We start from the raw sequence: 72,089 nt of genomic DNA, 5'->3' as shown, positions 1-72,089 counted from the left end.
GCATGCTAACACCCGCTTCCTGGAAGCTCTATCTAGTTCTGTTAAAACCCTTCTGCACCCTTGCCTTAGGAATTATACTGACACATTTGGGCTCTCTACATAGCTTTCTCCCTGAAGGATATCTAAACAGCATATGAGAAGCTGAGGCAGTGGGCAACAGGAGAGAAAGCATTTATCAATGTTAAGATGTCTGATCAAAGAGCATTGATCAAAGACTGTGCTTAGGCCCCAGAGAGCTGACAAACAGAACCAACAGTATCTGGCAACCTCGTGCCTCTAGAAGTTTTGGATTGTCAGTTCCTGACAGCATGAAGAAGACAAAGGCTACACTTCTGAGTGTCTTGTGATCAGGTTAGAAGATACCAGGTGATGCTAGAGCGACACACAGGATTAGTATCTATCAAAACATTGTAAAAATTACCTTCCCAAATAGCCAACTGAGGAATTTCACATTTCCTTATTTTGACAGGGCAGAAGTTGCTTGCCCTGCCACTACCGCTTGCTGATTTGAAAGGGTATTACTGTATATTCCTGCGTATAAGACTACTTTTTAACCCAGGAAAATCTTCTCAAAAGTCGGGGGTCGTCTTATATGCCGGGTCGTATTTCTTATACGGCGAGTATATCCCAAACTCTATATTTTAACTGGAAAAGTTGGGGGTCGTCTTATACACCCAGTTGTTTTATACGCCGGAATATACGGGTATTAAAATTAGCCTGTCTTATAAAAAGGGAGCTTTTGTATATTGTGTAGATTGGTATAGGGAAGGAGCAGCTTCTACAAACTTGTTGAAGACTGGAAATGTACTGTATTCCTTTCTGCTGTTCTGCAGTTGCTAACTGACTTGGTTCATGATTCATCTGGACGGTGCCCTGGATGGATTGCTAATTGGTTCTCATATTGCATGTAGAAAGTGTCCCAGAGATGCAGAAAGCCTCACAAGTCTCTTTCTGCTGTTTTTATGCAACATCAGCCCTGCCAAGTTCATGGTCTCTCTAGGGACTGCTGGAGCAGGATGCTGAGCTGATGGCTCTATTCCCACCACACATGTCATCTTTATTCATGCAGTGGCTCTGGGAGTCAGGATTTCCCAAAATGAGCAAGAAAGTGCAGCTTTCTCTTGGCTTCTGCGGGCCACTTAACTCATTTCAGGAAATCCCAAGTCCCCCTTGCAGAAGATAGCAGCTATATTTGTGTTTTGAAAAAGCTGTCCTACTCCCTCCAGTCAAATAAAGAAATGTGCCTATTTTGGACCAAAATATCAACTGGGTTTGTTTCAATCTGTTTGGAGATAGTAAACTTGGTGGTTGGAATTAAGGGAGAAGCATCCTCCCTCCTCCTCTGTTGCCAATGCTATGGATCCGCTCTTTCTTGGGGACTGCAACCCTACACAGAACGGGCCTGTCTCCCCAACCTTTTGAGTCAAGAACATGGAACACATAACACCTCTGCCTTATCAGGATTCAGCTTCGCTTAACAGGCCCATATCCAGTCCAAAAATTGCACCTCTCTTTGGAGCGGGGGCGCAGCTCAAAGACCAAGGGCAGCATTTGCGGCTGCTCAGAGAACTCCCAAGGACAGGGGAGAAGAGAGGAGGCTAAGGGAACACTCCACAAGGGAGGGTGTTCGAAAAAGGGTGAGGGGCTTCCGGCTCTGCAGGCAAGGGGTGACATAACGGCTCCTGAGCCTCACAGGGGTGCTGCAGAAAGAATGTAGTTGGTCAAGGAAGCCGTGGACCCAAGAAGGTTGAAAACCTCTGCTTTACAAGATAGCTGGCAAGCTCAGTGGCATTCCTCTGCAATCTACAGTTTACCTGTAGTAGTACAGTTGACTTAGGCCAATGAATATAACTACAGATTCGGGTGGAAAATCACATACCTCGCTACCTACTGCTGAAATCAATGGAAGCTGCTGTGCCCTATTGTGAGTGGTGGAAAAGCAGGCCCAAGGTATCTCATGCTGAGCTTCAAAAACAGTTAGAAATAATTGCTCATAATGGCATTGGGCTCAAAGCCAGGAGGCTGGGAGATTTGTGAAATATTATTGCCTACTTTTGAGTCTACAGCATCAGGATTTTTCTATTTCACCATCTACCTTCCGTCTGGTTGATGTATCTGTGCAACTGATGTATTGGAGGTATCAGAAAAGTGATAATTCCCAGATTAGGGTGATTTGAGAAAAGCAATGGGTTCTGGACATTTTGTTTTGGCATAAGAATACCTTCAGGCCCTCATCTTGCCTCCCGCCTAGCTACCACAATACTAGTAAATCTGCTGTCATACTTACTTCTACTTAAACTACCTTATTGCTTCTTAGGTGGATCATCAGAACCTAGATTGAACCTGGAATTCTGGTCATCAATACATCATTCTGATTGGTGTGCCTGCCTCTTTGGTGGCTATTTTCTGTTGACCAAAAAATCCATGTTTCTCCTGTGGCCAGTAAGGTTGCTTGAAATCTTCACGTCCAAGCATATAAACTCACCATTGATAGTAAAGGGCAAGTAAATCCAAACATGTAGTGTTGCATGTACTAGCTAACTCACAGCTGTAGCTGTTGATTCTTCTGGTAGCTGTGTCTCTGAGCCTGACCCTACATGCCCTTTGGTTTGGAGTCCTTGCCTCTATTAGCTGATGAAGAGGAATCTGACTCCTGGTCCCTAACATGGACTGGGAATGGGTGTGTCCTGAGAAGAGTGTTGGCCAGATAGAGAGGACTGGAGGGCCTCATCTGGCCCCTGAGTATGAGGTCTCCCATCTTTGCTCAATGGCAACAACCTTAGGGACAGGACACACCCACCCACCCTGCCCCTGTAGCAGCCAGTTTGGGATATGCATTACTGTTGTTTAGGAAGAGTAGCAGATAAAGAATATGAAATACACTGATATCTGGCAAGAGACGCCAGCAACAGAAGGGACAGAGTAAAGAATAGAGACACACTACTGTATTTAATATTTTAATTAGATTCAAGAATTAACCATTTGCTCCCCAGCTGGAAATCCTCCCCACAAAGTACCCCTGTACAACAATTAGGCTTGAAAAAAGCTTTCTACTGCCTACAGTAGAAGGCTGCCCCCCACCCCGCAGCCTAACTGAAGTGGAAGGAGGAGCAAGGAAAGGATGCAGCAGTCTTTTGATTTCCCTTTTTTCTTCTAGAAGTGCTGTATAGTATAGGCAGCATATGTGGCTCACCTCTGACACAGTTTCTCCTCACAACTACCTGTGAAGTAGGTTAGGCTGAGAGAGAGTGATTGCTCCAAGTGAAGTGAAGTTAACCAGTGAAGTTAATGGCTGACTGGGGATTTGAACCCAGGTCTCTCCAGTGCTAGACCAACACCGTTGCCTTATATGGGTTTATCATGCTCTGTTAAAGAACTATTCAAATTCCAGTTGAAATATGATTGAGTTGGTTTACGCAGCATAGTCAAAGAAAGATGAGCCCCCACCTTAGATAACTGCAATTTGAGATCTGTGCAATTAATACCCACACACCGTCTTGTACTGTTTGATTTCCTTTGCCTGAAATAGTTCCCTCAGAAACTGAGATGCCAAACTCTTTTCTCCCTGAGAAGAAGTGAACTACAGTAAGTAAGGATGTATGAGGACCCTTCCGCACAGCACTTAATTTTCCACAAGAGGCAACACTCTCACTTGATACCAACTTACAAGCAGGTAAGTTATAATGCAATTTTACATCTATCATTTCCAACCAGACTTTCAAAGTGTCTGCAAACTGTCAGCATTTTGCAGGAAAGGTTCAAGCGCATACTGGGGAATTCAAGTTTGCACAGTTGTAGTGGATTAAAGCACTATATTGCTTTAGTTGCAAGAAATCCATTTCTAAGGGACCTTTGAGGTTAGGAAAGGAACAGGGAAAGGCACTGAAAAGTATGGAAAGATGTATAAACAGCACGCAATAATGAATGCAGAATAAATGCTCTTTGTCACATAACCTCCTTGTAAATATTTCAGAGCAAATGTTCAAAGAAGGCTGGGTAGGGCCAGCCCAATACATATGGCAAAATGGTACTTCCCTCTCCGCCAGGAAAGAACTGGTAAGGGAAGATCTACATCAGGAACAAGAATGAAAGAAAGATTGGTATCAGACTCTGCTGCGCCATTGAATTCTGCCACCTGATGCAGTTGCCTCACCTTGCCTCATGGGTGGGCCAGTCCTGATGGCCAGTGGTACACTGCAACCACCACATAAACTTTGTGCATGTAAATCAGGGTGAATGCCCAATAAACAGGTAATCTGGCTCTCTTCCCAGAAGAACTAAAGAGAATTATGTTTTGACAAAACACCCCAATAGCCTGCTTAAAATCTATGCCTTGATGATTCCCATCAGTGATGCATCTCCTGACTGATAATGTCCCAAAGTGAAGCCATGATTCTTACTCACACATAGTAATTGGTTATTTGCTTAGCTAGTTACTGGCTGTCAATCATGCATGCCCCCAGCTGCTACGGTAGATCTAATTTTCCCAGTTGAAAATCCTCCGCTTGTTCTCATCCATGGCCGCTACTCACAGACAAAGTTGGAATGCCCCTTGGCTGGAATAGCTATATATGTGGCACAATGCCCAACTGCCAGTGCTATAAGCCAGTCACAAAACTCCTGTGCCAGAGTTTACACTGAGACCCAATTCCAATGTAATGTTTTGCCCTATAAGAGTGCTCTTGGAATGAATCCCATGGAGGAATACTTGTGGAAACTGTTGTGACAGAAATAAAAATCCATGGCTTCCCAGGAAAGGTCCAGGAGTGGGGTACCATATACCTGCAATTGGCTTCTGTAACATGGACACTGATTTTCAGTTCTGACACGTTTTCCACATGCATTTCTTCTTGGGAACACTCAGTAGCATCCCTATGGAGGAAATTATCACACCAGCTCTGCCAGCATTGAGATTCTAGCAAAATGTGCTGCCTACCATTTAAATGAGGCAAAAGAATACAAGCAATATATTTTCGTGGGGGAAAAGATGGAGCTGGCAAGATCACTGTGTCTTAGTCTGGGTGCCAGTTCCTTTGCAAGCCATCAGGAAAGGAGGTGGAAAAAGTAATTGCACCATTGGCACATATGGGGTGAATTGTCATTTACTTTCTCTGATTTTTAAGGGAAATTTGCCCATTGGAAACAACAGAAGCTGTTTATAATGGCCAACTTACGATGAACAGCTTATAATACTTTGATGCCCAAACAGTGCCTGATCCCTAATGGATCACTGAAAATCATCAGTTCAATAGATGAAGATCTGCAGATATTTAGTGTTTTATTGATATTTAGAGAAAGACCTTATTACAATGGTGATGGCTGCCATTAACTATCTTTCCATAGAGAAAGTGCTGTTAAATAATTACCAACTACCGGTAGTTTCCCAATCTGGCAGGGGTGTCACCTTGAATAAAATATTTGGGAGGCAGATAAGTCCCACCCCACATAATTGATCACAAGATGAGGCACACATACATCATTTGAATGGCAATGCCCATCAACTTTTTGGGGGCAGCCCCCTCAAATATTTTATTGGGTGGAGCATAGGGACCTCGGCTCCTAAGAGTTGACTCCTGGTATTGCTGGCCAGGACCAAACTTGCTTAGTTTCACAAGAAACAACACCAGTGTATTTGAAATCATTCTTAGTAGCAGTATACATGCAGCAATCATATGACTTCCTATCCTATATTCAGACTATTAAAAGCGGAGAAACAGAAAAAGTTGTGTTCAAGAGATAGAAATTCAAGATCAGCGGGGCTTCCGGGTTCAGCGCCAGCGCCGATCGGCGGGGTTTCGTCTCGTCTCCGAGACGGCCCGTCCCTGCTAGGAGTGGGGAGGGCAGCGAGAGCGACGCTGCGCCCCTTAGAACCTCGGGAAGGGCGTCCCGGGGGCAAATTTGCTCGGCACAGCCCCAATCCGGACTCCCCAACCCTTCGGCTAGCTCTAATAAGAGCTCCGGAGCGAGGAGGGTAGAAGTCGCGGGGGCCATTTTGAGCGGCAACGTTATTCTAGCAGGGAGAAGCTTCAAGCCGAAGGCGGAGAGCGCTGGATTCTTCCGAAAATAAAACGATTGGAAACAAGACTGTAAGTAACCTCACGATTTGGATTATAAAACAATTTGGATCTGGGAGAGAGGGGAGAAAAGAGGAAGCCACCCCCCCCACGGCAACAAAAGAGACAGTAAATAGAAACCCGAAGCCGTAAACAGAAGATTTGCAATTCAAAAGGATCCCTCAAAGACATCAAAGAGAATCTCCCCTTTGATGCAGGGTGAAAGGGGAGAGAGACTGTGGTTCTGAGTGCCCTGCAGCAAGAGGTAAAGACTAAGAAAAACCTTTCTTTTCCTCGGGAGCCGGCAGCCCAGACAACCCAGTGAGTTGATCAGGATTTATAAGTCAATTTTTATTTCACTTTGTATTTCTGGACTTTGTGGAATTTCTTTTTTGGTTTAAATGTTTGTGAAATGTGAGTTCGAACTTTATTGTTAATAAGACTTGAAGAATGCAGCCAGTTTGTTAAAATGGAGTCGAGAAAATAAACTGTGATCATATTCCACCCCACGTGACAAGTTTTGACCTTGGCAGGATTGAACTATGTCAACAAAAAAGTGTTCCCCTGAGTTCCAGCGGTCTGTTTTGACCTTAATGTGGGAAACAAGAATAGAACTATGTCAAGAGGAGACACGACGGCAAGAGTTACAGCAACAATTTCAGATGGTGATGGCAGAATATGATTTTTTAGAAGATGAAGCTTTTGACACTGAAAAAGATGAATGTGAGAATGACAATGATGGTGATTGTGATTTGGAAGGAAAAGATGAAGATGAGGACTGTGATGATTCAACACAAAATGAAGCACACCACGAAAAAAATGATGACTTTACTCTACAAAAAGTTGGATGGAGTGCCCTGCCTTTGAGGGGGGCACGATTGGTATTATTGGAACTCCAGAACGCCCACAGGGAAGAAGGAAAAAATATGCAGAGAAGAGAAGAAATTCAGGGGTCCTGTATGGTGGCCTGGATGGCAAAAGACTGTAAACAGGGGGTGGGGTGAAGGGAAAGTGATGTTGTGATTATAAGGATGGATTAACAGGTTTATATCTGGTCTGCTGATTATGGAATTTGCTGGATTGGGGGGGTGGAGCTGGTAATCGGGGATGTAAGGTTAAATTGAGAATAGTTATAGTTTTAAAAGTGAATGGATTTTGGAAAAATGTGAAAATATGAAGGCTTATAGAGGGAGTAAAAATTAGGCACGGGAAGATAAAATGGGAGTTTGATTTTTCAGTGATTTGAATATTAGATGAAAATGTTAACAATTGATTTATAAGTTGTACAAGATACAAAGGAGTATTTTTATAAAGTAAGAAACTGTTGCAGATGATAAAAAAGGGATGAAAACCGGGGAAGGGGGGGGAGGGGAAGCCCACAAAATATGGTTTTACAATTATGAATGTAAGAAAAATTTTTCTGTTTTGTATTGTTTTTTTCTCTTTTTTTGCCCTTTCTTTTTTCTCTTTTTTCCTATTTCTATTTTTCTCTTTTTTTGGTATGACAATAGATGGTTGGATGGATGGCCTCCTGCGTACTGCCCTGGTTTGCTGGAGCTCCCTGGTGGCAGGGGGGGGGGGCTTTGGGGTCAGGGGAGGGGGAGGAGGACAGAAATCCAAGCATAAAATGGACCATCTCTGACTGTTCACATACATGGGATACTTCTGTGGCAGGGGAGGACCCATGTGGGTGGGTAGGAAGGAGGTGGAAAAGGTGTTTATGTATGTACCGGTTTTTTTTTTGTATTTTGTAAAATTAATAAAAAGTATGTTTTTTTAAAAAAAGAAATTCAAGATCAGCTTTGATTGGGTAGACTTTGACAAGACACTATCCACCTCTTCACATAATTTGGTTCAAAAGACACATCTTCTCTTGAGGACACTTGCTTCAGGAAGCTGCATCTAACTTTATATTCCCTAAAGCAGAGATAACTTTTTTTGGCTCTAGGACCACATGCAAGTGGAAGGTGTGATCAAAAGTGGGTGTGGCCACCAGTATTCTACTCATACAGGACACTCAGCCTTTATCCTAATGAATTGACTGATTTATCAGGCCACTGCCATGTGTACTCAATTTTTTTTTTTTTTGCTGGCCTGTTGCAGGGTGGCAGCAGAAAAATGTGTTTGGGTGCCTGTATGGGGTATCTAAGTTGAGGGTTGGCTGCTGTTTTAAATTTGTGTTTGGAAGCATTGTAAATTTTGTTTTTAGTATGTATGATATATCAAGCCCCCTAAAGATACTGACCTAGATTTTTATTCTTTAACTTTGCTATTTACTCATAAAACGGGCCCATCTAACGAGTAAAAAGCAGGCCTGCAGAATGATCCGTCCCTCTTTTGCCAGTCCACACGCCTTCCTGCATTGCATTCCATGACGTAGCATAGTTTACATTATCAGGTTGATGTTCAGAATATCTCAGGTTCAGTCCTTGAATCCCCTGCCTGAATCTCCTGGAGAGGCACTGCCTGTCAGTGTGGGGTATACTGAGCTAGTTGGACCTGTAGTTTGGCTTGGGATAAGGAAACTTCCTATGTTCTGTGCACTTGTCTGTGTAAAATTCCTTGTTGCCATTGGTTAAACACAAATACTGTGATACAGATACATCCTAAAAATGTGGTCCTTTCTTCCAGGCTGAGGTACCCAGTTATAAACTGCCACCAATCAGCCCAGATTTTTTTTAATCTTATCAGGGGAATAGATAAGGAACGGTGATTACGTGAGGAATGGATGGTGATTGTGTGGGGTTTAACTCTCTGTGGAAGTTACAGGTAGGTAGCAGTGTTGGTCTGACGTAGTCGAAACAAAATAAAAAAAAATTCCTTCCAGTAGCACCTTAAGTAAAGGTAAAGGGACCCCTGACAATTAGGTCCAGTCATGACTGACTCTGGGGTTGCGGCGCTCATCTTGTGTTATTGGCCGAGGGAGCCGGTGTACAGCTTCCAGGTCATGTGGCCAGCATGACTAAGCCGCTTCTGGCGAACCAGAGCAGCACATGGAAATGCCATTTACCTTCCCGCTGTAGCGGTACCTATTTATCTACTTGCACTTTGCCGTGCTTTCTCTGTGGAAGGTTCCTTTTAAAACAGAAAGTAGCTTTTGTCTGGAATTTGACTTGAAACCTGGACCATTCTGCTGAGTTCTACCTTTATGCACTGGTCAAATTGTCTTGGCAGTAGAGATACATTTCCTTTCCACCAGTCATGCATCCTTTTGCAAAGGGTAAAAAATATGCACAAAACATGATTGTTTCAGCTCAATACTTGCAATATTTTTATTGATTGATTTTCTTCACTCAGGAACATAGACATTAGGACCACCTGAGAGAAGATTTTCTTAGAACTGGATGAACTTGCTGTTTCTCACACAGATATTTTCTTTTCCATTCTATATTTTAGTTGCCTCACCTATGTGGCAAAAAATTGAATTATGAAGTAAATGCTCAGCAGATATTAAATCTTATCAGCGTGAAGGGATTGGGGAGGGGGGAAGCCTGCTTTGCATCCACCTGACAGGCAGTGGCATAAATAAAAACCAGAGACATCAGTATGTGAATACAGAGACTTAAGGGCAATTCTGTGATAAGATCTCAGCAAGGATTGGCTTACTCTTCAGTGAGGAAATGTTTGTGAAGCTGATAGTAGGTAGAAAACACAATAGAAAAAGAACCTGAAGCCTTTGCTATAATCTGGCTTAATTAAGGAAATACTTGGGAGAGGCAACATTAGATGTGTGGTTCCTTTAGGTATTTACGCTGCTACCCTGTTGTATGTCACGTAATGATTTTATGAAGGCAGGGTATAAAAAACATCAAACAACATCGAACAGCAAAAAGTTTGTATATTTTTAATCAGTAATGATTATTTTCTTCCGTTGGTAGTTCTCTGAACAATCAAGGAAGTTTATTACCCTGTAATTAGCATCTTACAATACCATCTCTTTATCATCTGGTGAGTAAACAAACACCTCAGCTTAAAGTATCACCAGCAGAACTGTCTAATTAAATCATATAGTAATATAGTTTCAAATGCGGAGATGGAAAGCCAGGAGTAACAAGTGCTCCTGGGATCCTGTTTTGTTTAGGATCTGCATTTGATAAAATTGAGAAAAGCACAATGCCTCTGCATGCAAATAGGACACAAGGCACCTGCATTTAATTATTTCTAGGGTTGTGGAGGGTAATTTAATTAGTTTAAGCTTTATTGAAAGCTGAGGCATGTTTATGTGAGTGATAGGCCAGCTTTGGATGCATTATTTGTTCTCTACATGACTGTGATGGTTTCAGAGGATTTAGGCACATGCTGGAGATAGGAGAAATGAGATAACTTTTATAAGATACAGATATAATTGTATCTTAATAACATGATTGTGCATTAGAGCACTGGGGTGTACTATAGCACATCTTGCCAAAAAATATCAAGCAGGTAGTTGCTCTTTAAGTCTTTACTAGATAATAATTGTAAGTCATTATCAACCACAGTTCCCATACAAAATATAAAGATTATAATGCAGAGTTTACATTATACCCATCAATCACCAATATCATAGCTGCCAAGTTTTCCCTTTTCTCGCGAGGAAGCCTATTCAGCACAAGGGAATTTCCCTTTAAAAAAGGGAGAATTTGGCAGCTATGCCAATATGGAGATAAATCCAGTCTGTACAACCAGGTTCTTGACAATAAATTTCAAACCACTTCCCTTCAACCCTCACACTATGAAAAAATATCTCAATCTCACCCTAATCCCCATCTGCAATGGAGATGGGTTTGGAACAATATTGTATAGTTTATTTCTCAACTCCTGGTGCAAAAGCATTAGTAGGGCAATTTGTAAGTTTATAAATTTAAAAACAAACAAACAAACATTTCCCCCTAAACAAAGTGACCTGTGTTTGAAAGAGGGCAAACTTTTGAAGTGGAGTGAAGAGATGATGCTGCCAAATTAAAGCTGTAATGAAGTCCTACATGTCTTCACTGTCTCCTTTGGCTATCTGAACTTGAGTGAAAAGCAAGAAGGAAGTCCTGTCTCCAGACAAAGGAATTATTAGTCTACAACTTTTTAATGTCAATGCTTTTAAACAAAGGAGATGCAGCATTTCCATGAGAGGGGTGAGACATTAAAAGTTTGAAATTGTCATTAACTAACTTCTTCAATAGGGACCCAGGTGGCGCTGTGGGTTAAACCACAGAGTCCGGCTTGCTGATCAGAAGATTGGCGGTTCGAATCCCTGCAATGGGGTGAGCTCCCGTTGCTTGGTCCCAGCTCCTGCCCACCTAGCAGTTTGAAAGCACATCAAAGTGCAAGTAGATAAATAGGGACCGCTCCAGCGGGAAGGTAAACGGCGTTTCCGTGCGCTGCTCTGGTTCGCCAGAAGCAGCTTTGTCATGCTGGCCACATGACCTGGAAGCTGTCTGCGGACAAACGCCGGCTCCCTCGCAACCGCAACCGCGCCGCAACCCCAGAGTCGGACACGACTGGACCTGATGGTCAGGGGCCCTTTTACCTTTAACTTCTTCAATACTTTCTAGGCTGATAATTTCAGAGGAACATGATCCCTGTTTTTAGTCTCCTTCAGACACGCTTTATATTTTATTAATTACAATATTTTAATCCCATCTTTCCTCTAACAAACTCAGAGCCGCTTACATGGTTCTCCAACCCCACCATAGTAGCTGAGAAACTTTGCTTGGCAACTTTGGTGATTAAGTGGTATATAAATAGCTGCAATAAAAACATAGTTATTTACAATTATTTACTTTAGCGAAATTATACAACACTTTTCCATCCAAAGCTTTTCAATGCACCTTTCCATCTGAATGAAGATGCATGAAGATGCATGTGCTTGTGTTTAACATTGTGTTTACCATGGCTGCACCAGTATATTAATACAAGCAAAATGTGAACAGCAGGTGCCTAACCATTTAGTTCACATGCCTAGAAGGGGAAGGGGGGTAATTCTGTCTGGCAAGCAGAAATGCTTGTGTGGATGCAACAATCAGAGGAGCTCAGTGTTGAATTCCTCCCATTAGGTTTATTTTGAGTAAAACCTAGTTGAATGTCACCCAATAATAATAAAATAAAAATGGAGTCTTTCTTTGTAAAGAAACCTTTTGACGAAAATTGGACAAGCTGTATCTGACCCACACAGAGACTCTATCAGCATACTTGACTGGCCTTCTAGAATTAAAGAACCCTGAGGCAGAGAGTTTGGCCACCTGATGATGCATAGAAACTATGAGAGTGATCTCAAGCTTCCTTTCCCACAGGCCAGGAGGCACTACCACGCTTCAGTCCTCAGCATTTTTAGGTCTGTCCAAAGTTCACCCTTATGATTACCAAGCAATTGAAACTGCTTTTCTAGAGCTAGCCAAAGTGTATATGCAAAATGTTGAGATGAAATGGGGATGAGTGTTACTTGCCCCTCCTCAAAGATGCAGCAGCCTCAACAGTTTTCAAAGATGTCTAATGGTTGTGCCAGCACCTAATGGCAATTAACTTTTCTTTCAAGTACAGTACAGTCTCTCAGGTCTGGAGGAAAGGTGTAGTAAAGTCTAGGGATTAATATCTTTAAAAAATTCTGCACAGGATGCAGTACTGAGGAGTAAAACATTTAAAATTCAAATAAATGTTTAAAAGAACCTTGGTCAACCCACCAGTTTTTATGTCTATACGTAATATGATTTTAAAAGTGGATGAGTGGAATGGTTATAATCCCTGGATTAGAATAATTGTGTTATTGTCCAATGTACAAGGTTCTGTTTCTACTTCTCAGCATCATTAAGTGCCTTAACATTTATGAAGCTTACCTTGAGTGATCATGCCTGGTAGAAGGATGACTTTTCCCTTTGATGTGGCAGAAGAACCGTTTCCCATCTGTTTAGTCTCACTGGATTTGTTCCCCATTTCTTTCTAATATGGAGCAAATGATAAGATATAAAGCATTTATCCCTTGGGAAAGGCAAAATCGGTCTGCCTTAGCCAATTTCAAGGTACAGTACAATGACAGGTGAATCACAAATTAAGAGAGCTAATGGCAAACAGCACTTTGACAAGAATTGTAATGAATCTCAAAAATATGTTTTACCCTTGGTTTGTTGGTACACAATACTTTAGCTGTTTAATTGTATAGGTTTCATAGGCAGAAAACCCTTTTGGTTAGGAGAAAGCACGATCACTATATGGCAATTGTACAGACAATTGTTTGATCAGTGTGTGCACACATGGAAATCACGTACTGGCAAACAACATTCCACCCTGATTGCCAGTGTGTGTGCTTACTACTCGGGGAAAAGTTTAGTATTTCAAGTGGTCTTTACATAGTGACAGTATCTTGCTACTCTTAAGTCTTGATAGCAGGTCACGTTTACAAATACAGTACCGGATTTTCCAGGCTTTATACACTGTACTGGGAAGTGCCTATGATGGCTCATTTAACTGGATGTTTTCTCTTGTGACATATGGAGCTTGCAAATGTTTTATAAAAATGCACATAAGTTTTTTGTTTTAAAAATAATTTTTATTAATTTTTCCATTTAAACGTATATAATCACATCATTATTGTCCACTTTACCTCTTTGGTTCTTTAGATAGAGCCTATCGACTTCCTTCCCTCCCACCTCTTGGCTTTCAGAGTTAACCTTTATGTCACAGCATTTTATTTATTTTCCAATTCTAATAAGACTATCACAAAATACCTCAAAATTTAAAAAAGGCGAACCTCTTTGCTTTGCTTCAGTTGCCAATGGGTGGTTCATTGAAGTCACGGCTTACCCGTATCACAGGTATGACGAAGTGTGCATGCACACGAAAGTTCATACCAAAATAAAAACTTAGTTGGTCTTTAAGGTGCTACTGAAGGAATTTTTTTATTTTGCTTCGACTCAGACCAACACGGCTACCTACCTGTAACTAGAACGTATCACAGGCACAGTTTCCAATTTTGCTTACTCCCCGCAAAATATGAAGTGGGCAGGGCGTGTGTGTGCGTGCGTGTGGGATTAGCCTCTGAGCAAATACAAAGTACCCCGGGAGGGGGACAGAGGTTAAATTTAGGTGGGCTGAAGACCCATAACCATTGTTTTTTAAAAATGCCAGTTAATAATAAGGGGCCCTTGTGTCGATCCTTTACTGAGAGAGACTGAGGAGCCCACTGTCGGGTCTCGCTGCCCCGCTCCTTTCTGGCAACGCCGCCGCCAGCTTCTACGTGCAGAAACGCCACTTTCCACTTGCTCCTCGTGGATATTTCCCCGCCTCTCCTCGCAAGCAGCGCCCTCGCTACAAAAAGGCTCCCCCCTCAGGCAAGTTCTCACACACAAAGGCGCCTCTCTCTCTCCTATAAGGACAGCCTCTGCTTCTTTGCGGTCGGTGGGGGAGGCCAGCTGGTCAAGCCGCTCTCTCTCCCTCTGACCCGCCGGCGCGAAAGCCCGCCCTTTGCCTCTCGGCTCCTCCTCCTCGCCGCAGGCAGGCTCCCCGCCCGGCCCGTTATAGTGCGTGAGGGGGCGGGAGCGCCTGCGAGTAGCGCTCGGGAGCCTGAGTGGAAGGAGAGACGCGGCGTGGGGAAAGGGCAGGAGCGCGTCGTGTGAGTCCCGCTGCATGCAACGGGTAGGGAGGGCTTCGGCTGCCAGGCTGGGGAGGCGGGAGGCAAAGTCCTCTCTCGGGGCTCCTGGTGCAGGAGCCAGCGGCGCTCCACGTGGCGCGCCAGAAAGGGGTGGCCGCCGGCCGTGTTGGGGGCAGCTTTTCAGTCTGCCCGCCAGCCCCGGAGTAGCACCAGCAGCGCGGGGAAATGGAGAGGGGGGAGGGGGCGGACGGGCGACCCGAGCCTGGGGAGCCGGGCACGAGGTGGAAGGGGCGCGTGGAGACGGTGGGGTGGTTCTGGCACAGAGCTGTGGGGAGAGTTTTAAGCCCCGGGGGATGCACTAAACCGAGGAGGTCAGAGGCCCAAGGTGGCCGGCCATCCTGCCACGTTGCCCATGGGGAAGGGGGTTCCGTTGTTGATAGTTTATTGCTTTATCTTTAGGTGAGGACTGCTTGGGTTAGGGGCCATTGCATTCGGCTGTTTCCTGATTCCTGGGGATTTGCTGGGCTTGGGGGCGGAGGAGAGAGGACTGGTTGGCTAGCTTCTTTGTTTGAATTCAGCATGTGGTGGTTTGGGGGTGCATGGCGAAAAAGTTAATGTTTCTGCTACCGGTATGTATCTTACAAGGGTTAGAGTTGGGTATGCACATGGCTGGCTTGCTTGCTTTGTATGCCTGCATTTGTCTTGAGAGAGATCAGAGGATAACTGACTTCCCTGTTGCACAGGCGTGCATCTCTCAGCGCTGAGATGCAGGTTTTGAATATAGATAAGTTTATCTAGCCCACACTGGGCAGCCTTAGCAATTCCCCTCAAAATGATTTGCAGCAGAAGAGGGAGAGGGCTTACCATATTCCTTTAAATGTCCTATTATACTTGACAATCCTCGATTTCTCACTGCTTGGTTGTAGTTTAATGTGTGCACTGCCTCGACTTAAAATACTTTTTGTTGGACTTAATGTGAAGTGGTAAATTAAAAGTTCTATCTTTGATGGCTTTCACACACTGATGTCTTCATTAGATGTTGCAACCTCCAAGTGATGGCAACCAAGTGTGAATCCACTCTTAAGTCTAGAACCAGTGGATTACAGTACTTACAGTGGAATACAAGGATGTGAGCTTGCCTTGTGAGATGATGCTAACAGGTATGTGGGACTGCTTGCAGTTCTGGTTGTGGCAAATGAACAAACATTGTTCCTTGAGTGCATCACCTCTTGTATCTTTTGAAAAGGGAACAAACCTTTAGGAATAAAGCCTTGCCTGTTTCTTGTGTGAGCTCATCAGCATTTCAAAATAGGCACTCTTTGAACTGGGGGAGGACAACTTTCTCACAATGTGATTTGCCTAGTTTACTGTACCTTCTTTTGGTGACATTTTGAACCTTAAAGACTGCTGACACATCAGGTTAGCTTTTATACTGTCTGTTGTTTTTTTCTTCATGCACAAGCATGGCTCAGCAGTTAAACCTTCCCAATAAGGAACCAGTAATTCTGTGTTGCTCTCTGTTTACAATTTTTAATAAAGCAAGTTACCCACCTATTTAATGCTTTAGTTATTTCTTGCATTTGTTTACCACCTTCCTTGGTAACAATTTCTTGCATGACCTGAGTTTTGTTGTATGAACCTATTGTCATGGAATCTCAGTTCTATATCGGGGAAACTATGTTACGGAGTTGTCCAGGTCTCTATATCTTTTGAAAAGTACTACAGATGGTTACGTAGCTTGAGGCACAGTTATCAATAGGACTGAATCATTGTTGTGTGAGAAAGATGATCAGGTTATGACTATGATAGATTCTCTTGCATTTTTCATTTTCAAGCTGTTAATGTCTTCAATTTTAATTAAAATATGTATTGGTTGTTATGCAACACACTGTATTTCCAGATACAGAAAGGTGTTTCCAAACTTTTTTGCCTCTACAACTTCAGTACTTACTAAACCCTTTAAAAACTTTATACTAGCAAATGTGATTGGGTGACTTGAAATACATTTATTATATTCTGTCACCTCTCCTTGTAACTGCTTTCCTACAAATTTGATGATGAGAATCTTATTACACAGCAGCCAATCATGGGAACATGACTGCAGTTAGAAAGCTGGAGGGACATGGATGCACAGGCATCTATGATAATACCACAGAAAACAAATGGCCTGTACTGGAGTACTGGAGACCCATTTCATTTTTATGTTTAAGGCAACGGGATGATTGCTCATTGTTTTGCTGTGTGACCTGTTCAGTGTCTCTTTGCCTCAGCATGTGTGTCTGTCTGAGTTCTGCATGTATTTGATTAAGCCATGTTGATGGTGGTTAAGCACCTATTTCTGCACATTTCAGAAATGTTGCAGTAGCTTTAGGAAGACCTGCCCAATAGAATATAGTAGTGCTGTTCACCGTCTGGTTTTGCAGCTGGCTGTTGTTAAAGAAGGAACAAAATAACTCCTTTGCACTTTGCCATATCAGGTACAGCCTTTGGGGGAGGAATGCATGCCAGCCAGTGAAGGGAGAAGGAACAACCTTGATTTAGGCAGGCATTCTTTAGAACTTCTGGCCCATTTTTCCAGTCCTGTTGTAACAGCTTGGCTGTGGATATGCCTGTGCCAAGAGGCATTTCGTTTCTCATAGTTGCAGATAACTCTCTAATATACATTCTGGTTGCATCATGTTGCAATCATAAGCTGGCCAAGTTTCAATCAAGGCAGCATTGAGTATGTAGTATGTTTTGTGTGTCCTTGAATCTACCACCTTGGCTCTAGGCATGCACACCTGGTCAGCATCACCTATATTTTTCCACCAACCTTGTTATTTCAGTTTACCAAACACTCCCTATTTTTGTTTCATTTCCCTTGTAGCCCATAGTACCATAAAACTTTTTGCATCCTGACAGTCTGAGTTCCTTGCCCTCCTTGGTGTTGCTGCTGGTTGCGTTCTGAACAAATAAGGGTGTGTTGGCACCTGTGTACTTTGCAACGTATCTTTTCGTTCTAGTTTTTGCCCCACATTGCCTTGGTACTAATCTTTTCGCATATCTTTTATACAGTATATGTATTTACTCCTTTTAAGGCTGGTGGCTTCAGCTTTTTTCCTTTGGAAAACATTTCCTAAAGTAATGCTGCATTTCCATAATTGTAAAGGTAAAGGGTAAAGGGACCCCTGACCATTAGGTCCAGTCGTGACCGACTCTGGGGTTGTGCGCTCATCTCGCATTATTGGCCAAGGGAGCCGGCGTATAGCTTCCAGGTCATGTGGCCAGCATGACAAAGCCGCTTCTGGCAAACCAGAGCAGCACATGGAAACGCCGTTTACCTTCCCGCTGCAGCTGCAGATAAATAGGTTCCTATTTATCTACTTGCATTTTGACGTGCTTTCGAACTGCTAGGTTGGCAGGAGCAGGGGCCAAGCAACGGGAGCTCACCCCGTCACAGGGATTCGAACCGCCGACCTTCTGATCGGCAAGCCCTAGGCTCAGTACTTTAACCACAGCGCCACCTGGGTCCCACAGAGGTTTCACCGTCTGGGCGCTTGGCCCAGCCCGAGGCTCCGCCATGGGGGGAGCTGCGGGACAGGGGGGGGCTTAGGCGGAGCCCCCGCCTCCCCGGCCTCGTCCCCTGGCGACGAGGCCGCTCGAGTCTTTGCACATGGTAATAGCATAATAATGGAAGACGGAGGAAACTTTGAGATGAAATGGATGTGTCTGAGCCTGTGCAAGGCTAGAAGAAGTACAGTCATACCTCGGTTTAAGTACACCTCTGTTTGAGTATTTTCAGTTTAAGTACTCCGTGGACCCATCTGGAACGGATTAATCCACTTTTCATTATTTTCCATTGGAAAGTTCGCTTCAGGTTAAGTACGGACTTCCGGAACCAATTACACTTATACCTCGGGTTAAGTACGCTTCAGGTTGAATTCTCCGTGGACCTGTCTGGAACAAATTAATCCACTTTCCATTACTTTCAATGGGAAAGTTCGATTCAGGTTAAGTACGCTTCAGTTTAAGTACTCCACGGACCATCTGGAACGGATTAATCCACTTTCCATTACTTTCATTGGGAAAGTTTGCTTCAGGTTAAGTACAGACTTCCGGAACCAATTGTGTTTGTAAACCGAGGTACCACTGTATCTCTTTCCTACTCTATAGATTCAAATTCATATTACTGGTGATATTACTTTAAACCAGCCTTCATCGCCTAGCCCTAGTGATTATAATGAGGGAAAGTGCAGTGGCTGGGAAAGATACCATGAAATAGTTAGATCTGGCTGATCATGGGATTATATCAACTCTCTTTTAACAGAAGGTAAACTGAACAATGAGAGTAAAGCTAGATAATGTCTCAGAGGCGTTAATCTTTACTCCTTTTGTTGTTGTTGTTGTTTAGTCGTTTAGTCGTGTCCGACTCTTCGTGACCCCATGGACCATACCACGCCAGGCACTCCTGTCTTGCACTGCCTCCCGCAGTTTGGTCAAACTCATGTTCGTAGCTTCGAGAACACTGTCCAGCCATCTTGTCCTCTGACGTCCCCTTCTCCTAGTGCCCTCAATCTTTCCCAACATCAGGGTCTTTTCCAAGGATTCTTCTCTTCTCATGAGGTGGCCAAAGTATTGGAGCCTCAGCTTCACGATCTGTCCTTCCAGGGAGCACTCAGGGCTGATTTCCTTAAGAATGGATAGGTTTGATCTTCTTGCAGTTCATGGGACTCTCAAGAGTCTCCTCCAGCACCATAATTCAAAAGCATCAATTCTTTGGTGATCAGCCTTCTTTATGATCCAGCTCTCACTTCCATACATCACTACTGGGAAAACCATAGCTTTAACTATACGGACCTTTGTCGGCAAGGTGATGTCTCTGCTTTTTAAGATGCTGTCTAGGTTTGTCATTGCTTTTCTCCCAAGAAGCAGGCGTCTTTTAATTTCGTGACTGCTGTTACCATCTGCAGTGATCAAGGAGCCCAAGAAGGTGAAATCTCTCACTGCCTCCATTTCTTCCCCTTCTATTTGCCAGGAGGTGATGGGACCAGTGGCCATGATCTTGGCTTTTTTGATGTTGAGCTTCAGACCATATTTTGCACTCTCCTCTTTCACCCTCATTAAAAGGTTCTTTAATTCCTCCTCGCTGTCTGCCATCAAGGTTGTGTCATCTGCATATCTGAGGTTGTTGATATTTCTTCCGGCAATCTTAATTCCGGCTTGGGATTCATCTAGTCCAGCCTTTCGCATGATGAATTCTGCATATAAGTTAAATAAGCAGGGAGACAATATACAACCTTGTCGTACTCCTTTCCCAATTTTGAACCAATCAGTTGTTCCATATCCAGTTCTAACTGTAGCTTCTTGTCCCACATAGAGATTTCTCAGGAGACAGATGAGGTGATCAGGCACTCCCATTTCTTTAAGAACTTGCCATAGTTTGCTGTGGTCGACACAGTCAAAGGCTTTTGCGTAGTCAATGAAGCAGAAGTAGATGTTTTTCTGGAACTCTCTAGCTTTCTCCATAATCCAGCGCATGTTTGCTATTTGGTCTCTGGTTCCTCTGCCCTTTCGAAATCCAGCTTGCACTTCTGGGAGTTCTCAGTCCACATACTGCCTAAGCCTGCCTTGTAGAATTTTAAGCATAACCTTGCTAGCGTGTGAAATGAGCGCAATTGTGCGGTAGTTGGAGCATTCTTTGGCACTGCCCTTCTTTGGAATTGGGATGTAGACTGATCTTCTCCAATCCTCTGGCCATTGCTGAGTTTTCCAAACCTGCTGGCATATTGGGTATAGCACCTTAACAGCATCATCTTTTAAAATTTTAAATAGTTCAGCTGGAATATCATCACTTCCACTGGCCTTGTTATTAGCAGTGCTTTCTAAGGCCCATTTGACTTCACTCTCCAAGATGTCTGGCTCAAGGTCAGCAACCACACTACCTGGGGTGTAAGAAACCTCCATGTCTTTCTGGTATAATTCCTCTGTGTATTCTTGCCACCTCTTCTTGATGTCTTCTGCTTCTGTTAGGTCCTTACCACTTTTGTCCTTGATTATGGTAATCTTTGTACGAAATGTTCCTTTCATATCTCCAATTTTCTTGAACAGATCTCTGGTTTTCCCCATTCTATTGTTTTCCTCTATTGCTTTGCATTGCTCATTTAAGAAGACCCTCTTATCTCTCCTTGCTGTTTTTTGGAAATCTGCATTCAGTTTCCTGTATCTTTCCCTATCTCCCTTGCATTTTGCTTGCCTCCTCTCCTCCGCTATTTGTAAGGCCTCGTTGGACAGCCATTTTGCTTTCTTGCATTTCCTTTTCCTTGGGATGGTTTTCGTTGCTGCCTCCTGTATAATGTTACGAGCCTCCATCCATAGTTCTTCAGGCACTCTGTCCACCAAATCTAAATCCTTAAACCTGTTCCACACTTCCACTGTGTATTCATAAGGGATTTGATTCAGATTGTATCTTACTGGCCCAGTGGTTTTTCCTACTTTCTTTAGTTTAAGCTGGAATTTTGCTATAAGAAGCTGATGATCTGAGTTACAGTCAGCTCCAGGTCTTGTTTTTGCTGATTGTATAGAGCTTCTCCATCTATACAATCAGCATTGTACTCCTATACTCCTTTTAAACTTCTGCAAATAACTGATGAGATTTTATTGACAAAATAATGCATGTTTGATGCAAGGGGAAATGTTTAAGCCCCTCCCCTATGCTATGGTCCAAATGCAGACCTCCCAACAAACCTTTGGAAAGAGATACAGTCCACTCGTTTTTGGCTTTGCGCTCAGTTATGGATCATGGAGAGATAGACCACATTATTTCTTTGTATTATTACATTCAAACATAATACAAGCCTCTCCAAATCCTGTCACGTTCGACATTTTGAAATTCCTTTACTTCAGTAGGAACAATTCTTTGGATAATTTGGCATTGTTTTAAAAGCAGTTAAGCGTTTTTCACAATGATTAACACGAACAGCCAATTCTATAGATAAGCTCACTTCTTCCCACTCACACAATTTTACAGTAGATCAACTTGAAATGTAATTCAAATGAAACTCTGATTTGCTGTACAGTGAGAACTGTTCACGCAAAGCTTCCTGCCCCTTAGGGAGCATTAACCATGAATCTTGTGCTTCTCATGCAATCTAGAGCTGCTAGTGGATTAAAATCTTTAACTGAGCTGTTTTAATCTTAACTACTTAACTGAAGCCTAACCCACAGTAGTGAGGGTTTATATAACACTTTGGCAGCCCGATCCTATAGTTCTCCTGCAGAAACCACAGTACAGTATACAGTAGTGGCATCATACATTAAGTAAAAGGAGTAGGGTCATAACAGAGAAAGAGTGCCCCCATTGCAATACCTTCCTGTCCCCTTAACTATCATATGATCAAAGTATGGTGTTGCAGAAGGAATTTGAAGCAGGGCTGTTTTGACTAGGACCAGGAAGACAGTTCAAACAAGATAACTCATACACCAGAATATATTGTAAGAAACCCTGTCCCTGTGGAAAATTATTCACACTGCTTCTAATTTTGGAGCACACACTGTAAAACAAGGAAAGGATTTCAAGGCTTTGGGTGGCCAGGCACCTCCTTTGGTTTATTTATTTATTTCCCCGTGGTTGGATTTGTTGCTTGACCCATGTTTTGGCATTCAGGATAGCAGGTTGTCCTAATGCCTATTCTTTTAATTTTTTAAGATTTTTACTGTTGGATGTATACTGTTTTTATACTGATTTGCATCATTTTCTATGCAAAAGATTTAAGGGTATATATTGGTATGCCTTAATTTATTGACTTTATTCAACATTTCAAAAAAGTTTTCATCTGTTGTAGGGGAATGGATCTACAAAACTGTTTTTAATTTTCCTGGAGCTGGAGGCCTAAGCATTTCAAGTCTTTTATTTGAATGAACAGGGTTTGTTTAGATGAGTAATTTGGAAAGGGTAGTGAGTCCTAGCACAAATAAATTCCTGAACTGTCAGCATGTTTTGCATGATGCAACTGGGTTATATAAGGTATTGGTAACTGTTACCTACGTTTTCCCATTTTAAACTATCGGAATAGACTGAACTGAATTGTAAAGATCACAGAGTAAACTGAACTGGTGTAAAACATGGTTCTAGAAGTCAGTCCTAATAAGGCAGAGAAACTTCTAATTTCTGTGTGGAATAAAGGCCTGGTTACAGAGATGCTGTTCTGTGAATAGGAGATCTATCTAGCTCAGGGGTCCCCAGACTACGGTCCGCGGGCCAGATGTGGCCCAATTGGCCTCCCAATCCGGCCCCGCGACGCCCGCTCTTGCGACGCGCTGCGCGGCGGCGCCATTCCAGATCTGGAAAAAATCGCCGAAAATCGTTTCTGCGCATGCGTATGGGCCTCTCCCGACCCAGAAGAGGTCATTTCCGGTGCACTTCCGGGTCGGGGGAGGTGCACTTCCGGGTCGGGGAGGCCCACACGCATGCGCACAAACAATTTTCGGCGATTTTTTTCACCGCGCCAGTAAATGGGTGTGTGCATGCGCACTGGCGCGCACTCCCCCACTCTCCGGCCCACTGCGCGCACACTCCCCCGCCCTCCGACCCGCCGCGCAATTGGCACGGCGGGCACCGGCCCAAAGGCGGGTAAGTCTGGGGACCCCTGATCTAGCTGGTGCCTGAATAGGTTAGTTTTTTGTTAATCTGTGCTAACTACATTTACTTCTAATATTTGTTGTTGTTGTTGTTGTTTAGTCGTTTAGTCGTGTCCGACTCTTCGTGACCCCATGGACCATAGCACGCCAGGCACTCCTGTCTTGCACTGCCTCCCGTAGTTTGGTCAAACTCATGTTCGTAGCTTCGAGAACACTGTCCAACCATCTTGTCCTCTGTCGTCCCCTTCTCCTAGTGCCCTCAATCTTTCCCAACATCAGGGTCTTTTCCAAGGATTCTTCTCTTCTCATGAGGTGGCCAAAGTATTGGAGCCTCAGCTTCACGATCTGTCCTTCCAGGGAGCACTCAGGGCTGATTTCCTTAAGAATTGATAGGTTTGATCTTCTAGCAGTCCATGGGACTCTCAAGAGTCTCCTCCAGCACCATAATTCAAAAGCATCAATTCTTCGGCGATCAGCCTTCTTTATGGTCCAGCTCTCACTTCCATACATCACTACTGGGAAAACCATAGCTTTAAGTATACGGACCTTTGTCGGCAAGGTGATGTCTCTGCTTTTTAAGATGCTGTCTAGGTTTGTCATTGCTTTTCTCCCAAGAAGCAGGCGTCTTTTAATTTCGTGACTGCTGTCACCATCTGCAGTGATCAAGGAGCCCAAGAAAGTAAAATCTCTCACTGCCTCCATTTCTTCCCCTTCTATTTGCCAGGAGGTGATGGGACCAGTGGCCATGATCTTGGTTTTTTTGATGTTGAGCTTCAGACCATATTTTGCGCTCTCCTCTTTCACCCTCATTAAAAGGTTCTTTAATTCCTCCTCACTTTCTGCCATCAAGGTTGTGTCATCTGCATATCTGAGGTTGTTGATATTTCTTCCGGCAATCTTAATTCCTGCTTGGGATTCATCTAGTCCAGCCTTTCGCATGATGAATTCTGCATATAAGTTAAATAAGCAGGGAGACAGTATACAACCTTGTCGTACTCCTTTCCCAATTTTGAACCAATCAGTTGTTCCATATCCAGTTCTAACTGTAGCTTCTTGTCCCACATAGAGATTTCTAATATTTAAGACTTCTAATATTTAAGATGTGCCAAAATTAATTAAAACCAACCTGTTCAACCAAGTGCTGCCAATGGGAACAATTGTACTGAGTGGCTCTACAAGATAAAAACATTCTGTCAGGGCGTTGAGCCACACTGCAGTATATCCACATAAAGATGAATCCATTGGTTTATAATCTCTAATAAATCTAGAAATGAGAACCATGGAAGGTCAAATAAAAATCTATAGTAATTTAAACAAGAGATACATTGAACACCTCATTAAATAGAACTGCAATATGAAGGTTCTATACATTATAGCACAGAGTTCATTCTCTCTCCTGCACCCAATGAATAGACGGTCCCATGTACAACCTATGGCAGGCTTTGTCATCTTGGTGCCTTCTAGATAGTCTGTACTACAAATCTTTTCAGCCCCAGCCAACAAAACATTACTTACATGGGACAGGATTCCATCTTAACGTATCACAATCCTCTTCAGGCATTACATGGGAATGAAATACAAGGGCATCAGCCATCTTTCCTCAATTGTTACCAGCTGTGTGGTTGCCACTTATTGTTCTATGCGCCTCTTGAGATTTGTGGGATAACATGAACATACAGTAAATGAATCCTGTGTTGAGAGTATCTTTATTAATACATTTGAATTCTGAGTGTATTTTGGAATTGTACCATAACCTTGGAAGCAGGGTGAATGCTTCCATCTTGATGATGATTTCTAGTCCTGAACTCTTGTCTTGAGATGCTTCACAACTGACGGGAAAAAATATAATTTTGCTTATGGGTATCTTGATTCTAAGTCAGTTTTTCTTTAGTGGAAATCTGAAGCTTTTATTTCATTCCCTGTAACTTTGAACATGCTGAGTTATAAAAACAAATTGCACTATTCATACTAATTAAACTCTTGCTTCTGCTATAAACCAGCAGAATAAGGGAGTTCAATTCAGGCTATCTCTGTTTTTGGCTAGCTATGCTGTGCTGTGCCACAGCATATAGCTTGCAAAACTGCATCAGTTCCTACCGGTAGTCACAATCATGAGGCGTAATTTAGACTTATGCTTGTATTGAATAAGTCTCTCTCTGGGTCGTTTTGGATACCGTCAACCTGATGTGCACTAGATGTAATCATTGTGAGAATTAACTAATGGTCAGGGGTCCCTTTACCTTTACCTTTAGGACTCTAACTAAACAATAATATAATACTGGGGGGAAATCTAAAATTATCTTTATAACATTCATTGCCTTATTCACTTGATCTGGAAGCCAGTTCCTAGTGTTTGAGATGAAAATAGATTTGTTTGCACACGTTCTGTTGTACTTTGATCTTGAGATGACTTCTCAGAGCAGGTAAAGTTAACATGGCAAGACTGTTGAAACAAAATAAAAAAAAATCCTTCCAGTAGCACTTTAGAGATCAACTAAGTTTGTCATTGGTATGAACTTTCGTGTGCATGCACACTTCTTCAGATACACTGAAACAGAAGTCACCAGACCCTTATATATAGTGAGAGGGTGGGGAGGGGTATTACTCAGAAGGGTGGTGGGAATGGGTGATTGGTTGATAGGTGTGGTAAACTTGTTGACGACTGTTAACGACTACAGTTGGTCTTACAAGAAAAAGCAAGGGGTGAGATGGCTAAAAATAGCTTTATCATGTATAATGAGATAAGAACCCAATGTTTGTTGGTCAGTTGGTTTACAGTATAAGGTGGTGTCTATACGCCCATCCTGTATTTTTATAGTCGTGTCCAAAAATGTATTTCTTGCATAAATTGGTTCATTGTTAGGTTGATGGCGGGGTGAAAGTCATTGAATGTCTGGTGGAAGGTGTCCAGCGTCTGTTGACCATGTGTCCAGATAATAAAAATATTGTCAATGTATTGCAGGTACAAGAGAGGTTTGAGTGGGTAGAAGTTTAGGAAACGTTCTAAATCTGCCATGAAGATGTTGGCATACTGTGGGGCCATGCCCATTGCTGTGCCGCTGATCTGGACACATTGCTTTAAACTGCTACCTGAGAGATTTCCCATTAATACAATGGAGATTTATTTTTCTGATTTGGAATATTTTTTCAGAACCTAAAATTCTTAAACCTTGATTTCAGCTTGAATGAGGTAGACAGTCATGTTACTTTGTGCTTGATTTCCAGTAATTTTGCTGGATTGGTAATACAGCAGAATATAAGAAGAGCCTGCTGGATCAGACCCACCTAGTTCAGCATCCTGTTCTCACAGTGGTCACCCAGATGCCTGTGGGAAACCCCCGAGCAGGGCCTGAGCACAGGAGAGCACAATCCTGCTTTGCAGCTTCCAACAAGTGGTATTCAGAAGCATATTGCCTCAAGTAAGATAGAGCACAGTCACCATGGTTAGTAGCCAATGATAGCCTCTATCACTTCCTTTTAAACCTTCACATGAACCTCAGCCTCTCTCCCCTGCAGCTCCTACCTGTGTGCACCTTTCCTCTGATTATTCCATTTTTCCAGTTCGCCTTCTCTTGCCCTCATTCTTTTGGTTAGCTTCTGTGACAGTTTTCCTCTTCTAGCCTCATTATTATCTAGGCCAGTGGTTCCCACTTAGCTAATTACTGAGGTTCCTCTATTTTTCAAAAGCCAAGCCACAGACCCCCTACTCTCTAGTAAGTTACCTCTGCAGAGCAATTTTTGAACAAAAAGCAATGGATAATAAGCAAAGGATAATGAGCAACAAATTCAGGTATGCTGTACAAAAAAGTAACAGACTAGGGCTGAGCGATACCTGGTTTTCAACATTGTGATATATCAGCAGCTAACCATTGCAATATATCACAATGTCTGAAATTGGAGATCAGGCATGGGGATGAGGGAAGAAGCAGCTACGGAGATCCTGTGGGTGGGGTGAGTGCAGATCAGGCTTGGGGGGGGGAGCGGAGGAGGAGAGAAAGCAGAGTCACCCCCACTGCATGGATTGAGTGGGAGGGGATAGCCATGGGGTGCATCAAGCCACCATCAGCGGGGCAGCCAGTGGTGGCACATGGAAGAAGCATTTGGCATAATCATTTCCTACTGATACCTGCTTTATCTCTTCCCTCTGGCAAAGAGCTACCGGTACTTAACTCATGAAAAGCACAGTCATTTGTTCTGCAGTTCTTGTGGCAGCTTCCTCATTTTAGGGCAGGGGTCGGCAACCTAAGGCCCATGGAGGCCATTTTTAAGCAACCCACAAGCCGCCCGCTTGGTGAGTCCCTGCGTGCTGCGCTAAACCGGTGCAGCACAACACGGGGACTCTTCCACAGCTCCGGAAATCGCTTCAGCGTAGGCCCAGATGCTGGAAATCATGTCTTCGCATGTCCGCAGTGCCGGAAATCGCTTTTACGCAGGCGTGATTTCCAGCATCACACTGTGCTGGTCTGGCCCACGGAGTATCTCCACCAGGAGTGACCTGGCCCATGCCCTAAGCCTTGCCGACCCCTGTTTTATGCAGAATTGCTAATCCAGAAGCTCTATTGTTCTCTTTCCACCCTCACATGCTTCTCAAAGTATTTTCACCCACCGCATGAAGCTTCTTCTGTTCTCCTTTCCCATTCATTTTGTACCTTAACACCCACTCTCCCAAAGTGTCAGCTTCTTGTCTTCCTGGTCATTTTACATTCATTTCTTATAACTTCTTTCCCCTCTTTAATCATTCCCTGTCTGTTGTTCCTGTTTGCTGTTATATATTAACTTTTTATCTCTCGCTATAAGTTCAACACTTTCTCTGGCCCTTTCCTATCAGAGCATGCAAGGAGGTGCTGATCCAATACAGTGATACCTCTGGTTACGAACGCTTCTGGTTACGATCGCTTCAGGTTGCAAGCTCCGCTAACCCGGAAGTACCTGCTCCTGGTTGCAAACATTGCCCCAGGATGCAAACGGAAATTGTGTGTTGGAGGGGCGCGCGCAGCGGGAGCCCCCATTAGTGAAAGCGTGCCTCAGGATAAGAATGGTTTCAGCTTAAGAACGTACCTCTGGAATGAATTAAATATGTAACCAGAGGTACCACTGTAAAAGGACTAAGCAGGCATGCCTGGGAGAGCAGGGGAACAGGCAAATCAGGCACTGAGGAGGCTGTGGCACTGTAAGTAACATTCCTGAAAGTATCCCAAGGCCCGCTATCTGAAATGCTGCTGTAGAACAGATTTATCTCGGCACCTAGATGTGAGTTTAGTTGTGTGGAGTTTCCCCCCTCTGTGCATTTTAGTACTAAAATCACCTAGCATCAGTGTTTGAAACTCTCATTGTTCTAGGCACATTTTGTGATAGGCAATTTCTTTAGCGCAAACAGTTTCTGAGCAATGGACGCATTACTGTGCCTAAGATTTCAGATTAAAACTGCAGAGTGGAAGGCAAGGAGGACCTTTTTCTGACTCCCCACTTCCAGCTACAATCCAAAGGCTGGAAAAGAGACCCCTTTAAGAATATTAAGGGGGTGGGCAGGGGAAGGACTAGACTGTGTGAAAAAGGAACATAATATTTTAGCTGCCATTCATTAATTTTCAGCTTTGTATTCTAGTTATTAAAAAGTGTGCCTAAACATTCCGTTATTGTGCCCATATCCTAGGTTTAAGGCGCCATTCAGCTCCTAGCTTTCACATCTCAGTTTCTATAACGCTGCCTAGCATCAAACTGTTTGTGTTCTCAACTCAAGAGTTGTACACTTACCATAAAAGTATGAATTTAGAGGTGTCCCTGAGAAGGATGTTTAAGCATAACTTTTGAAGGAAACTACCTGGAAGACTACTAAATGAAACTTTTGGTCTGTGCCAGTTGTGTGTTTATCCATAAGCCCATTCCACCCCATTTCTGTATTCTTTGTTTTTAAGCCAGGGGAGAGCATTTTAAATACGCAGTTGTGAACATTTTATAGTGCATTACATGTACCAGAAGGTGGAACTCCTTGTCACCCTCATAAACATCCAATTTTATTATCCCAGTAAAAAAAACTACAACATTTCAGAAGAACTTTATAAAATACTTTGTAGATAATCTTTAAACATATACTAATTCATTAGAATCAATATATTCTGAATTCTTAGAGTACTGTTTAAATAAAGTATCTCAACACTGTCCAGCAACAAAAGTGGAGAATTTCTTTTTATGTAGAAGTTTTTGAGGTACCAGTTATAGTTTATATGTTCTGGCAGTGCAGATGATGCCCCAAACAACTAACAAATAAATAGCTCTTTATTTGCTTCTCAAGAAATCGTTTGATATTTTAACAGAATCTGACTTATAATGTGATCTAATTCTTTGATTTCAATTGGCTGAGGAGTAAATAGTTGTTCCAGATGCTGTTTGAAGGAAGTATATGCAATTCCTTAAAAAGTAGTGCCATTTTTACAACCAGCAACAACCAGCACTGCACAAATATGTGCAAATTAACCTCTCATAGAGGGATGGGGGACTTGTGGCGCTCCAGCTGTTATTGGCTAGTACTCTGGGATGATGGGCAGTATAGTCCAGCAACATATGGAAGTCACAGGTTCCCCATCTCTGTTCTAGAATAAGATTACCATATTTTTTTCCAATGAATCCGGGGACATTTTTCAACTTCAATGGATTTTGTATGGGGACTGATTTGTAAATCTGGGTACTTTCCCCAGTTAACGGGGACATCTGGTAACCTTATTCCAGAACTTAATGTCTCTATTGGATTTTGTTTCTTCATCTCAGTTTCTCTAGCTATAGCCTGAACCTTGCATAGCACCTAGGAAAGCCTAATCTATTGGTTCTCAAATGGTATGGCAGAAGAGGATGGGCAAGTGTGGCAGGAAGATTCAAGACCAATCAAAGAAACATTTAAACTTTTCAGTGTAGTATAGTATCATATCAATTATATTATTATTATTTGTAGAATATAGATAAATATCTTTTCAAAATGGGAGCAAGAGTGTCAAGTGATACTGAGGACAATCCTAGTTGTGATCCAGAATCACTGTTTGAACAGAGTGCTGGAGAAGAGTATACCATATATACTCGAGTATAAGCCTGCTTTTTTAGCACCAAAAATGTGCTGAAAAAGCCGCCCTCGGCTTATATTCGAGTGAGGCGGGGGGTGGCGGAGAAAGGCACAGGACTGGGAGTTTGGAGAAGCGCTGCGCTGCAACTCTCCGAACCCCCGTCCTATGCCTGCTCTGTGCGAGGCGGCAGGGAGGGAGAAGCGGCGAGGAAGGTATCCTTCCTCGCCACTTCTCCCCCCAGCCCGCCACCGGCAGCTGGGAAAGGCATAGGATGGTATTTATTTTTATTTTTGAAATTTACCAGTAGCTGCTGCATTTCCCACCCTCGGCTTATACTCGAGTCAATAAGTTTTCCCAGGTTTTCTTGAGGTAAAAGTAGGTGCCTCGGCTTATATTCAGGTCGGCTTATACTCGAGTATATACGTAACAATATTTTGGGAATGATTCATGTTCTTAGGTAGCTGTGTTGTTTTATACTTTCTGGATGTCCCATAGTCATATTATAAAGCAGTTGTGTTCTGTGTTATAAATCAAGCACTGCTAGGAGTTGTTTCTTTTCCTTTTCCAATGTATTTCTCATCAGTAAAGAAATTCAGTGTGGCACGAGCAAATTTTTATTCTGAAAGTGTGGCCCGGAGTAAAAAGTTTGAGAACCACTGCCTAATCTATTAAGGTTGTTCTTCCTACCCTTCATCTTAAGACAGACCAATGCAGACATAATATATTTTTACGCCAAGCCACCTTTCCCCTCCCCACTCCTGCTTAGATTAATGTCCAGCAGGAAAACCGGAAAGCCTAGTCACTATTATGTATCACATTGGATGGCCTAAAAACATATTTACCTACTATGAATCTAAAGTGCTGGCATTGTTCTTGTGAAGGTGAGGCACTGCTACCACTTTTGTAAACATCTATCAGTCTTCTGCCTTTCCTTTACCCAAGTTCAGAGACTGACCACTCAAAGAACACCTCTTTTTTTCAGGTTGCTTATGGGATATGCTGTGGCTGATGTGAAAAGGAATGTTGAAAAACCCTCAGTAGTTCTCTGTCTGCCTATTGCTGACCTTAGTTCACCCTGTGAGCTTTGCAATAACCAAGGAGGCCCTCAATTGTCTATTGTGTGGTGCTGAGCCCTTACAAGCCCCAGATAGTCACGTATACCAGGCAGAGCCAGATTTTCTTCTAGCCAAGGGGGCTGAGCAATTTCTCCACTTGTGAAACAAATTATTTTTGTCAGATTAAACAAAAGGGGAAAGTGACTATGATGAGTTTTATTTCAACTTGTGCCTGTTCAGATAAATGCTATTGAGATTTTGTTCTTTTCAGACGTTTTCTTCCTGTTGAGCAAGAAGTTTGTCCCCTTTTAACTGCCTTACAGGTTTTTCTTTTAACCTATCCAATTAACTGGGGAGAGGCTTTCCTCTGCAGATAGGGTGGTGACACAGCTCTATTTGAAAAGTGCACATAGCCAGATAAAAGGCATTTAAACCTATTCAAGAAGCACTATGTAAACCAATCTTGTGCAGCAGAGGCAGTGTAGGGTAATTGCTTTATGAACTGATAAGAGAAATACCCTGCTTGCCATATAGAACAGAGTTTGTTATTTACCCACTCCAGTAAAACTTTAGATATGTTTTCATGTTTTAATTATTTTGATACTACTGCCAGTGTCTGGTAAATATTGATTCCAATGTCTTTTAGTTTAATGCTTGCAATTAAATTGACTCTCCCAAACCCAACAATAGTTAATTAGGATAGACTTCATAGCCATAATTTGAAATAAAGCAAATGGAGCAACTTGCATCATGTACATTGTGGCCAAATCATTTATATAAAAAGCTGAAAATGTTTATGACCTTCTTGAATGGGCCAGTAGAGCAAATCTGGTGACACCTAGAGAAGGGCCTTGTCGCTCAATTCCAACTGTTTATCTCTCTGTGTGCGTGATATGAAGATGCATAGCTGGACTTAAATTTGTTGGCTTGCACCTTTGATTTTGACTGGAAACAAAATTATAGCTAGCAGAACAAAAAAGTATCCAGGAAGCAAACCTACAAAAGCACCTACAGCTATGGATGCCAGAAGCAAACTTGGATCTAGAGGAATTCCTGGTTTGTGAATCTGATTTTTACCAACTGTGACACCAACCAGGATCAGCATATATCCTGCCACTCTAGGCAGTGCGCCAACCTTTGTAAGTCTGGATTGAGTATCTCACTGATTTTAGAAAGATGTTCAGGGCACCCACTGACTCACCTGTCTTTGATGAGAATACAAGAAGGGAGCATACCAAATAGACTTTGACCCCAGTCCCCAGGTACAGTTAGCTTCATAATACAGTAGATCCCTGTGGATCCCTTGCTGGATCTCTCCCATGAAAAGGAACAGTAGTCTCTCAGCACCACCTTCAGGATCAACCTTCTGGAAAAATAGAAGTGCACAATTGGCTTGTAACTGGCCCATGTTTCCCCTATCTACCAATACAGACTGTTGACCAGGAAGACAAAGGCACTTTCTTCCCTGAAGTCGAGCCAAAACCCATGTTTCCCCTATCTACCAATACAGACTGTTGACCAGGAAGACAAAGGCACTTTCTGCCCTGAAGTCGAGCCAAAACCCATGTTTCCCCTATTTACCAATACTGTACAGACTGTTGACTAGGAAGACAAAGGCACTTTCTGCCCTGAAGTCGAGCCAAAATCCATTCTATTCATGAGTGCCTGAAGCTGCTTGGCCATAGCTTGTTATAATGACTTCTGACTAGAAAGGAGAAGCTAGACATTGTTCTGTAACTTCCCACTTAATGAGGGTCCATGGAGACCCTCTCCCCTTTTTTAAGCAGAGGCCTAGGTATTACTGCTGAAGTATCTTCCTCCAAGATAGATATATGCTTGGTGTTTTTTTAAAAAAAATATAGACTTAGTCAGAAACTTAAAATTTCCAACTGTTCCATTTGTTCAGCCAAGTTATGGAGCAATGTTATGAGCAGTGCCTAGCTAACATTACTGCAAGTCAAGGCTGTGAATGGCATGCACAGCTGGGCCCCTGGAGATGGGCATGTTATGCTCCATATTCATTAGCTTGTTTATGTACAGCTAACACCTACTGAAACTTTGGTCCAAACAAAGCTAAGCTTCTGTAGCAAAATAGTTGACAAACACAGGACAACACTGTCTCTCTAGATAAGATGGTGCAAGTAAATATGGTACAGTGGAACCTTGGGTTGCGGACATAATCCATGCCGGAGGCACGTCTGCAACCCACAGCGTTCGTAGCCTGCAGTGCTGTGTCTGCACACGTGCGTGATGCAATTTGGTGCTTCTGCGCATATGTGATTTAGCGCTTCTGTGCATGTGTGAGCGATGAAACCTGGAAGTAACCCTTTCCGGTACTTCTGGGTTTCCTGCGGTCCGTAACCTGAAAACACGTAACCTGAAGCACCTGTAACCCGAGGTACCACTGTACTGGGCTTGTTGAAGGCTGCTTACATGTGATCCTGTGTTCCTGCACTGATAAGGAAGTTACTAGCTGTTAATAAATATGGTACTAATTTGCAAAGTTTTTAATGAAGGGGCTGGATTTTGAGAAAACATTTGGTGACACAGAGGTACTTCATACTTGTGCCTCCTTCTGTCTGCACTATAGAAAAGCTGGAAAAAGTTAATGATATATTTCACAACAGCTTTGTTTGTATGCAGATGCATACAGATTTAGTCAGTGGGCACTGCAATTCCAAGGTCCCTGGGAGGGTGGGTGGGTGGGCAGGGGGATAGGACATGTGGGATTTCTCTGAGAGTGGAGAGTGTCAATGGAACTCGGAGGCAGGGTGGATTTGATTTAAATCACGATTTAAATCACGATTTAAATCACTAGTCAGTAAGGCTTGATTTAAATCATAGTTTTCTACATAAAGACTAATTCTTGCTGGTATAACTTTAATATGCAAGTAGATGAAGATTTTTAGAATAACAACTTTTCATATTAGTTTTTTATCCCCAGTTTAATAGGTTAATCATTCATATTTGGACAACTTTACAGTTGTACTTAGGAAGGAGGAAAATAATCATTACCTTAACAATAACAATTTAAATAGATTTATTCAACTGAAACAATAACATTACAGCATATGTTATTTGCTTAAACAAACATCCATGTTTGTTAACTAATTTGGCTAAACAAAAACAATATATATATATATATTAAGAAACTTAGACTGTCAGCCCAGCCTACACATGAAAAACTTAAATACTGTCTACTCCAAACATCAGAAAAATATTGTTTCTATTCTGTTCAGTGAACTTCTTGAAACTTAGCACTGAAGGGGTTGTTTCTGTATTCATAGTTTTGTAGAACAATAGGATTAGTGAAGGTAAAGGTAGGGCAAGACAAAAAGGTGGTGTGCAGGAGGCATTTTTCAGGGAGTAGGGAGGCTTGGGTCAAATTCCTTCCCAGTGCCCCCCTCCATGATAAACCCCCTAAACCAAGGGAACATCATCCTAGCCTAGGAGCTGTTTCCTTCTCATTGTTGTACATGGGAGGGAAATTGTGTGTGGGGGTGGTGGATGGGTGGAAATCCTTCAAATGAACAGGAAGTGCATTGTTTGTTCCTGTAATGACCTGGTAGGGCTCCTGCTGGCAGGATAGAAGACTGCATTGGGCTATCCCCAGCCTTAAGAATTGCATGTGTTTACTCAGCATTGCAATCCTGTGATTTTCCTAACTACTGGTCCCACCAGCACAGTGGGGGTCAATTTCTGAATAAACCTGTGTAGGATTGTGTTGCACCATTTCTGTTACTGGGTGACAGCACAAACTCCTTCCCATAAACAAGATTATTCCATCTCATGGAAAAACTCATAGGAACATGAAACTTAACTGCTCATATGGTGATCATGATTCTCTCTGGGATGGTAGAAATCTTACTATTCATTACATTTAGAATGCACCCTGTCCTCCAAGGAGTTCAAGGGAGCATGCATAGTTCTCCCCAATTTATCCTCACAACAACCTTGTGAGGTAGGACTTTATCTTGTGAACCTCTCTGAGATCTTATGATGGTATATAAATCTAATGTAATGTAAAATAAAATAAATGAATGGATGGATGGTAGTAGCTTTCTTGAATACAGTACCATATTCTGTGGTGGCGCTGTCCTGTACATTAGCGAGTGGGAAACACAACTGTGTGTTTCCAAGATGTGGAGCTGAGTGTTCCTTCCTAGACTTAGATACGAGAAAGTTGTTACTGTGTTCTCCACTAAAGAATTGTAAAGAGAATTCTATGTCAGATAATTATGTTGCTGAGTTTACAGTACTTTATAATTGTAGAATTACACAGCACTTTCATAGTTTGCTTCTTCATAAAGTGGCACAGTTAAAAACCTGTTGTGCAACATCCTGGGAATTTCTGCTTTGCTTCAACACCCTAATTGAAGTAGAAACTTCGTGTTTTCTTCTCTTTGTACCAACATTTATTTGTAGAGTCTGGAAAAATGCTTTTTATTCATTTACAGCATCACATTTGACTCAACCATCTTATTTACTGTAAATGCGGCTTTTAAAATAACTATCCTTGGCTAGTATCTCTGAATTCCACTTCCAAGCACGTCTGACACGTAGCAGTGTTTTCCAAATGAAGCTGGAGACTTTACAAGTTGTGCTTTAAACTTTGCATGTAGAAGTTGCTGTCTGAACTGGCTATTGCCTTTTCTCTTTCATGTTAGACTGGAGAAGGAAATGAGCCCCACACGCCTGGAAATAAGCCTGCAAAACAGTGTATACAACAAATTTGCCTTAGGGGCTAAAAAGCAATAAACTAGCACAGTGTCACTTGAGCTGAATTTACTGAAACTCTGACCAGCTCTGGAAAACTTCTAATGCATTCAGTATCAGTATTTGCATAGCAAAAGAGGGTTTAAAACCAAGGTACTCCTTATGGGTGCTCCCTCGCTTTTAGTGCTACTGAGACAATGCTTTGACACATTAAGCCATAAGCAAGTATTCCCAACTGTGGGTCAACACCTCACCTAATAAAGCGCTTTTTTCTTCGCTGCAATTTTGCAATAATGTCTGATTCAGTGGAAGTACAAAAAGTGGTTGGGCATTGCTGAGCTGACTGACGACAGCTCTTTATTTTGTAAACATAGAAGTAAGTCTCTTAAATTGTTACCTTTCATCAGCAAAGGGTTTCCCTCTGTTGTTGATGATATCCCTGCCTCTCTGCAACATTGCTAAAACTGTTTATTAGTTAGTTTCCAAGAGCCTGCACTCTTCCTCTTTCACCCTGAAGCAGAGAATGGATGCATTGGCATGGCTGACAGAATCGTGGTTATTAAAGAGAGTTATTCATGAAAGACATTCTTCCCATACACAAATTATCCCTGTACACTATAGGGAGAAAAAGAGTAGCTCTTCCTGGGAGGGTCTGTTTCAGCCAAATCTCCCCGGATAGGAGATAGAAAACTCTGCATCTGCTATAAAGTCTTATGATATCCACTTACTACGAGTCTATATATGGAGCTGACCGAAAGTGGAATTCAAGATGTCTTGGTATGAGTATAAAGCAGCGTGGGCTCAACTTAAGAGGGCTGTGATCCTCAAATGTGTACTGTATAGTAATGAGACTTTCAAAGTTTGCCTTTGGACTGTTTCCCACTAAATGAGGCAAATGCCTAACATACCAGCCCTTTTGATATTAGGTAGTGTGATAGAGGGGGAGTGAAAGTAAAACAATATCTATAGCAAGCTATAGTGCAGGAAAGTCCTTGTGTTAAATGCTCTTGACTTTGAGCAGTAGCTCACTTTGAACATACGGTAACTGTGTACAGTCCATAACTATATGCCAAATAGGGCTATCTCTTCTACATGAAGAGCATCTCATCACTTCATAAAGCATTTTGTGTACTTCATACTGCCATGTACCCTATTTTTTGTTCCATAAGATGCACATTTTTTCCTCCTAAAAAGTAAAAGGAAATGTCTGTGTGTCTTATGGAGCGAATGCATGGTCCCTGGATCTGAATTGCCCAGGGGCTAAAGGCTGATCATGCTTTTTTTTTTTTAAGAAAGAGCTAAAGGCTAATGGAAAGGAACCCGCTCAGCAGCTGATTGCAAAGAGATCGGGAGGGAGATAAGAGAGCTAGCTCCCTTCTCGGCCCCTTGCCTAGGCCTCAGTTGTTGTCTGCAGAGGGAGACATGTGACTGGCTGATTAGATTATAGTGGAACCTCTGTTTAAAACTACCTCTGTTTATGAACACCTCCGTTTACGAATGCCGCGGACCCGGAAGTGTTTACATCCGGGTTCCGCAGCATTGGATGTGCAGATCGTTTCTGCACAGCACGCGTGTGCGCAGAAGCACTATATCGGCAAAAGTGTGCCTTCGGGGAGCGAATGCCTCAGTTTACGAACGCCTCCATGGAACGGATTGCATTTGTAAACCGAGGTTCCACTGTATCTGTCTGGAAACTGTAGAAATGGGTCTCTTTCCTTTCCTCTGCAGAACTGCAAGTTGAACCCCATAAAAAAAGGATTTTTTCCTTTTGCAAGGAAACTCAGCAATTTTGAGCTGATCCTAAATAATGGAGCTTTCCCCCTTTGCAAAAAAGATGCACAACTCTGAGCTGACCCCCCCCCCCCAGGGGCTTTTCCCATTTGCAAAAATAGCTGCACAACTTTGAGCTGATCCTAACAAAAATGGAGCTTTCCCCCTTTGCAAAAGAAGCTTCTTCAAATATTTAATTGGGGGGGGGGCAAAGACACCTAGGCCTCTAGGAGTTGGCTGCTATGCCTAGGACAATTCAAGAAAAGCACATTTTTGTTGTTGTTGTTTTCCTCCTCTCTTTTTTATATATAGAACTTGGGAATGATCAAGCATGTCTGTTCCATATTATACTTATGGGTAACTGAGTCCTGTATCAAAAATCTGAGCTGTCTTCCAGACTGCTGTGTCCCTTAGACAGTGTTAGAAACCAAGATATGAAAGCCAGGAGCTAAATGGCACCTTAAACCTAGGTTGTGGGCGCTACAACGGAATGTCTAGGCTCGCTTTTTTATAACAAGAATACAAAGCTGAAAATGAATGAACTGCAGCTAAAATATTATGCTCATTTTTCACACTGTCTAGTCCAGGCATCCCCAAACTTCGGCCCTCCAGATGTTTTGGACTGCAATTCCCATTTTCCCCAACCACTGATCCTGTTATCTAGGGATCATGGGAGTTCTAGGCCAAAACATCTGGAGGGATGCCTGGTCTAGTCCTTCCCCGGCCCACCCCCTTAATATTCTTAAGAGGGTCTTTTCTCCAGTCTTCAGAGTGTAGCTGGAAGTGGGGAGGCAGAAAAAGGTCTTCCTTTCTCCTTCCACTCTGCAGTTTTAATCTGAAATTTTAGGCTCAGTACTGCGCCCAGAGCTCAATGAATTTCCCAGTCACAAAATGTGCCTAGAACAATGGGATTTTCGAACACTGACCTTAGCTGGTATTAAGACTTCTGCTTGCTTAACTGGTGAATGAAGGTAAAAACAACTGCTATCGCCTAATACACAGTGGGAAGGGGGCTTGAGAGAATAGTTAAAAGGGTTTTGTGTTAGTGTGCATCTTGTGAATTCTTTCTTAAGGTTCAAATGTGACTTAACTGTATGCATTGTCATTGTGTGTTGTGGTAGTCTTGATTAAAAACAGTAAAACCAATATGGCTAGTGGTTGCTAAGAATTAAAAATGATCTTAAAGGTTTGCATGGAATCTTCATTGTAAATTCTGGTTCTGCATTTTGATATCAAAATAAGTTAAATATAAGGACAAAAGCATCATTTTTATCAAGAGATAGTGGTTAGAATAATGCCCCTAACCTCCTTAAAGTAAAATATCTTAATATAAAGCTGTCAAAACAAAAGCCTATCATGGTCAAAATCACATAGGTAGTTTAATTACAGGTAGGTAGCCGTGTTGGTCTGAGTCGAAGCAAAATAAAAAAATTCCTTCAGTAGCACCTTAAAGACCAACTAAGTTTTTATTTTGGTATGAGCTTTCGTGTGGATGCACACTTCTTCAGATACACTGGAAACAGAAGTGTCAGACCCTTATATATATATACAGAGGGTGGTGGGGGTGGGTGGGAATGGGAGATGGGCTGAAGGGAGTGGTAAACCTGTGGATGGCTGTTAACGGCTGCTGATGGCTGCAATTAGTCCTGGGGGGGGGTGGGAAGCAAGGGCTGAGGCGCTAAAGAAAGCTTGATCATGCATAATGAGATAAGAATCCGATGTCTCTATTCATCCCAGGTGGCTCCATGGTTTTAAGCTTGGCAATGAGTTCCAATTCAGCAACTTCTCTTTCCAGTCTGTTCCTGAAATTTCTCTGTAATAAAACAGCTGCTTTGAGATCTTGTATAGAATGTCCCGGGAGATTGAAGATACAAGATCTCAAAGCAGCTGTTTTATTACAGAGAAATTTCAGGGTGGGCAAACTTTTCTTTCTTTTGAGGGCTGCTTTGCCTCATGAGATTTGACTACTTGAGTACTACCGGTAGTGTGGTGAGGATTTTTGATACAGCTTTTGGTAGAGCTTATTTAAAAAACAAATAACTATCTTGAGACTGAAGTTTGTGCAAGCCCATTAGTTTGTGCAGGATCAGTAAATCTGGGGACCTGGGGTTAAATATTTCCATTTTCTGGTTCTCTCTCTGCTTATGCCTCCCCTTTTCCACCCAGAAAACCAGAGGTACAAAGTTTGCTACAGAATTAGTGTGTCGTCCCCCCCCCCCACTTAAAATAAATAACTGTTGCTTCCTCATTTTGATTAATTGCTCTGGAATGACTCCAAAATTGGGGGGGGGGGGTCCAGAATGCTGCGCTTCTGATGGATCTCCTCATCCCTAAGTTATTATAATATTTGGAGTAATTTTTATGCCAAATCTTCCAGTAGCACTTAGAGACCAACTAAGTTTGTCACTGGTATGAGCTTTCGTGTGCATGCACACTTCAGATACATGCACCTTCAGTGTGCATGCACACAAAGGCTCATACCAATGACAAACGTAGGTGGTCTCTAAGGTGCTACTGTTGAGAAATAGTGTGCTGCAGCACCCATTAAGGCTTCAGCATACCCCAAAGTGGCAAGAATGGCACTATGATTGTGGGAAATCTGCAGCATGAGCTACAGTACATTCCAAAACATCCAGGAATTCAGAACTCAAGAAGCCTATACAAAGCACATGAGCACCCACCAGAACTTTCTGTTGTTATCTGCCACTGCTAAATTTAGACTTGTCTACTGACCTTCGGGGCTCTTGGACCTTTCTACACCAGAAAATGTGTTCTTTAAAATCCTGTCCACTCTCAGTCTCAGCTTCTGGTCTTGCCTTCTTTCAGATGTGCCCTTTCATACCCTTTCTTTCTGGAGTCTTGATACCTTTTAAGACCCATCTACCATCTAGTTTAGAAACAGTCCTTTGAGACATCACTCTTCTCTTTCTCTTTGGCAATCACTCGTAGCCAAGTAAGATTGTCTTCCATGAACACGGTTTTAACAATGAGTCCTTAAGTTACTGTGGAGGCCAATTTTGGATCCACACGTCCTTCTACAGTGGGGACACTGGTTTCCAGGCAGGAGTTGATCACGGTGTGGATTTGCCAAGCGTGCCTTCCTCTTAGCACATTTCTCCTTTGCATCCTGAGATCGAATGTCTTCTAAGCCCATGACACCTTTGGTAAAGGCTGTTCTCCAACTAGAGCGCTCGCAGGCCAGTGTTTCCCAGTTGTCAGTGTTTATACTACATTTTTAAGATTTGCCTTGAGACCGTCTTTAAACCTCTTTTGTTGACCACCAACATTGCGCTTTCCATTTTAAAGTTCGGAATAGAGTAGTTGCTTTGGAAGAGAACTCATTTGATACTACTGGTACTGCAGGACTTCTTACCTTTTCAGAAAATGTTTTAGCTAATTAGTGTGCTCTCTGGACAAGTTAAAGGTCTTAGATTTAAACACTTAAATTGTGTTAAGTTCTGTAGCTTGAGGAATGATCGTTGTTAAGCACAACAGCAGTTGAATAGGAGTACCCTGAGAGAGTCTGCCTCTTCTGAAATGTATAGCTGGAGAAATCTTTCTGTATACAGCTCTATACAGATACAGAGCAGCAGGAGCCCAGTGTAATGTGATTCCTCTGACCCCAAAAGGCGTAGCAGGAAATAGCGAGCAACAGCAGCATTGCAGAGCATTTGGCAATAGATGAGTATCTGGTGTCGGTTCAGAAAATCTTGGGCAATGTTACCATGGAGAGCAGTTACCATTAGGGGTTCTGAGAGCTTCTGGCAAAGTAGCTAAGAATGGGTCCCTCAAAGCACCAAATGGAAAAGTGTGGTTCTAGAACAATAGGAGTCCAAATAATCTAAAAAAGGATTGTAGGAGAAGGTGCACAGTGACAATAGGATGCGGAATGTGTTAGGCAGAGTTGAAGAAAAGGTTTGTGCAATTTCCTTCAATCTTTTTTAAAAACCATTTTATTTACTAAGTGGTCATAGCCGTGCAGAAGCGATAAAAATACTGAAGTTCTGGGTTAGTTTCCCATACTGCCTCCTTGTACTCCTTTTAGCAATATGGACTTGTGGGTTTTTCTGCTGTGATATTCATGCGAACTTTTGTTGTTGTTGAGGTGGGTGTGGTTTCTTATAAACCAGGCTGACTTGATAGTGTTATGGTGGTCAAGCGGGCTCAGCATGATTTGAATTGGTGTGTCACTGTGTTTGTAGTGAAACCAGGGTACACTCCAACACTCTTGAACCCAACTGTTCTTTGCGATTTGGTTCCCATAATTTTGACTGATAGCATGTGCTGATTGCTGACCCTTTTAAGAAGATGTAGCCTAAATAAACCTCTGTGAAAGTCAAGCTCATTGTAAGCTGTTGACTTGAAATGCAATGATTTCCTAACCCTTTCACCAGCCAAATGCTTTGTAATTGATATGTCTTGTGTGAGAAACTTTTGCAACCATTATACAACTTCTAGGTCCTTCTCCTTGCTTGTAATTTGTACTTCATTCATCTGTTTTATTGCCGAAGTTTTGTGTAACTATCTCTGACTTTGGGACCTAGCTATCTAGCATGAACAGTATTTATATTTTTTCATATTTTAAAGTTTAAATTTGTATCTCCTCTTCATGCAAAGATCTCAAGGTGGTTCACAGCATAATTTATTGTCTAGTATTTCTGAAAATGCTGAACAAAGAGATTCACCAGATATTTCTAGTTATTATTAACTCATTTTACTTGAAAATCCCAGATTTTCTATTCTGAACAATCTATTCTGTTTTATTTCTAGTCGCTTAGACCATGTATCCTAAAAAGTGAATCTTATATTCTTAAGCTTGCAAATTTTATAAACTAGTTTTTCCTCTAATAGGTAAATAACTTCAGAAGAAACAATTGCCAGTAGTGGTCTCTGGCCTTTAAATGGACATGGCTTTCAGGGTGGCATAATCCTGAGCTGTTCAAATCCAGCCTTGGCATTTCAAATGCCCATAAACAAGAAGCTTTTGATACGATTTGGTTCTGGAATTCAGAAACCTAATTGCCAGAAAGAATCAATGCTGATTTGAACTTAATGCTGTAACATTGTTTTACATAATGAGAATGAACTTGTTTCCCCCTGGGATCTCACACTTTCCCTCCAGTGTGGCCACAAAGAGGAGTTTGGACAGTTCCCCCCCCCCCTTTCTCATAAAATAACCACAGCTTGCCATAGCATCAAACCCATACAAGCTATGGTTAATCACAATGGTCAGTGAAAAAGAAGCCAGCTTCAAACCACAGTTAAGAAACTTCTTGATTTCTTTGTTTTCATTAATCATAAATAACCAGTTTGCCCGGGTTTGGAGGCCATAACCTCCCATAGACCTTCCAAACAACTCTTTAGGACTGCACTGGAGGAGGCAAGGGGAGTCCAGTGGGAGGCAAGGCTTTTTCTTACAGCACTAAACCATGTGTAAGCATTGCATCCAAATGCAACCTAAAGCTAGTGTTAATTTCTATTGGTTTTTATACTCTTCAGCTGTTTAAAAACAGCCCTGTGAGTCAAAATCCAAATGTTGGATTTCATTTATGGAGTGTTCCTCTCAGAAGCTTCTGTATAGGTGTAGACTAGGGAAGTTTCAGCTTGTAGAATGTGGCTCATTTCAAGAGACTTAGAGGGGGGGGGAATGGAATGATTCCGCAACCCTAATGATCTTACTCTGTTTTCTTCACAGATCTTTGATTTCTAGTTGAATTTGCTACCACTTCAATCAAGATGCCACCAGCAATTGGAGGCCCCGTGGGATACACGCCACCAGAAGGAGGGTGGGGCTGGGCAGTAGTTGTTGGTGCCTTTATCTCTATAGGCTTTTCCTATGCATTCCCAAAATCCATCACGGTATTCTTTAAAGAGATAGAAATCATCTTCGAAGCATCTAGCAGCAAAGTGTCCTGGATTTCTTCCATTATGTTGGCGGTTATGTATGCAGGAGGTAAGTTTGCAAGCAAAATAAAGCTGCGTGCCTTTACTGTGTTATATGTGGAGGCTTAATTATAATTGTGACTCCTAATTTAATTTGTTAGAGGCGAAATATTCATTAATAGATTTGTTGTGGGTACCTTGTTTAGTTTACACCCACACTGTATATTTAAATCAGTCTTATACCACCTTTAACTGTTATGGCTTCCTCAAAGAATCTTGGGAACTGTAGATTCACTGTAGGTTAAGGATGTCCAGAGTTGCTAGGAGACCCCTCACAGAACTATAGTTCTCAGGTCTCGTAAGAGAGAAGCAGTGACTTAAAATGATATATGAGCACTTTAAATAAATGGTGTGGATGTGACCCTTAGTTTTCCATGTGGTAGAATGAATTCTTGATACCCAAAATGGGGTGGGGGTGGGGTGGAGAAAACCCAACCCCAAACCTAACTTTTCGTCCTCCTTTACAAAGCTGAAAACAAAATATTTCCAGGGTACTATTTCTCTGCTTAATTCTGACCTGGCAGTCTTTCTGGTGTGCCTCTCTGACATCATTTGTAAGGAGTCGGCTCTAAGTTAGCTAATTATTATTATTCTTTATTAAATTTGTATTTTACCCTTCGTCCAAAAATCACAGGATAGTTCACAACATAAAAATACAAGATGAGAACACAAAATACATTAAACAAAACAAAACCAATAGTTTCCCCCCTCCCCCATATACATTAAAAAAACACAATGGAATGCTCAATCAGCTAAAGGCGGCCTGGTTATAAAGGAATGTTATCGCATGGCGCCTAAAGATACTAATGAAGACACCAGGTGAGTCTCCCAGGGGAGAGCATTCCACAACTGTTCTCATGTTGCCACTCCTCTGGTACCTCTTGTGGAGGAGACACACGAAGATGGGCCTTAGATGATGACTGCAGGGTTTGGGCCAGTTCATATAGGAAGAGATGCTCCCTGAGGCACTGCTGTCCTGAACCATTTAAGACTTTATAAGTCAAAACTGGCGCTTTGAGTTGGGCCCAGAAACTAATTGGCAGCCAGTGCAGTTTGGCCAGGATCAGTGTAATATTCCCAAACCATCTTGCCCTAGTGAGCAGCCTGGCTGCTGAATTCTGTACCGGCTGAATTTTCTGAACCATTATCAGAGGCAGCTGGACATACAGCACATTTGTTTAGTTGTTTAGTTGTGTCTGACTCTTCGTGACCCAATGGACCAGAGCACGCCAGGCACTCCTGTCTTCCACTGCCTCCCGCAGTTTGGTCAGACTCATGTTGGTAGCTTTGAGAACACTGTCCAACCATCTCGTCCTCTGTTGTCCCCTTCTCCTTGTGCCCTCAATCTTTCCCAACATCAGGGTCTTTTCAAGGGAGTCTTCTCTTCTCATGAGGTGGCCAAAGTATTGGAGCCTCAGCTTCAGGATCTGTCCTTCCAGTGAGCACTCAGGGGTGATTTCCTTAAGAATGGATAGGTTTGATCTTCTTGCAGTCCATGGGTCTCTCAAGAGTCTCCTCCAGCACCATAATTCAAAAGCATCAATCCTTTGGCGATCAGCCTTCTTTATGGTCCAGCTCTCACTTCCATACATCACTACTGGGAAAACCATAGCTTTAACTATACGGACCTTTGTTGGCAAGGTGATGTCTCTGCTTTTTAGGTGGCAAGGTGATGTCTCTGCTTTTTAGGTGGCAAGGTGATGTCTCTGCTTTGCTTTAGAAGCTGGCGTCTTTTAATTTCGGGACTGCTGTCACCATCTGCAGTGATCATGGAACCCAAGAAAGTAAAATCTCTCACTGCCTCCATTTCTTCCCCTTCTATTTGCCAGGAGGTGATGGGACCAGTGGCCTTGATCTTAAGTTTTTTTGATGTTGAGCTTCAGACCATATTTTGCGCTTTCCTCTTTCACCCTCATTAAAAGGTTCTTTAATTCCTCTTCACTTTCTGCCATCATGGTTGTGTCATCAGCATATCTGAGGTTGTTGATATTTCTTCCGGCAATCTTAATTCCGGCTTGGGATTCATCCAGTCCAGCCTTTCGCATGATGAATTCTGCATATAAGTTAAATAAGCAGGGAAACAATATACAGTTGTCGTACTCTAACCTAAAGAAAATAAAAATTGTCCAGTAGCACCTTAGAGACCAACTAAGTTTGTTCTTGGTATAAGCTTTCGTGTGGAAGCACACTTCCTCAGCAGGATGGGACTTCTAATTCTCCTTAGAAGCTATGGATGTTTCTTACTGGCATCTCACTGTGCAACATGTGTGATACATGGTTAACTATTTTCAGAGGTCTTGACCTGATAAAGCAGGATCTTTACAAATAAATCTGAGAAATGAAGAATGTGAGAGTGTGAAATTTTTAAATACACTTTTATGCAAGAGAAATCTGAACCAGGCCAACATCGCTTTAATGTTAGTGTATAATTTATGTGCTACCATGCAAGGTGTATAAACCTTGCATGAAAGCACATGAATTGTATACTAACATTGAGGCAATGGTGGCCTGGTTTGAACTTCACATGCCTAGTTCCAGAAAAGTAGGATTTGTTGATTGGGAGTGACCAGTGAGGTCAAGCATTTCCCCCACTTCCTGGTGTGAAAGGTGCACTTAAAACCACAAGTTTCCTGCTATGAAGATTGCGAAAACGAAACAAAAACCCTCTGGCTTAGAACCCTCAAGGTGTATTCTATGATGCTGGGTGTGACGAAATGTCCTCCCTCTCTATTGCTAAAAATGCGACACAGGAATCCAGGGGTGAAACCACCCTCCCTCTTCTCCTGCTGCCTTAAAAATAAACCCCTTTTACTTGTGGGTTTCTTAGTAAAGAGAGTCTTCCAGCTTACGTGGCCTGGTATCTTGAGAAACTCTAGGCTGTTTGACGGAATAACCTCTTGCCTACAGTAAAGGGTCTCACTCAGTTTGATTCCCCACTGCAAAAGTTTGCCCTTTCCACTCTGGCAACTTTGTGGCACCCCAGGTTATCCTCCTAAGCCTCCTCAGTGAAACTCTTAAGACACAAACTGTCGCCTCTATTCCCGAGGTAAGTTTTGTCCTCTATTGAGCCACCACTTCTGTGAGTTTTGATACCCAGCTGGAATAACTAGGAACATCCACTTTTAATATAACATTTAAGAAAGCTTTATTTAGACTAGATGACTTTTAAATACGTAATGGTTTCATGTGTACAGGCTCTTAGATCATATTCTTAGTTTCATTTAACAATGGCTAGATAATATAATTCAATTAAACTCCTCAGAACACTTTTAAGATCTCCTACTCCAACCGCCTCCAGGCACTCACACAGGACCTTCACTGCCTTCACTGGTTCTGATTTGAAAGAGAGTGTTCTGTGTATAGAATGTTCTGTGTACAGTATAGAAATAGAGAAGCTAACAAGATACATCTGATTTAAATTTTATTTGAACTGAATTATTTCCAGTCTGTTTTCAAGCTACAGGACAAAGATCCCATTATTTGTCATAGGCATCTGAAATACAGGATTTGAAAGGCTTGGGGCTATTGAGTGCAGTGTCCAGTTTTCTTTTTTAAAGCAACTTCTCCCCCCTTTTGTGCAGGGAAGTGGTCCTGGTTAGTGAATAGTACTCTGTATCTAGTAATCTGTATCTTGCCCCCCTCACTCTCATGTTCTTTCTCAACGCTCATATTCTCAGTATTCCTCTCACTCATCCATGCCAACTCATTTCTCTGTATCCAACAAAAATCCAGACAGTGCAAACAGAATGTTATGTAAACTGTACCCTTTACTAACTTAGGTACAAGACTGAGTTTTGGCTGCCTTGATGCAGTATGTTGCCAGATCCGGGATATTGTCCTGTAGTTGGAGAAGGTAGAGACACCCTCCCTCCCAAGCTACTGCCTAATAGGAATCTCAGCCATGGCAATTGTAGCAAAACTGATGCATGCCATGGAAAAAGGGGCCCAGGCTATGCTGAGTCAAGAGACTTTCTCAGGGCAGATAGAAAACAAATATATATATTCCATTTGCTTCTGATACTAAAGCAAACACCTCTTTAAAAACCCTAAAACCACTGATAAAAATCAGCCTATTGGCTACATTTGGATGAGATGCTAAATCAGGGGTCAACAAACTTTCAGCAGGGGGTCGGTCCACTTTCCCTCAGACCTTGTTGGGGGCCGAACTATATTTTGAAAAAAATAATGAACGAATTCCCATGCCCCTCAAATAACCCAGAGATGCATTTTAAATTTAGCACACATTCTACTAGTGTAAAAACACGCTGATTCCTGCCTACCCATGTGCTAAATTAGGCATCCCCAAACTGCGGCCCTCCAGATGTTTTGGCCTACAATTCCCATGATCCTTAGCTAACAGGACCAGTGGTCAGGCATGATGGGAATTGTAGTCCAAAACATCTGGAGGGCCGAAGGTTGGGGATGCCTGTGCTAAATGGAAGGAGCAAGCCTAATCTGCCCCATGGCTCCCCTTCCCCTGTTCTGCATGGCTGCGAGAAGTCTGGAAGCTTTTGCTTTCTCTTAATTGGACTTCCTGAGTTGTCTTAATTAGGGATCAGGGCTTAAACTTAGTTCATTTCAAAACAAGATACCTTCAAGTACTGGTGAAGCTAACATAGTTTGCATTAAACCATGATCCTCAGTGCAGAAGAAACTGAAAGCTGAAGTTAAGGAATGCGAAAGCTTCCTAACTCAACACCCTCAACTTTATGGGAGGAAGGTAAGGGAGTGGCAGGGCACTCAAGCCGAGGAGGATAGGTTTAGTGTTTACCACAAAAGTAAATAGATCTGAACAGATCTGTCATATATTACTCAAGTTAAAAAAAAAAAGCACTACTGTATAACAGTTTGTAAAACAGCCGATTCTCTTCACATTCTAACCTGATGTTTCCCTTTTGGGATGACATGGCATAAGTTCCTCCTTTGGAAGCAGAGCTGGGTATCTGGCTTCAATGCTACTACAGTGTTGGTGGGCCAGACTTCTGATTTGCATTTTGCCTCAAAAAGCAAGTGACGTTGTTGCATGAGACTTTCCCTTGGAAGGGAACAGTCTCTGCTTTGTCCTTATTCAGTTGGTGAGGCAACCAGCAGTCTTCCCTGCTTCAGTGTTACAACAAGCACGTAAACTGACTTAATGAGACGTCTGTGATTATTTGCATTTAAAGTTTAGATAATTCGTTTTCTAATCGTCCTATTTCTAATCGATGCTCCTCCAGCCCTTGCTCTTCTCTCTTCATGGGCTGGGGATGCAGAGGGGAGAGGCGCCCAGAGTCTTCTGGGCTCAACCTGGAGCTCCCCAGCCAGCCTTCCCAAGCTCTCTCGAGGCTGCTCCTGCCCAGCACATGAGTTGGCTTGAGGGAGGGCAAACAGAGCTGCAGGAGGGTGGGCCAAACTGTGGAGCCCAAACAGCAAATGGAGGAGGGCGGGAAATGGGAATCCCTTGCAGCTCCTTCCCTGAGGAGGCACTAAACATGTAAGGGAGGGAAGGTGGGCTGTGTAAACACAAGGGGAACTAAGGCACAGAGAAGTAGCACACACAGATTTCTGAGGTGATTTCTGTGAACCCAGCAGGGGTCAGTTTTGCCAACCCCCTAGTTTCGCCTCTGATTGCCAAAGTCCTTTTCCCCCTAGGATGCCTGTCCCCTTTCCTCCTCCTCCTCCTCCTCCTCCTCCTCCTCCTCCTCCTCATTATTATTATTACCACCAAGTGCATAAAGCTGAATGTGCACAAGTTAAATGCATGTAAGTTGTGGGTGGGTGAAGATTGGCTTTTCCTTTGTTTGGAATAATAAGAGAAAATGAGATGTTTGTTTCTAAGATGGGACATGATTATTTCATTAGCTGTTGGTATACTTCCAAAATATGCAGGCTCCAAAGAGCAATATTTTCTGGTTTCACTTGGCTATAAATGTCGTGATTTATTTTTTTTTGGCTTATTTGTGGCTGACCTTGCTAAGAGTGTGGCTTACTTAGTTTATATGCTTGTTTGCACTGTTGTCCTTTAAACCATTTTCCAGTAAACTGAATCTTTTTTATTAAAATTGCATATTTGCCCAGAAAAGGACTGCTCTTTTTCAAGGCAGTGACTAAAAACTTGGTGGAAGCTCTGCTGTTTAGGAGTTTCATATAACCACATGTCAAAGTTCATGTTCTGCAAAACTTTGCATAAGCCGCTCCGTTGATAGATGAGATTTTACTCCCATGAAGTGAAATGTAATTTGGCTGTGTGCTCCCTCTGTCAACTGGACTTGAATTCTGCCAATTCTCCCTTTTATAACATGGTACAATTCAGTAGTGTCCTCTTAACAAACACAGAACTTTAGTGTTTAATATCCATGTGACACTCTAAGCTATTGTGGGCTTTGTGTAGGTGTTCTGCAGCTGCTGAAGCATCTGGATGTTGCAATGATATAAGAAAAGACTGCTGCACAAAAGCAGTAGCTGCAGAATGCTGCATGCAAAGTGCCATTCCTATATAAAACAAGTGGGTGAACTGTGGTCTGGGGGCCACATGTGGCTCCAACCTAATTTTATGCTCCTTCTGACACATCCTAAAGCTGCTCTGCTTCTCCATCTGATCAGAATTCCTTCCTTCCTGCATGCCCTCTGTTTTCCTGGCTTTTAACAGTGACCCACTTTTATGTAGTTTCAGTAGAAGTTGAAAGGATGTTATTTTATTTGATGAAAATAAATGTGGGTTTGTTTTAAATTACCTTTTGTTGTACTTATTTACTCTCTCTCTCTCTCTCTGTGTGTGTGTGTGTGTGTGTGTGTGTGTGTGTGTGAGAGAGAGAGAGAGAGAGAGAGAGAGAGAGAGAGAGAGAAGCACATTTAAGTCTGAAAGGAATTAATTTTATTTGTTTTCCAGAACAGTAGTTATTTTGGTTTGTTGTACTAAAAAATCCTCTTACCTAATTATTTGAGTGATACTGTCAAACCCAGCAGGTCTTAAGTTCTGAGTAGACCTCCATAGGATTGGACATTCTCATCCAAGGGTAAAAGGTAAAGGGACCCCTGACCATTAGGTCCAGTCATGACAGACTCTGGGGTTGCGGCGCTCATCTCACGTTATTGGCCAAGGGAGCCGGCGTACAGCTTCCAGGTCATGTGGCCAGCATGACAAAGCCGCTTCTGGCGAACCAGAGCAGCACACGGAAACGTTGTTTAACTTCCCACTGTAGCGGTACCTATTTATCTACTTGCACTTTGACGTGCTTTCGAACAGCTAGGTTGGCAGGAGCTGGGACTGAGCAGTGGGAGCTCACCCCGTCGCAGGGATTCGAACCGCCGACCTTCTGATCGGCAAGCTCTAGGCTCTGTGGTTTAACCCACAGCACCACCCGCCCCAATCCAAGGGTAGCTACAGTTAAAATTGAAGCAGTCTCCTTTCAGATTAGTTAATCCATAATGCCTTTGTTTCCAGCTCCATTCTTGGTCATTCTTTGCATGTGGCCCCAACGTACTTCTTGAGGGAAACAGTGTCTACCCACCCCTGCTACAGGCAAAATTTCAAGGCAGAAAATTTCCATGATTTATTTGGGTAGCATTTGCCATTCAAAAAGAAAATTATGGGCAAGGTGTCATGGTGCAGTGGCTGTGCATATGAAGAGTCCCATATTGTCTTTCTGCCAAAATTAGTATGATTTTAGTTAAAGGGCACGGTAGATTGTATGCATGGTTAAGCATGGTTATGCATGTTAAGATCCAACAAGCTTGTGAAGAGTAGAGCAGGTACGACTTTAGCACTGAAGGTGAGAGTCATCTTTGGATTGGCAATCTACTTGGTTCCTCCTCAGAATCTAACTCTACCTACAACCTCCTTCCCAGCTGACTCTTGAGACCTCCTGGGGACCAGATGGGGCTCATCCTAACCCACTGGGACCCTTCCCAGGAACATCAAACTGTAGCTCTTCAAGCTTCTCCCACCCTTCTGGGGGGGGGAGCCAGGGCCAGCTCTAGGTAGACCTCCGGCGGTGCAGGGCACCACGACGCTGGCCCGCCAGGAGGGCGCCGCGAGTTGCGCCTGCCCGCTGGCCGGCCGGTCCGCCAGTTCGACGCGCAGCTGCTCCCGCCCGCCCACCGCGCTGGGGAACGGGGCGGGGGGGGGGGCGGAGGGATCCATCGCTCTTCGGCACCAGGGGCGCTTAAGACGGCCCTGGGGGGAGCACTTCATAGACCTATGCCTGAGACCTTGGATTTTGGTTGGCTGGACAGGGCAACTTCATATGTATTCAGGCCTGGAATTTGGGAGCCCCATATTTAATTCTTGAGATTTCTTATGAATCGGTTATTTGGCTACACAGCTGTAAAATGCACTAATCCCTTTACCATGATTTTTAAAAAAGCTTTATTAGGAAAATAATAACTGACACACAGAAAGGAAACTGCTGTACTTTGTGTACTTCTCTAAAAACAGTACCAAGTGGGACAAGATGTGACCCAAATGGAACTTGTTGGGATTTCTGAATGCCTTGTTTTTGGTTTGTTTGTTTTCTTAAACTAGGATGCTGTTATCAAGGCCAGCAAACTTCCATTTAGTTATCCAGGGTCACCATGGGGCTGAGTACCTTGTTATCTGTTAATGGAAAAACCAGATCAGTTAATATTCAGGGCATGCACATTTGGGTTTATTTAAATGGGCTTTATTATCAGTCCTAAATCACTGTTTGCTTTGGATTTAGGGTACTTTTTTAATAAAATTCTTTAAATACTGCCATGTAGCTTTATCAGTCTCATACCTTTTGGTTGGTAATTAAAAGAATATAGTATATAGCAGTACATAAAAGATATTGACTAGAGAGGATTTCAGCTGTGATTGCAGCTACTGACTAGCTTGGAATTTGATACACAACTAATACTAAAATTCCCTCTCTTGTTTTCACTGTTTTATATCTGGTTGAAACTGTTCAATTCATCTGTTATGCCAGTCGTCAAACTACTTTTTACCACTCAAGGAGTTGCCTTGGAGCTAAATCATACATTTATATATTTGGTAAAAAAAAAACGAGTTTACTACAGACTGCCTACTCTCACACCTACAGTGTGTGGTTGTCATAGGAAAAATCCTGCTGTCACCTGTATTAGCCTGTAGCAAATTGTTCACAGATCCTAGGGCTTGCTGATCAGAAGGTCAGCTGTTCGAATCCCCACAGCGGGGGGGGGGGGGGTCCTGTTGTTCGGTCCCTGCTCCTGCCAACCTAGCAGTTTGAAAGCACGTCAAAGTGCAAGTAGATAAATAGGTACTGTTCCGACGGGAAGGTAAACAGTGTTTCCGTGCGCAGCTCTGGTTCGCCAGAAGCGGCTTAGTCATGCTGGCCACATAACCTGGAAGCTGTATGCCCGCTCCCTCGGCCAGTAAAGCGAGATGAGCGCCGCAATCCCAGAGTCGTCCGCGACTGGACCTAACAGTCAGGGGTCCCTTTACCTTTATTCCTGTTCTGCTACCCATTCTTCATTTTGTAAGTTGTTTATGAAATGCTAATTCAGCCAGTTCTGCTGTGTGGACATGCCCTTAATATACAACCCTAATCCATGGGTCATCAGCATGACTCCTGTGGGTGCAGTGGTCTACTCCTGATGCCATTGGAGCATCTCTAACCACCTCCTTCACTGCCCCCCTTGGTCATGAGGTGCGATGATGATTGCCCTTTTCTTCCTTGAAAGGTACATAGAGTGGAAGTTAAGGAAGTTGGAATTTCTACACCTACACCTACACACACAAACACACATGCACAGTGCCATTTACAAAAGTCACTCAACTTGTAGGAATAGCTTCTCATGGTGTTGGAGTGGGAATGCGCTTTTCCAGAAGCAGAGCTCCAGTTGCAGTTCTTCAATCCAAATATGGATCAGGCTAGGAGAAGCAAGCTAATCTTTAACATGGTGATTCATGATCTAGATAACTATTGTCCTTTCGATTTTCTCCTAGGTCCCATCAGCAGTATCCTGGTGAACAAGTATGGCAGCCGGCCAGTCATGATGGCAGGCGGCTGCCTTTCAGGGTGTGGCTTGATTGCTGCCTCTTTCTGTAATACAGTGGAAGAGCTTTACTTTTGTGTTGGGGTTGTAGGAGGTGAGTGGCACAGCTGCAAAACATCTACTTCTTCCTTGTGCAATCTCAGAAGGATCTGAGAAGGATGCAAAGAAACTAGTGTAGCCTATGAAACAGAGCTGAAAGGATCATAACAAGTAATTGCATAGGCTTTTAGAAGGGCTAAAGTGATGTCAATTTTTGTTTTCCCTTTTGTTTCAAGTGAAGACCTTTTTATTTGCTCAGGCTTTTTAGCTGTTGTGTTTTTCAATTTTTTAAAAAGATCCTACTCACTCTGCTGAGGCTCACAGGAGACTTTCTTCAGGCTCCATCTTATCATAGCTGCCAAGTTTTCCATTTTCTCACGAGGAAGCCTATTCAGCATAAGGGAAAATCCCTTTAAAAAAGGGATAACTTGGCAGCTATGAATCTTATCCCAGTAGTTTTTCAATCCTCCTTTGGGTTTTATATTTAATATTTAAGACTGTTTTATGGTTTTTAATTGTTGTCTGCCTTAAGTGCTCAAAATTAAATAAGCTTGCTGAAAGATACAGAGCAGCCCAGGAGAGAATTGCATGGCTTCTTCTTTGTATGCACCTCTCTCGGCAGGAAGCTAGAGGGTGCCCAGAGTCCACTGTGTTTTGAAGAGAGGCAGTGGGTCAAAAGGAAAGGAGGGTACATTGCCCTCAACCCAGCAGTTACCCCTCTTCGGGGAATCAGGTGTCACCACAGAGACTTCTGTGTTGATGTCTCATTTTGAAGCTCCGCATGGAAGATGCAGCATATAACAACCACCTCTTCCAACCTTGGATTGTGACTGCAAAGCACAGCACTGCTTCTTACCTTGCAGGTGCCCCTCCTGGGAAACAAATGGGGCACTTGTCAGGTAAGAACCCATCACTCACAGTCTATCCCTACACTGTTTAGTGCAGGCACCCCAAACTGCGGACCTCCAGATGTTTTGGCCTACAACTCCCATGATCCCTAGCTAACAGGACCAGTGGTCAGGGATGATGGGAATTGTAGTCCAAAACATCTGGAAGGCCGAAGTTTGGGGATGCCTGGTTTAGTGTCTTGACTCTTTCAGCGTGTGCTTGGGTTTGTTTGTTTTTAAAGACCTAAATCGCCTATACCTTAAATCCTTTGAATCTCTGTTTCATACATATGTCAACAGTGTAGAAGCTGAGTCAGAAAATCACACCCCACCTTCCTAGTAGCTCAAAACAGCAAATAAGAGTACACAGTTTCTCTCACTCAGCGTACTTCAGTACAGTGGTACCTCGGTTTGCGACCGCAATCCGTTCCACCAAGGCGTTCGCTCGCCGAAGGCACGCTTCTGCTTCTGTGCACACACACGCTGCGCAGATCGCTTCTGCGCATGCGACTCTGCAGAACCCGGATGTAAACACTTCCGGGGCCGCGGCGTTCTCTCGTCGAAGCATTTGTAAACGGAGGTAGTCGTAAACCAAGGTTCCACTGTACAGTAAATATGTTCTCTAAAGCAGTGGAATTGCAGAGCTGCCATTATCCTACCCTTAATTCAACTTTTTCTGTTCCCAGGCCTTGGACTTGCATTTAATTTAAACCCAGCCCTGACCATGATTGGCAAGTACTTCTACAAGAAGCGCCCATTGGCTAATGGACTGGCTATGGCAGGCAGTCCTGTGTTCTTGTCTACGCTGGCTCCCATGAACCAGTATTTCTATAGCATTTTTGGATGGAGAGGAAGCTTCTTAATCCTCGGCGGCCTCTTGCTGAACTGTTGTGTTGCTGGGTCTCTGATGAGACCGATAGGTCCCAAGCCGGAGCCGCCAAAGAAAGAAGTTAAGGAAGTGTTGCAGGAGGCTGGCAAAGCAGGGGCAAAAGAAGATGGAGCAGGAGATGTCAGCGCAGACCTTATTGCTGGGAAGTCTAAAAAGCAGAAAAGCACAGTTTTGGCAACTGTTAACAAGTTTTTGGATTTGTCTCTCTTCACGCATCGTGGCTTCTTGCTCTACCTGTTTGGCAACGTGGTTATGTTTTTTGGACTCTTTACTCCATTAGTCTTTCTCAGTAATTATGGGAAGAGTATGCATTTCTCTAAAGAATCTTCTGCCTTTTTGCTCTCCATTCTAGCCTTTGTAGATATGGTTGCCAGGCCATCCATGGGGTTGGTAGCAAACACCAAGTGGGTGAGGCCCAGAATCCAGTACTTCTTTGCTGTGTCTGTAGTTTATAATGGAGTGTGCCACCTTTTGGCCCCTATATCCACCACCTATGCCGGCTTTTGCATCTATGCTGGGTTTTTCGGATTCGCCTTTGGCTGGCTCAGCTCTGTCTTGTTTGAAACACTGATGGATCTAGTTGGAGCTCAACGGTTCTCCAGTGCTGTTGGTTTGGTGACTATTGTGGAATGCTGCCCTGTTCTTTTGGGACCCCCTCTCCTAGGTAAGAGTATTTTCTGTATTTCTCTTGCAGAGGGCTGTGTATGGGGATACATTTGCCTTTTGGTGAGAGAGAAGGGGGCAAGAAGGTTAGTCATGGGTGAGGAAGCTTAGTTCTGGGGGCCAATTGCTGCCCTCCAAACCTCTCTATCTGGCCTGCTGAACTCTCCCCAGGCAATACTGCAGCCCTACTCCTTGAGTGTTTTTGCCTGGCTGGAATGTGTCCTCATGGTTGCCTCGATAGAGGGGTGTGTGGTGAAACTAGCCTATGCTATGAAGATAACATTTGCATTTGTTGCCTTGCCCACTTTTGAATCTGGCCTCACCTACCAAAAGCAAGTTGTGCCCAGAAGGTGTTCCAGATGGGTATAGGGCCTTCATTCTGAAAAAGATTTCCTTTCCCTCCAGAGTCAGAATTATGTTGCTGTATGCAAATGCCAGAAAAGTGATCTCATCAGCCTGTGGTACAGTTCCCATATCCCTGTATTACATATTTTATGGTGGAGCTGATCCAGCTTACAACATACGGATTTTTTTACTTGTGTAGGGGGGAAAGGGAGAGGAGGACATTCCCACACTCCTTGGTATTAAGGCAGAGACTTTCTCGTCTAGCCATGAAGTAAAACGCTAATGATCTTTTAATGTACTCTTCTCCCCCCCCCTTGTCCTATTAGGTAGACTCAATGATATGTATGGTGACTACAAATACACCTATATGGCGTGTGGCATCATCTTGATTGTCTCTGGGATCTTCCTGTTTATTGGAATGGGCATCAATTACCGTATGCTGGCAAAAGAGCAGAAGGCTGAGGACAAGCAGAGGGCTGAAGCGAAAGAAGAAGAAACCAACATTGATGAGGCTGAAAAGCAAAAAGAACCCAGTAATGATGTGGCCAGTCTGCCCCAGAAAAGCACAGAAGATAGTGTGAAAGAGGAGGATAGCCACATGTGAGAGAGACTGGTATCTTAAATCCAGGAGGGCGTGATGAAAGATTATCAATATGATACGTTGTGCTTGGGTGTGGGGAGCACTGTTGGTAGTGAACAGTGGGGAGAAGTTTATAAATCAGGTGATTTTTTTTTAAAAAAGCTGCAAATTGTCTTTTTATCAGCATTTGACAGTAGCAGAGCTCAATGGGCAGTGCCATCTTTTTATTGGGTATTGGGTGGGGAGGGAGGGAAATTTTTATACTCTGGCTTTTTTAACAGTAATGTGAATGTACTAATATGTGCCTTAGAGCTTCCACATTTAGGCTGTTCTGGAAAAGCCTTACCTTAGTTCTACAAACTGTTCCACTTAGAATTTTGTAGTCTGCTTAGGTTATATCTGTAAAGGATATCTTGACTACTTTTTATGCAGTAGGTTTCAAGGTTGGGTGTTAAATAAACACGACTTCACGTGCTTCTAAATATTGTTACGGCCAGACTTGGTAGAAGTACAAATAGCTTTGGAGCATAGGTGATGAAAAGGTTGGTGGAGTTTTAATCAATATTATTGCAGTCCTGATGTTTCTAGATTCCAGGTATATGCCAGCTTGATTGTGTTTCTAACATTTCATCATTGTGGGTTTTTGTTTAGTTAAAGTCCCTTCCTGGTTAAATGTGAGTTCTCGCCATTTGAATAAAATATGCAAAGAGACATTTCCATTGTCTTTCACTTGACTTATTATGGAGTCAAGCCTACTTTTTCATCACCATTACTTTACTTACTGGTTGTCATCAGACTAGAATGTCTGTCTTGAGAAAACATTTTGAAATGAAACGGGTATCTTTGCAAGTGGTTGAGTTGGTTACTTTGTGCGTGCCTTGTGCATTGAGAGAACCCTCATTTATACCATTTTTCTATACCCATTTGACTCATTCAGTGTCTGAGCTTAGCTTTGGAATAGGAAAGACTAAGGGTGTCACCCTAAGCACAGCTGCTTGCTTACTAACCTCACCATTTCCAAAGGGATGCATTTTCATTCTCATGTTCCTCTTTAAGTAGTGGCTGGGTGGCGATGAAATCTGGTATCCCGTTTTGTGGAGAGTAATGCTCAGAGAACAGTGTCTCAGCACTAGCTAAACCGTTGAGTAGATACTTCTTTCTAACCTGTGCTAAGGATAGATTGGTGGAAAAGCTGGACAGATACATTACTTTTTCTTAGTTCCTTGTGCTTTCTGATGTGGCAACTTACCCCAAATGGGCAAAGAATTTGAAATGAGATGTAGCTGCTCAACTGCAAGACACTTTATATGGTAATATATGGGAGAATCCTTTGTATATATTTATTCATTTTTATTAGTGAGAGTGAAAACCACACTTGGGAGGATAGCAGAGCCTCTTGCTAGTCATAAATCCTACTAAAAATTAACAAATAATCCTGTAAGACATTTACTTTTTCAAATACTTGCATCATCTCATTCACCCACCAAATGCTGGTAGTTTTTCCTGCTACTTTCAACAATTTTTCATAGCCACATTCCAAAGTGCACAAGTATATTGACATGTATCTTGTGAGTCATCTAGTTAGAAGATAGAGGCAAATGATCTCTGTGGGTTGCAAAGTTCAGTTCCAATAACTGAGCCCACATAGTTCAATGGGACTCACTCACAGATTAGTGTATATATAGAATTTCAGTCTAAGACATGCTGTTGTGAGTCATCCAATCTTGTGAAAACCTGTAGAATAGTATAAGTAACAGAAGCACAATTTTCTTGGAATGTACCTGGCGCTTGTGTGTGTGAACAGTGTGCGTTTCAGTGTGTGACTGCCGAAGTGAACATTAGCACCTTGCTTTATGCTTAAAATTTAGACACCCTTAGGCCAGAAAGATAGGTGGGGAACACTGAAAACAGCAATGTCTCCTCTGGTAATGTCTAGTAATACAAAATGCATTGCATGTGCCTTGGGCTCCTTCTTAGTCCCACACTACTCAGTTTCATTGGTTGCTGCTTGCAATGGCCAGGAAGCCCTTAGCATAATGACCTTGTTGTATGTTTTGTACTATTAGAGAGGAAGAGAAGATGCTCTTTGTTTTTGGTGGGAGACGCAAATATTCTGTTCATAATATTGTGATACTGCAGTAAATAGATACGTTTTTCAGCATGTTCTGGGAATCTGAACCCAGCTTAATATGAACCAAATTCCAGCTCTACAATTCTATGATTCTGTGATTTTGTGCAGTGTTTGCTTTTTGTTTTCCTGCAAACTAGTGTTCCATTCCAAACAGATGGTGTTTAAGTATTAATGGGTGTTCTTAGTGTTCTCAAATTTTTGGCCAGATACATTGAAATTCTGTTGGGTTTTTCCCTTCTAGTGTAGTGTATTTTGATGATCATCTGCACAGGAACTTCCTGTGCCTTTGATTTAGCAGTTTCGTGATAAGCCACAAGCACAGGAGGTTCCTCTGCAGGGACTGCTTTGTGCGACCTAAAAGCAGGTTTGCTGTGGGGCACATCAGTTTCTCCCTCCAACATTTCTACTTACAGCTGCAGACTTCATATTTAGAGCTTTTATATTGTGATTGGCCTCAAGTTGTAACAAGGAGGACCCTCCAGATCCCTTTGGATGAATAGCACACATTTGTGTGGCTTGTTTTGTGAAGATTTAATAACAGCAACTATCCCTGTAATGTGTAATATGTGATGTTATGAGTTTGTCCTTTGACAGGTAGGCAGATTGTAGGAAAATATACCACTACTGTACAAGCTTTCAGCACCAGAATGTTTGCTAATTTGAGTGGTGAAATGAATTATGATTAGTAACACTTAGCAATAATTTGTCAGTCCCCACAAAAAGTCCATGCATGCACATCCTTAAAGGCTAAATATAGCACGATGTTCTGGCAGGGGTGGCTAATCTGTGCCCCCCCCAGATGTTGATGGACTCCAGCTCCCTTCAGTATCTCCCAGCATGGTGAATGGTGAGGGAAGATTGGAGGAGTTGTCCAATAACATCTGGGGGGCCATAGAATAGGCACCCCACTTCTATTAGTTTCCCTTCACTTACTAATACCAGCGTTTTTCATTAAAGGGTAGGAAATTGATTAACAAGTTTTAAACCTTTGATTCTCCTTCACTGTATATCCTACATTTTTTTTAAATCGAAGGTAAATTACTTCTCTGTGAAACTCTTGCCTTGTCAAAGCTTATACTGAAGAGAGAATTCTTACCAATTTGTTGGAAAGTCAAGTCTGCTTTCTTAGAATGTTATGCAAATAGTAGTTCTAATAACTGGCCCACACTTTTGGTTTATGGAAATAAAGCTGAACAAATTGATTTTGTGTTTTTCATTTGCTCACCCCAAATATGTAGATTCTGATAAGTAACCTTGTTGGGTTTTGTTTTTCTGTTTTTTTAAAAAAAGTTTCTGGAACTCTCTTGCCAGTATTACACAATGCACTGTGAAATCCTTTTCTGTTGTCTTGTTTGCTTAGGTTTCAGATTTTTTTTTGTAATTGCATTCTGCTCTAAAATTGTACAAAAAGGAACAGGTCAGGGTATTTTCATACTTTAGAATATGTTTGTTTATAAAGCCAATAGAGTATTTTGTATAAACAGATTTTATTGTACTGTTTTGAGCTGCGACATAAAACCAAGTTATGTTCAGAAGTTCCATGTGTCAAGAATTCATAATAACTGGTTCACATTGCAATAAACTAACAATGAAAAATTTCAGGTGTGATCAATGTTCTTTTTTAGTGCAAGGAGTCATGACTACAGCAGTACAGATGTATTTGTTCTCAATTATTACGTTTACTGGACTTTCATGCAATATGATTTTCCCGTCTCCTCCTTTTCTTCTCCCACAGCTGTGCACATACCCCCAAATCTGCTCCAGAGGGTCTTCCAACACACTGCAGCAGATTCTTAGTGGGAGCGTGCCACTGAGCTGAAGGGGATAGCATTATGATGTGGAAATCCTGGTGCATGAGTGGATGTCTGTTGCACTCACATACATGCACCAGTGGTTGCAAACCATTGCAACTATAGCCATCCTGGGAACATGATTGGAGAGTAGGGTAAAAATGCCTGTAATAAAATGAAAAGATAAAATAAATTCTCTATTTTAGTGTAAGGAACACGCTGGCAATCCCAAGCTAATTTGTGTTGCTACTGTTTCTTTTGGCATTTAGAATCAAATCAAATATGTTTATTCGGCTGTACGCCCATCATAAAACACAACACAACAAAACAAATCAAATAAAAACCACAGACTCATACAAACCACAGATAATATAACAGAATTCACAGCTCACGAGGACAAATATTAACAATTCAAAAAACATATCTTGAAGGTTTAAGATTAAGATTAAAAATTTAGGCGCCTAACTAAAATCAATATCTGATGTCATTAAAAAAAAAATTCTTATAACTATCAATAATCAGCTAACATTCCATTCCGTCTCTTGTACGAGAGGACGGCTGTTAGGAATTTAGCAACCTGTAGAGTGATATAAGGGTCCACATCTTGAAGAACCCAGGGCATTTAGAATGGCTCCCACTCTTCATTCATGAAACTGTATTTTAATTTAGCAAGGGTAGAGGTGGATGTCTACTTTGTAGAGAAGCTCTTTTGGGACATAAAGAACCCTGCTGGGTCACTCCATAGGCATCCTCTTTCCCACAACAGCCTATGGGAAGCCCTCGAGCAGAACACAAGCTACTTCCTGTGGTTGTTCTCCAGTGCATGCTATTAAGAGGCCTTTGATCCTAAAAAAAAAGAGGCCTTTGATCCTGGAGGTAATTATACAGCCTTTCAACACCAAAGCCACCAGACCAGCTTTGTGAGAGCAAATATAGACCAGTGGGGAACGCTGGTTTTTGAGCTAAGCAATGATTTGGAGTGAAGCTTAGCTGTTGATTCATTTTGCCAATCATCCTGAGCAAACCAATACCTGTTTTGTAATACTGGGTTAAGAATGGTCTGGACTGCAAAACTTTTAAGGATCAGCAAAGATTATTGTAAAGCACATTGTACATATAAAGTTCTATGTCAGAGCCTGATCTTGTGTTCTTCAGGGTATATAGAACAGGTGAATCCTGCCAATATAGAGGACATCTAGATGAGTGGTTCCGGGTGCTGAAGATAGGGCAGTCACCTTTTCTGAATGTGGATGTACTCCCCAGAGGCATCAGATATGTAGCTTGGCAATGCTCCTGTCTCCATCTTTGTCACCAGAAGCCCAAGTACCTTCAGTGACATGGAACACCCCTTCTGCCACACGTGGAGGCAGTAATGCTTGTGAATACCATTTGCTGGAACCCACAGGGAGAGGCGAGTGCTCTTGTGCTTGGGTCCTGCTTAGATCACTTGATGGCACGATTCACTCATCGTACCACAACTTAAGGCACTGGGAGAGTTGTGGATATAACTGCATTGAAGCTACATGCTTGCTAATAAATGCATTTAATTTCACAGTGCAGTTTTAAACTTGCAAGAGGTAGCTGAAGTCAATGTTGCCTAACGGGGTTGAAAAACTCCCAGATTTGAGCACCGCCACCCCCATTTGAATTTTGCCTGGTTAATTACATATTGGATCAGTTTCACAAGCTCCTAATACCTCTCCCCACACCCCTTTTAAAGACACATTCTTACACTTTCAGTTGAATCTGCACCTTATGAGCACAAATTTCTCTTCTGGGCAGGCTTCCTGACTGGAAGGAGGCATTCCTGGAGCAGCTCAAGGTGTGGAAATAGCACACCTTTATCTTGATGTCTGTGATAGGTTGCGCCTGGGAAGGTTAGTAACTGAGTACATCTGTCCTCTTTTGCTTCTGTAGGCCAGGTTGCTGGGCAGGAATCCAGTTCTGCTGATCTAGCCTGAAACACAGAAAGGGAGTAATGTAACATTCTAAAGCCAACAGCTTCTCTATTGCCAAACAAACTACCTTTTCTGTCTTGGCATCTCAACCATTACATTGTATGCACGGCTAATTTTGAAACAAGAAAATCGTTTGACTAACAGAAATTGATATATGAAATGTTTTCTTTATAGCATTCAGAAAAGTTATTCTGATTAGGACCAGTCCTTATTTTTGCCTTCTCTATAACATCTAGATTTAGAAGTAACACAAGTAAGACAGATATGGGGCCTTTGTGTACTGCTAGTATTTAGCAATGTGCAATGCTTGTATCTCCATTCTTGAGCGACAGGTTTGCTTCTTGTCACATTCCTGTGGTTACAGCCCCGCCACTGAGTGATAGTCTAACTGGTACAAAGCTAAGAAGTGCTGATAACAGTCCATTGTTAAGCAGAATTGCTCTCCTTAGCAAAAGAAAAAAAGGCAGGGAGAAGATCCAACCTCAAAAATCAAACAGCAATAAGCAAGTGGGAAAATAAAATACAGTGGTACCTCTACTTACGAATTTAATGCGTTCCGAACGCACATTCGTAAGTCGAAAAAAATTGTACGTTGAATCCCATAGGAATGCATTGGGAGAAAAAATTCGTAAGTAGAAGCAACCCTATCTAAACCGCATCCAAGATGGCGGATGGAGCTCCATTTGTAAGTAGAAACATTTGTAAGTAGAGTTATTCGTAAGTAGGGGTACCACTGTATGTTTTTTAAAAAATCAAATACTGGACAGATAAATATATCAGATTTTATAAAATAGACTTCTAGGTTGTGGGCTTGCAGGAGAGAAGAAGAAACTGCTCCATTCTACCAGGTCATCATGTACAGGGGTGTTAAAAATAAAAATAAAATCCCAACTTGTTTGCTGCTCTTTCAGCTTGCCTTGGCTCCAAACATAAGTGCCTCAGAGTAAACGAGATAGCTCAAGCAATTGTCTTAAAAAGGAAACCAGAGCATCTAGAGGTCAGAAATCTCTCCGTAATTTTATTTAATAGCTTTACTGTTTACAAAGGCAAGGAGGCTGGAAAAGAGATATCGCCAAGCTTCCTTCTATAGCTGCTGCAACTGCACAAATTAAAACAATGAGAAGAATTTACTTGCAGCTTGTTCCATTAAATAATTTCCAATGTGGCTGCTTCCCACCCACCCCCAAAAATATGTAAAAGGAGGCTACGCAAATTAATGAAGGATAAGACTTACTGTATCTTACTACTGGCTACTAGTTGTCATTGCTGTGTACTAGAATTGTAGAGTTGGAAGGAACCTCAAGGGTCATCTAGTCCAACCCCTTGCAAATACAGGAATCTGCCCAACATGGCTTGAACCCACAACCCTGAGATTTGAAGTCTCGTGCTCTACCAACTGAGCTAGCCCCTCCAGTATTGGGGGCAGCAGGCCTCTATATACCTGTTGCTGGCTATCACAGATGGGGAGAGTGCTTGTGCTTGGGTCCTGCTTTTGCAGGCTTTCCTTGGGCATCTGGTTGATCACTGTGAGGACCAGAAACTGGCTATTTTCTTTCCTTCCCCTCTCCCATATAGGTTGCCACTGTGGAGATGCCAAGGGACTGTTCTGTGGCATTCCCCGATTCTGCAGCACCAGAACAAAAAGGAGGAAATATTAAAAGGAGGGAGACAGAGGAGAGTGCTGAGCTTGCTCTGTGCAACTGGTACTAGGATAGCTGAGAACAGCAGAGCATCCTGGATTAAGTGTTCATGCCTTTAGGGCAAGTTTCTACTAAAAGGAAGAATTCCAATGTGAATCTTGCATAGGTCAAGGATGTCTTTTAATAGCAATGTGAAATGACTCTCGTTCATCTCCCAACCAAATTCCATCATAGGCCGCTATCATAAACATTTCTCTTCGCCAGCCTAGCCCATTTATTTCTAGGCTATTCTTAAATTTGAGGCCAGTTCACTATCCCTCATCCATTTCCCCCTCCTTTCACAGTTATCTAGGATATTTATGCTCTACTTGTAGAGAAAGTACAGTGGTGCCTCGCAAAACGAATTTAATTCGTACTGTGAGTCAATTCGTTTTGCGAAAAATTCGTCCTGTGAATCCCATAGGAATGCATTGAATTTATTTATTTATTTGCCCATAGGAACGTATTAATTGAATTTCAATGCATTCCTATGGGAAACAGCGATTCGCTAGATGGATTTTTCACAAAACGAATTCGGAGGCAACCTCCAATCGCAAAACCCATTCGTCTAGCGAAAAATTCGTCTAGCAGGGCATTCGTCTAGCGAGGTACCACTGTAATACTGTACCTTTTTTCTTTCTTTCAGGATTGTTCTTTCGTCCAGTTCTGGGTCGGTATCCACTATGAGTGCTGAATGTTGGCCATGAATGCTCCCTTTTAAGGAAGTTAGGTAAAAGGCTTACATATAGATAATTTTCTGGTTTCAAGTTTCTTTTTTTCCTAGAGTTTTTGGAACAAGACACACCTACATGTTGCACAAGAGATTTGTGACTGGATCTCCCTCTGGATTTTTATTTTTTTAAGGCAATGATGGCAGGCGGAAAGAGGGATAAGGGTAAAATATTCCCTATCCTCCCACCACTGCTTGGATAAAAATTTGCATCACAATGAGGAGGGGTGGCTGGATACCAGTAGAATTGGGGTTGTAGACCAACCTGGAAGAAAGAATCAGTAAATTTATATGCTGCCCATCTGACTGGGTTACTCCTGTAGCTCTTTGGGGAGGGAAGTGAGTCGGGGGGAAAATATGGGGTCTTACTGCCAAGTTGCAGAAGCCCACCTATTTTTAAATAGCATTTTCAAACAGCCAAGTGCACACATGCTCCCTTTATATCTACAAATCCCCAAATCTTTTATTGGAACAAACTAGATTAAGAAAGCAAGTTCACTTGTTCCAATACTTCGTTCCAATACTCGTTTTGCATGTGGTCTTGTGTGGATAGGGAATAGCATCTTAGTGAAAGATTGGTACAGCCATCACTAGGTCAAGACCCCGTAGGCAACCAATGATTTATTTTTCTTCCACCCTGATAGAAATAACATCAGCTATTTCCTCTGCTTGGCTGGAACTTAGAAAAAGCAAACAAATCCCCGGCTGGCATGAAACTGATTTGGGGGCTTAAGTACGAGCATGCTGTTTCTCCAGTTGTCTTTCTTTACTCCCAAATTAGATCGATCCTGGGCTGGACCGTGTAGTCTAGCGGGTAAAGATATATTTTCTGGGACTGAACAGAAAGAAGTGATCAGCCCACCCAGCCCTTTCTACAGTGGTCTTGTGGAGAGGATTTTCAGACAGAAAGATGCAACAGATTAATGGAAACCATATCTCCCAATCTGTGACATAACTGCAGAACAGAACAGAACAGGACCCTTTTCTAACACGTGGCTAAGTTTTCAAACCAGCCTACATTGTTAAGGCTGATTATTTCCTCTGTGGTAAACTTTGGTCTACCGCAGAAAGACTTATATTCATGCCATTGCCTTTTATTTCTAGGTATTCGAGAAATGTTGTATCGTTAAAATCTCTTCCTATCTAAATATAGAGCTAAGGCACAAAGTGGCATGGAACTTCAGCTGATAGCCAGGGCACACTTTAGCCTTATCTGAGTACAAGCAAGGGCATGTTTTTTCCACTGACTCTCCATGTGCATCACCCTTTTGTGACTGCAGAGAACCCTCTTCTCCCACTCATCTGCCCCCAGGTTAAAGTTATCTCAGCTGGAGATCCATTTTCTGCCATAGACTGTCATACCAGTTGCAAATAAAAAGCTTAAAAAATATTATTGAATTTGTATACCACCCTTCATCCGAAAATCGCAGGGCCGTTCACAGCATAAAAATGCAAAACTGAAACACAAAATGCAAAATGAAACAAAAGCAAAACAAACCAATAGCCTGTTCGCATAGACACATTTAAAAGGCCATAGAATGTTAATCAGCCAAACGTCTGGTTGGAGAGATAATTTTTCACCTGGCGCCTAAAGATCATGTCATGAAGGTGCCAGGTGAGCCTCCTTGGGGAGAGCATTCCACAAATGGGGAGCCATCGCAGAAAAGCCCTGTACCTGTGTTGTCACCTTCTGCACTTATTATGAGGGAGGCACCTGAAGAGGGGCCTCAGATGGTGTTCACAGAGTCCACATTGGTTCATATAGGGAGGGGTGATCCTTGGAAGTATTGCAGTCCTGAGCCATTTAAAACTTTTATCAATCAAAAGCAGCACTTTGAATTCCTTATGTAATAAAATTTTCTTAACACACACAGACCTCTAACACTGTTAGACATCAAAGGTCCCTCCTGACTTTCAATTTCTGCAGGATGCAGAGCAGTTTCTTGCTTGTGGCATAGCAACATTGCCTTTATATCTTGTTAGCATCCATAGACTTTGAGCATCTTTTCATGATACACCTACATAACAGTGATTTGAACTTGTCCTGCTCTCTGAAGTGAGACATTGGCTTGTACCAGCTTGCCCTGTGGTTTAGCTTCAGATGCATGGAGTATCTTCACATTGCTGCAAAGGATTTTGGGCCCCTCCCCCCTTCTTCTTTTTGCATGGAGACTAAGCAAGCGGCTGAGCAGCCAGTGAGTTCATGCTGTTTGAAACTTCCTTCCTTCAGAATCCAGTTAATGGGGTCCAGTTGCTGAATGTGGTGTTGGAAGCACCCTAAATCGTTGTCTTTCATGACATATACATTTGTTGGGATGTGTTTTTTAAATTTCACTGTCTTGTCTTAATTTGCTTTCCTGCAGCAAAACACGGGGTTGATCCCTTCCAACTCTACAATTCTATTGAAAACCTGACCACTTTAGCAATGGGAGCACCCTCCTCCTCCTCTTGCTGGGTCATGAGGCACACACAGCTCGGCCTGCCTTACCGTGTATTGAAATTGTAGCTCTCCCTGTAACATGTGCTTGAACTGCTTCTCACGTAACACGATACCACGCCAACATTACTAAAGCGGCTGTAACCACAACTGCCTGTTGTTGCCAACTTCTTGCTAGCCTGTCCTGTTGGTTCTGCAGCAGCAGCAGCTGCTGCTACTACAAGAACTTCTTTCGTGACGCAAACACTTGGTTTGAAGATGGCATCGCTTTCCCCCTCACTCCTCTTTCTGGCATGGAAGAGGCCTGTCCTTGTGATCTTCCCCCAATCCCCTGACACACACAGGCAGGCATTTAAAAAAGAAATGAAAAGGGGGGAAAAGGGTAAAGCAGCTTAATCATTACCATAATGCACTTCAATCCCCTTCCAAGACAGGAACTCTGCTGAGCGCATTCATGTGATGGCCATGAGAAGGGGATTGGCATTCTTGTATGTCCGCCTTGAGCCCAGGGACCCTTTATTTAGATTTGCCAGAAGATTTGAGCTCTGCTGAGTCAGGGGCTCCTTCTGCATCCGAATTGCTTTTTTGCGAAGGTGCTGCGGGGTTTTAGGCGAATGAGACCCAACTGACCCCAGAGAAAATGAAGGATGAGAAAGCTGCTTATCCAAAGCTCTATGTCTTGGGAAAATTAGGTCTGGAGGGAGCTGCAGGAAAGCCACAGGACAAATAGTCACTAAGCTCCCATGTCAACAAGCTTAATATGCTTTCCTGCCTTAGAGCACCTGTTCCTTCAGTATATTGTTAATTTGTTCTGTGTTTTAATTTGTTCTGTTTTTATTATTATTACAGTATATTATATGTTGGCTTGGGGAGGATTTTCTGGAAATGCAAATGATGCATTTTATTTCTTTCTTTATTTTTTAACAAAAACAGTTGCAAGGGCAGCTTGTGAGCAGGATCAGATCTTGCACACCTGAAAGAAGCCATAGGACAAATAGCTGTTCTAACAGGAGCCTGTGAGCTAGCACTAGTGCAAGCAAGCACTCAAATAGGCCTTCAAGGCTTCAGTTCTGTGGAACTAGTGGAGGTGTACCAGTGTCTGTACCACAAAAGTGCAACAAAGGGATTCAGACTAGCAGGCTTGGAAGTTATGGCCGCTCAGGTTACAGTCACTGAAGGACAAGTAACTTTACAGGCATATATCCATAAATGTGTCAATTGGACTGTGTATCCTATAGTTCCCATACACCAATGATTCTCATCCATTTTGTAAGCATTACCTTTCAAGATGCCACCTTTTCAGACCCCATTTCCCCCGTCTACAACAGAACATGCAAGAATATGTTCTGCATTGCTGGGGTTGGACTAGATGACCCTTGGTGTCCCTTCCAACTCTACAACTGATTCTATGATATCACAGCAATAAGGTAAAGGTAAAGGTACCCCTGACCATTAGGTCCAGTCACGGACGACTCTGGGGTTGCGCCGCTCATCTCACTCAAGAAGCTGAGGGAGCCGGCATTTGTCCGCAGACAGCTTCCGGGTCATGTAGCCAGCATGACTAAGCCGCTTCTGGCGAACCAGAGCAGTGCATGGAAACGCCGTTTACCTTCCCACCGAAGCAGTACCTATTTATCTACTTGCACTTTGATGTGCTTTTGAACTGCTAGGTGGGCAGGAGCTGGGACCAAACAACGGGAGCTCAATCCGTCATGGGGATTCAAACTGCTGATCTGATCGGCAAGCCCTAGGCTCTGTGGTTTAGACCACAGCGCCACCTGCATCCAGCAATAGTTAACACCATAATCCATTTTTAATGTTAATATAAGTATATATCAGCAGCATGCTTTTGAATAGAGTTTGAGCATGCAATAGAGGGAGGCAGAGAGATTGTCTCTTAAAACAGAAGTCACCAACCTTTATGGATTAGTGGGCATATTTTGAACGTTGAGAGTGTTGGGGGTCCTGGTTGCAAAGTGACTGCCTTGGACAGGGAATGGAATAACAGGAAAATGTCTGCCATACTACAACACAATGTATACCATGGGAAGTCAGCTATGTCTTGCTGGTCCTGATTACGGAGATAACACACATGAATGCTGTTGCTGTCTCGATGCCAGTAAAAATACAGTACACAAGGTAGGCATACCACTCTCATTTTACATAAATTGCTTAGAGCGTATTTGCACATTTTGCCCCATAACTGTCTTTCTAGGAAGGCTAATGACTTACTTTTTTGGTGGCATGCATCCATCTGTTCGCTGGCATGCCCCAGAGGCATGAAGTCTCTGGGTGAAGTCAAACCACTGGAGAATCGAGCATCTTCTGTGGCTGCAGAGAGCAGTGACTCTTGACTGTCGCATCCTGCATTGTTTTTGCTGCATTAGCAGAGCCAAAGTGACCTCTCTGGGGTGCAAGCCTGGGCAGTGTGTATGGAGGACCTGGGCTGCCCAGACAACAAGACCCGCCCACCCCTCAGCCTTGTTGATGTGATTCAGAGGAAAGCAGAGCAATACATTAGGCACCAGCTTGTTTGAAGGAGTTGATAGAGGGGAGGGAGTTATACAAGACACCATCCAATGCCATCCTAGGGACCACACTCCGGATTTGTGTAAGCTTTATTCCTTAGCCTTTTCTTCTCCAGAATATGTCCCGCAAGGCAGTGGGTATGGATTTTTCCTCGGGGTTTACTCCCAAAGCCTTTCTCACAAATGTGTATAGCCGTTAGGCAGCTGAGTTTTAGGATCAGAGTTTTCCTTCTTCTAAATGGGCTGCCTTCCCAAGTTGACAAGCCTCATCTGCCCCTCACTTTCCCTCTACACCACGTGCAGAAACTGCCCTATTGACCATTGTACCTACTATTGGTCTCATGCGCTCAATATACCGGAACCTGTCTCCACATGCAGGGGAAGTCCCCAACTCACTGACCCATCGGTTACCCTCACCCACTTTAGTCGGCCAGTTGAAGCTGCTTTCCGGGGTGTGGCCGCTGTCACATACTGACAGCTTCTAGGAGCCACAAGTGAGAGCTGAGTGCAGGGTTGGGGCCAAACTACCCTAGAAAAAGCACATGTCTCCTACCAAAGGTACTACCCCCCGACACCCCAAAGAGACTTGCTTTGAAAACAAATGTGAAAGATCAGAGTCTGGGGCCCTTGCCCCAGGGCACCCCTGGAAACCCTCAAAGGTACCATGGCACCTTTAAAGCAACGGCACAGAAGTCATGGTGGTGTTATCAGCCTTAAACACACCATGGGCTGCTTTGCCAGTGTTCTGTTTACACACTCTCTAATTATGGCTGAATTGTATTTACATTCTATATACGCAACTGAATTGCCATTATTTCCACAAGCAGGAAACAGATCTCCTAAAGCTGGGAGCAGCACAGCCTCTTTCTGTAGTCAGTTTACACATTCATAAGGTTGTTGCTCAAGGGGAAAGTTCAGGTGTCATCAGAGCTGCAGGGCTGACAACTTACTCTGCTTTCCAGAAGGTTTACTGAACCCCGTAGAGGCAACCCTTAGGCCGTAAGCCTCCCTGTCAAGGATCGTGGTTTAGTCAGCAGTCATACACTGTGTACTTTCTGTTCCTGAAGCAGGATAGTGGGTGAGGGCTGTAAAAGCAGTGGGTGCTTGCTCCAATTGGTTCGGAGCAAGGAGAAAACAAACAAGCCCTCTCTTAATATATCAACCAAGCATCACTAAAAGGGCGAAGATAATCAATCTAAAACAAATTAATCATCCATTATTCTTCCCGCAGATTGCGCTATATTAATGAGAGCCCTCTTGCTATGTTAAAATGCTATTACTGGTTTGGATGAATGGGATATTTCTCTCATGGAAACTACAGTAGATTAGGTCCTGCACCCCAGGTTCATCATCCTTGACATCTTCCATGCCTATATTTTTGCCTACTCAAGTATTGTCCCATCCATCTTCGATGTGACAGGTTGAAGTGAAACACATCTGGCCCCAGGTGTGTTTGTGGGTGGAAAGAAACTACCTGTATATCCCTGGCTCTGGGGCTTGCTTACATAAAACAAGTACTTGTGAAGGGAAATAATACAAACATTATCTCACCAATTGAGCCATACACAGATTGATGATTGTAGTCAATATCTTTTAAACTATTTATACACTATAGGCTGCATACCGTCCAACTTTATCCGATGCAAAACTGGGATGTGTTCCTGAGTGGGTCACATGGCCTGTGTCTTCTCACCTT

At 42.8% G+C, this 72,089-nt stretch overlaps 1 protein-coding gene across 4 annotated transcripts; it reads left to right on the top strand.

The window, feature by feature from the left end:
* Window positions 1–14,415: 14,415 nt before the first annotated feature.
* On the top strand, window positions 14,416–62,496 carry SLC16A1 (solute carrier family 16 member 1). 4 transcript variants are annotated; one of them, XM_035122443.2, is made up of 5 exons: window positions 14,416–14,651; window positions 43,512–43,769; window positions 53,688–53,831; window positions 55,350–56,216; window positions 56,887–62,495. In XM_035122443.2, exons 2-5 carry the CDS (start codon window positions 43,553–43,555, stop codon window positions 57,162–57,164), a joined length of 1,506 nt encoding a protein of 501 aa, XP_034978334.1. In that variant the 5' UTR covers window positions 14,416–14,651; window positions 43,512–43,552; the 3' UTR covers window positions 57,165–62,495. The 4 variants fall into 4 exon arrangements, with proteins under 4 accessions (XP_034978334.1, XP_034978332.1, XP_034978335.1 ...); XM_035122441.2 differs by having other exon boundaries at window positions 14,417–14,628; XM_035122444.2 differs by lacking the exon at window positions 14,416–14,651 and adding an exon at window positions 14,934–15,767 and having other exon boundaries at window positions 56,887–62,496.
* Window positions 62,497–72,089: the final 9,593 nt, after the last annotated feature.

Source organism: Zootoca vivipara, chromosome 7 (genome assembly GCF_963506605.1).
Source record: "Zootoca vivipara chromosome 7, rZooViv1.1, whole genome shotgun sequence".
Taxonomy (NCBI): domain Eukaryota; kingdom Metazoa; phylum Chordata; class Lepidosauria; order Squamata; family Lacertidae; genus Zootoca; species Zootoca vivipara.
The sequence above is the reverse complement of the archived record's forward strand: the minus strand, read 5'-3'. Positions and strand labels throughout refer to the sequence as shown.

Bases quoted from the DNA above. Each gene is read 5' to 3' on its own strand.
- SLC16A1 (XM_035122444.2), top strand. From the start codon at position 43,553: ATGCCACCAGCAATTGGAGGCCCCGTGGGATACACGCCACCAGAAGGA. The intron at 43,770-53,687 runs GTAAGTTTGCAA...ATTTTCTCCTAG, and splicing joins GGCGGTTATGTATGCAGGAG to GTCCCATCAGCAGTATCCTG. The intron at 56,217-56,886 runs GTAAGAGTATTT...TTGTCCTATTAG, and splicing joins TTTGGGACCCCCTCTCCTAG to GTAGACTCAATGATATGTAT.